The sequence below is a fragment of the Pezoporus occidentalis genome, unplaced genomic scaffold (assembly GCF_034315485.1).
Source record: "Pezoporus occidentalis ecotype Australia unplaced genomic scaffold, CSIRO_AGI_Poc_V1 ctg67, whole genome shotgun sequence".
Lineage (NCBI taxonomy): Eukaryota > Metazoa > Chordata > Aves > Psittaciformes > Psittacidae > Pezoporus > Pezoporus occidentalis.
Window position 1 is genome coordinate 2334545 of NW_026916019.1, and position 61682 is coordinate 2396226.

Consider the following 61682-nt stretch of genomic DNA (forward strand, 5'->3'; position numbering starts at 1 on the left):
CCCCAAAATAATATGTGACAATCTAATTAAACTTTATTGTAACTATACAAGCAAGGAAACAGAATTAAGGCTGAGTAGGCAAGCTCAATTTTGTCGTTTCCTTAGCCTTTGAGTGTTTGCAGTTTGATAGTCTTGTCATGTAGGGTTTTTAATAGAATTTTGTTTATTCTTTTTAGAAAATAAATTAAGCGATGAACTTCTACATGGTTCAGCTTCTGCTAGGCCAGCACACTAGACCAAGGCAAAAACCTGTGCAACCCACTGGGCAAATTCACTGCTTCTTCCATGTCTATTGGAGGAGCTCACCTTTTTTCCTCAATGTCCTACTGGCCAAAGACAGAGAGATTTCCTAAGCTAGAAATGTGAGCGTGGTACCAGTGTAGTTTGGTACCTAGAAAGCAGAGTTTGAGTACATAGAAAACACCCTGTGAGCACCAGCCTATAACAGTTAATTGCACCAGAAGAACCGACAGATACCTCAGAACCAAACACCAATCCATTCCCACAGTTGGAAGCATAATTTTTTAAGAAATCTTTGTTCTTGTACCTATCTCATCTTACACTTTCCAATTAAAAAATTGCTTCTGGGCTTGCTATCAAACGCTTAAAACTGCAGCCAGAAACATAAGCAACTCAAAATAACCCCCTTAGAATGGAAACTCTTGTACATCTTTCATACTGCTATGCCTGGAGTACTCTGCCAATAAGATGCCTAAAAAGAGGGAGAGAAACTCAGGGTGGGAGTGAAAGGAAGGGGAATTAGACCAAAAAGGAATGAAAGGGAATCCCACGGGGAGCTGGCAGAAAAGCTCCAGACATTCTGGCAGTTCTAACAGCTTGTTCCAGGTGGCAAAATAGACACTCACTCGAGGGGGACTTTTGATGAAAAAGGGCTGGGGCCTTCAGGGCACAGACCTTAGGAGACTCTCTGAATCTCTGCTGTATTGTCTGCCACGGCATATGATTAGCTTCCTGTGCTGTAGCGCATTGTAAAGCACTTTATAAAGCAATGAATTACACAGCTGAAGTGGAGTAACCACATGCAAGCAAATACAACCATTATGCTCTCAGCAACATCCCCCACACAGCCACGAACATTTGCATTAGTGCCAATTAATCTGAGGAGGTACAAACTCAGCGAGGCATAGGATTTGTTCTTTGGTGTGAAGGAGGAAGGGAGGGGAGAAAAATACCCTTTTGTCTTCAGAGAGGAAACATCTGTAGGAGTTTTCAAGGGCTTCGGTGACTTTGTTTAGGATGGCGCGGGGGAGCGTGCTATTGAGTACTTTGATCTCACCAGCAGGTGACACTGCAGCAAGTGGGAGCAGCTATAAAAAGTTTGCAGCGTTCTAGGGATAAGTCGCACAACCGGCACGCAAATGTGTTGTACGCGTGTGAGTCACAGTTGCCGAGAAGTGGGAACATGCAGCACAGGCTAGTCTTTTAGTTTCAGCCTCTCCTTATGTACTAATGCCTCCCTCGTCCCCTCGCTGCCCACCACCACTGCTTTCAAACAGCAGAGTCAGGAAGGGCGCCGAGTCTTTTAACCCTGCCTCACGTGGAGATGCATATGACTAAAGCAACGCCAGGGGAAACTGTCTGAACAGCCCTACCTCTCGCTGAAGTCAGCAAGAAAGCCATATCCTTTCACGTCAGTGCTGAACACCAAGAGGAGCCTACCAAGCACTAAATGGGGGGGGGGGGGGGTGTTTTTCCAGCTCCACGTTTCAAACAGACATTCTCCACAAGAAAATTATGACGGCATTTGTGAAGCAAGAGTTCTCCTGTGATGTGTTTATTTAACGCTATGTTAATGCAAAAGAAAGCAGATTAAATACTTGAGGATTAATAACAGATTTAACTCTCTTACCTCTCTGTTGCGTCTGGAACTACCAAGAGGACTGACCCTACATAACCCTGAGCTCTAGGATATGTGTCACTGGGGACTCAGGAAGATCAACCTACTCCTACATGAAGCTCCAGTACCACTAAAGAAAAGTCTTCCTGCAGGTGAAGCACAAAAACTGTGCACACTATGCACAAAAATACGTATGTGCTTACTGACCGAGGCTTGCTCTGCACGTGCTGGTGAGGTCCACGGCTACTGTATACTGCTATGGGCAGAGTGAAGGGGATCTTATTTTTTTCACTCTGTAGTCCCTCAGGTGCAAAGAGGATATAGGCAGAGCTGCCAAGTTTTGTTCAGCTCCCTGTGTGACATATTGATTTTGTAAATGGGTTAACGGACCGATTTACCACTTTCTAGAAAATTTGCATGAAGCCTTCAGTTTTATTTCCCAGTCAAGACATCCTGCTCCAAACAGCAGCAAGGATTTGTTCCAAAATCCTTGCTGCTGCACATAAGAAAAAGGGAAGGCAGGAGTCCTTCTGAGAGAATCTCAGGAGAGTCTAAACACTGCTTGCAAGAGCTGATAGGAGGCTGCAGGGCACTGGCAGGCACAGGCGGGTACCCATGTAGGGTTTAATGCCAGAAGCATTTGTAGCAGCTTGCACTGTCAGCCCTGCCGATGCATGGTGCTGTAATCCAGGTGTGTTTAGTACAGAGAGAGTGAGTACCTAGTGCTGGTACCTGGCACGGTGTGGCCAAAGTCAATACCTGTAATCTTCTTGAAGCTCATGTGAATGTGTTAAAAAACAGTTGGAACATGTCAGCTCATGACAGAGGTGCCAAAAGCAGAGTGCTGGGCAAGAAGCATGGTCACAGGCAGGTCCAAATGGCTCCAAAGGGCTGAAAGAAGCAGAAGAATTCAAGGCTCAAAAAGCATTTATAAAATGCTTCAACTTAAGCCAGCAAACCAAAGGATATGCATAGCCCTCCCATAATATTTTACACACATCTTTGTATATATATTTTTTTTCACTATTAACTGAACTAGAATGCCGTAGAGCATCAAAACGATGCTCTCTTTGGAGAGCCAGAAACAGTTTTAAATCTCATCATATGAACAGAATAACAGAATATAGTTGCAGCACTACACTCCTTCCCATGTCCACTGGAAATGCCCATGGTTTTACTTTCATGCCTTCCCATCTTTTCACTGACAGAGCAAAATGACAAGGATGAAGAAACTCAAAACTGAATTTGCAGTGAAAGCAGACACCTAAGCATAAACTATTTGAGAAGCCACATTTTTTCATCTTTTTTTTTTTTTTTTTTTGACTGGGAGCTCTTGGAGACATTATTTTTGAGGACCACATGTAAAAAGACGCATCTTGCCTAAAGTGTGACACTCCTGCTGAAGGTGTTCCTTCATCCACTATGAGATACAGTGATGGTTGATCTACTATGATCCCAGGTTGGACAGGGCCTTGGGAACATGATCTAGTGGGAGGTGTCCCTGCCCATGGTGGGGGGGTTGGAACCAGCTGATTTTAAGGTCCTTTCCAACACTAACCATTCTATGATTCTATGATACTATGGTGGACTGCAAACTGTTCAGCTTCCACAATGCAGATGTATCTTGCAATTCCTCATATGTACATGAAGTAGACAGGTGAGTTTATATATGCCTTATATGTTACTTAACATACATTAAACTACCAGCATTTCAAAACTGCAGTGGAGATTGTCTGCCTTTAAAGACCTAGAAAGAGAAAGAAAGCAGCAAACAGCAAAAGGGCCAAGCAGCTTTTCTCTTCATCATTCCCACTTCCTACGTGAAAGGCTCACTGGTAAAATTTGTTCCTAAATTGTGGGTTTTTTGGAACAACACTCTCTAGTCACACAAGCAACACTTTCTTTTTCCAAGTGTAGTTATTTAGTTTCTTCACATTTGAATTTTCGTGTCACTTCTCTTCCTCTCTGTATTTTTTTAAACAGTGTGAACACATTCTGTAATTATTGCTGACAGCCCAATGTTTAATGGTGCTGAGTGTCTTTTATGGCACAATCAGACATTCGTTTGGGAGACAGCTGTCTCTGCTTGAAGTCGCTGCCCCTTAACTATTTATCTCCGCCTCCACAACTCAGAAGTGGCAACTGTCCGTACCTGCAAATAGTTGAAGCAAAGCCTGTTTCCCTCCACGCTGCAACAGCCTTGGAAAGCCTGTGGATTTGGTTACTGTACCTCGGCTGAGGGGCACAGGGACAAATAGCTGATCAAGCAGTAACTTGTTAAACAACCACAGCTGTTTCTCAAGCAAACATCCGACCGTGCCCTCAGAGGCAGCACAGCGCATGCGGTGCTGAAGTGAAGAGGTTTCTGAAGCCAGGAGATGCTGTGGGAACCATCCCACATTCCTCCCCTGCCCCAGCTGAAAGCCAACCACTGCACTGTGACCGCAGCTGCTCTGCACACTCCATCTCCTAGCCTCCTTCAGTCTTTTTTCCCTGGAAGCGCCAGAAGTACCATCATGTGCTTAAAGCACGGCTGAACTTTTCTAGCTGCCGTTTCACAGGAACGCAGTCAATATGGCACACTTCCCAGCTGTTTTCACAGAAGACTGGCCCAGGCAAGCACAGCTTTAGATAGCCTGGGTGTGACTGATTACCTGCTACACAAGTCAGGAGGTGATTTGATTGGCGCCAGTCCCAAGTAATGTGAAGTAACACAAAACTCATCTATCACCATGCGGTACTTACCAGGTGAACCTTCATGAAGAAAACTTGCCTGACCTGATAATACAGCATTACCCCCAATAATTACGTGATTTAATACAAGTGCCGATTTCCCACTGGTGAATGGGAGGGAGGAGGGCAATTGCATCCGTGTGTGTTTGCCTGCATGTTCCCACGAAAATGTTCTCAGCTACGTGTCCATAAGCAGCAGCCTTAAAAGGGTATCAGGAAACTATTTTGTGGGGCAGTGCTGTGCCAATCTGTGTGTTGTCAAACTATGGTGCTGACACTGCCAAATTGTTGTATCTTGAGATTCTTGAACTATAGCAAAAAAGATGTGGAGTGTGTGGGCAACACAGTCCCTTCCTTTGGTGAACAGAAAAAACTAATCCCTTGCCGCTCTTTTATATTGCAGCAAAAGGAACTAATACATTTCTGTGTTACCTGTTCCCTTGCTCTGCACTTCAGTGAAGTTAGTTTAGAGCAATTAGTGACTTTCCTGCACAGTCTGAAAGAGGAGGCACTTTCTAGCCCTCATTCAGCTTACTTACCAGAATTATTTTTTTAATTAATTCCCCCATTGTATCAGCACAGCAGAAGACAGGCCTAATACTCTCACCATTTGTAAGTCAGCATATGGTTTTATACAATTTATACAATGCCCTGAGAAATGAAAGCATACCTGCCAAGAGTATCCTATGCAAATGCTTTGCAGGATTTTCCTTTATGACTAAGGCCAAAAAGGACCATTGTGATCATCTTACCAGTCTCACCTACCATACAGATGTGGATTGAGTAAAGCAAGTGTTGAGCTAACAGCTCTAATGATAGAATATTCACCACCTCCACTGCACTCTCTTAACATTTAAAAGGCATTTCTACCCCCAGCCTGCAAAAATGGAGAGAGTTCAGGAGCTATGTTTTATACCCTGGAAATGCTTTGTGCAAGATCATCTTTGTGCGTGATACAACAGAGGAACACATCTTTGCAACGGATTCCCCACTTTCCCCCACCTCCCATCACACTTGCCTCCAACCTTGATCTGGGAAGTGTTAAATTCAAAAGCATTGTAATGGGTTTCCTTGACTCAAAACTGATAAAAGGTTCACAGTGAAGACAATATTCAGCTTTTAAGAAATTGCTCCTAAAATACAGAGAAGTAAAATTATGCTGGTCTCTTTTCATCTGGCTTTGAATCATTCCAAAGGCTTGTGTAGTAGAGATGACATTTTGCTTTTCAATCTTGCGGGATTTTTCCATTATGTTCTATTTAAGTTTTTCATCAGTTTGCTATAGCTAGAACCAAACTGCAGACCTTTTCCCCTTCTGAAGCAGGAAATTAATACTTTCGTTTCATAAAGTTGCCAAAGGAGATGCTAGGAAGTCCTCTCAAATATGATGAAATGCCCTAATAACATATACATTTATAGCTGATGTTCCATTGTGAAAATTAACATTTGGAAACAAGACCATTTTAGAAATAAAATCCAGCAAGTAGAACTCTGCAACAAATCATCTTGAAAACCCTGACACCATGAAGTGCTCAGGGCAGGGACCCCATGCTTCTGCTGTAGCAACTCTGTAGGTAGCATGTGGTGTATATTAGTACCACTCTCAGCTGTGCCTGGCCATTTAGGAGTATTATCACAATAAAAATCACCAGCACCATCACAAACCTTTTTAAAAGCCATAGGCTTCACAAAGGAAAGGCTAAAAAGCTCCATGGGTATTCAGTTTATTCAGCAGAACAGCTGATAACTGATCCCGCAGTCCTTATTCAGGAAAGAATCTAAATCCTAAGGGGAATTCAAGTGAGCTCCATTAGCTCAAATGCTCTTCACCAAATAACCAGTAACCCCAGAAGACTGGAGACAGATAAAAATGTTCCTTCCTAAACCTAGTTGCCAAATGGAGCCAGCAGAAAATTTTCAAATGGAATTTCTATGAGGGCTTACAATCAAATGTGTTTTCATCTGCATGGGACAACAAAATCAGATCTCCAACAAGGCAAAGAGGCATAGCAACTTTAAAAGCATTATTATTATCTTTGTCTAAAAATCTCAGTATTGTTCAAGCCATTCTGCTTCCAGTGTATGGGAATGCATTTTCAGAACTTGTGTTTTGCCAGGCTTGGTGCCTGGTCCAGAAACTAAATACCACACCAGAAGCAAATAAGTTATAGACATTTCTTACTGTGTTATACACAATATATTTCTGCAATATATGGAAAGATGACAGCAACAGCACTGCAGAGCATTTAGATTCATCAGTTATGGTCAGCAAGGAGGCAAAAGAGGCTATGGTTCAAACACAAAGATACTGTGGTTAAAGTAGCATGCCTCCTGCTTTACTGCTGTACCCACTCCTGTAATTCCCAGTCATGCAAGCAAGCTGCTGATTTCACCAGCTCCGACTGAACAAGCGAAGCACAGTCTTTCCCCAAAAGTTGCAGGATTTAGCTAGAAAGATGTTCTTCAGAGACTAAATGAACTTTTTTTTTTTTCCCAGTGCATCATCTTCAAAGTACAAATTAGTAGCAAATAATCATGTAGGCCAGTTAGAGATGGGAGAATTTCTCCAGACCTTACAAGGGTGTCAAGTGCAGTTCACAGAGAGCAAAATTAATGCCACTAGAGACGGCCAGAGTTCACCTATGAGCAATTCTCTGATGGGTGATTGCTTCTTCCGTTTTGCTTTTATAGGCTTTAAGGTGCACAGGTAAAATAAGATCACAGAGTGACTGAGATGTTTTTATAAGTGTGGACAAAGAAGGCAATTTTAAACCTTTTCTGAGGTGTGTATAATTACAAGTGCATTTCAGATGTTGTTAATATGCTTAGGTGCTTAAGGAAAGCAATCTTATATGAAAGATAACCTTTTAATAGATTGCTTTATTACAGCAGCACTCAGCTTCACCACTCTATTCAGGGTTGAGTTAGCTTCCCATGTTTTGTACACGTTTATAACTTAGCTGTAAAAAAGTCATTCAATTGAATATTCATGCCAGCTCATAAAATTTCTATGCTAATTGGCAAGAATACAAAACTGGTTAATCTTTTACAGATATGAACACCTACTGGCTAAGGAATTAAAGATTTTTTATATTTCTTTTTTTTCTTTCTTTTTTTGGCACTCGCCTAACTCCATAACCATTCCTCTGTAAAAAATACATTTTGCAAATGATTAGCATATATTGATTAGTTATTACACAGGAGAACTGTTATTGCAGAGATTTTTTTAAAACTTAATCAAAGCTTGCATTAGACAACAGATTGCAACAGCTCCAAAGGAACCATTAATAAAAGCTTTTTTAAAAGAATAAGTTAATTTAGTGCTTATGAAAACAAGAGATCTGTGGAGTTGGCCAGGGTCAGTGATGCACAGACTTCCTATGACATTTTGCCAATACATTGCCATCCTGTACTAAGACTTTATTACTATTTCAGTCATGAATCCTCTCTGAGCAGGCACTGCTGCTCACCACAAACTGCATGGCACACTAGTGACACAGGACAAACAGTTTCTAGAATTACATTTCTAGTATGGGAACCAACCCTCCTTACCTTAACTGTGCAATTAGTCCTGCATGATGGCAGAAGACCAGCACATGTGACCACAACTTGGCTCTTAACTTTTAGCTATGACTTCAGCTGTAGCTTGGAGCCAGCTTCCCAGGACGGCTTGGCAAGCATGCATGCAGTACATCATGCAGATTTTCAGTGGTGCAGCTACAATACTTGATAATTCAGTTCTGCAGAAACACCCTGCTCACCTCCCTCTCCAAAGCAGTCTGTTTAAAATCAGTCAGGCTGCTGGCACAGGTAAAGTAAGCGGGATTTCTTTCTCAAGTTCTCTGCTTTCTGATGACACTGTCTTCTGCACTGTGTCAGGGAAACAAAGCTCACAGGACTTTTTTGTGAGCTCTTAAAAGCATTTTAGGTTTTTGCTTTCTCTTTTCTATTCACATTGTGCATCAACTATTTAAGAAAACATGTCCCTGCTGATGATCTCAATTTCTGCCCCTGTGTTTTGAAGAGTTCAGTGAAGACCACCAAAATGCTACTACTTAAACACTGGCTCCTGAACATACACATGCTTCCCCTGAGATAATATCTTAAATGTCCATAAAAACAGCAGCATTACCTGCCTACACTTAAGTAAATTACAGATGGTGATCTGCTTAATGGCAATAGTGCAGGATGGGATAGATCTTGATCCCTCTGTTGTATGCGTATGCCCTGAGAGTTCTATATGGTCTGTCTCTTTTTTAATCCCCACTTCTGAGGTAAGGATGAGAGTAATGTTTCTCTGTCTTCCCGAGCCATTGCCATGACTGATGCTGTAAAACACTATGGTCTGATGCTCAGATACAATTACAAATACCAGATAAACATATAAGAACTTTACACAGACCTTTTTTCCCCCCACCTTTTCAGAAAGAAGTAATAAGGCAGGTACAGCCCCTTGGAGCTTATCCTTTAAACTCCTTGCAAATATCTAAAAGGATCACTACTTGGTAACTTCTTGGCAACTTCTTGGCTTCTTTACCTCAAGAAATGGATCACATGTGTCAATATACATACCTACCTTAGAACTTCCCACTAAGGCTTTTAACATATATCATTAGCGGCATCGTAAAGTTTTCATATGAGTAATGCAATAAGTTAAATGGTACTCCAAAGGATCCATTACGTTTCACCAGTACAAATTCACTTTCTACACAAAGGGTTGGCATGATTAATGATCTGTTATGGTCTATTGATTAAATATTACCTATTATAAAATTGCTTAAATACATATTTACAAGATAAACTGGAACAGCTAACAGGCATTACAGTCTTTGTGGTAATTAATAGGAATGTTATGTAAATACACATTTAAGTGATTTATATAATAGGGATCCAAATAAACTGTTATCATCTATCATGCTGTAATGAATTAGCTCCTTTACTGTAGGTAGGTATCTGACCTCTACTGGAGTATGCAAGACATGCTTATAGTCTCATTGTTCTTGCCTAGCTTCAGTAGAAAACTATGCCTAAAACAATGTTTTGGAGAACAAAAAGAGGAAAAAAAAAGTGCATTAGATATGATGGTAGTAGTTAAACAGGCCCCAAAAGCTCTGTAGTCAGCTTGGCTAGGGAATGAATGAACATCACATAGTGCCTCAACTGCACTAGCAATTATCGCATGAAGGCTGCAAGAAAGATGCACAGCAGGTATATGGGACCACAGACAGAAGAATGAACTTGACCTACATCTTCTGAGGAGTGTGAGGACCATGAAGCTGGGCTGGACATGGGAACTGACCTGAGACTGGAAACTCAAGTTGATCATACTTCGTGGGGCATGGCTACACTGCAGTCCTGATGCTTATAATGCCAAACATGGGGTAGTCTGCACTGTTCTCCCTCAGCTCTACCAGATACAGGTAACTCACACAGTACTTCTCAGGAAGGGTAGGGGAGAAACTATCTTTGGACAGGGACTAAATACTGGGATTTTCAGTCCCCCTAAGAAAAAGGAAATTTGAGGAAACCATTAGACAGAATAGATGCAGGAGTTTGTTTTTAACTCTAGGACTTGCCTTCAACTTGTAACTGTTATAGCTAATTGTCGTTCTCCAGATTCTCAATCTGCAAATAAAATACTATGTTACTTCTGCTAGTTTTGGAGTGTCTTCTTCACTTCAGTTTGGGAAAAGTCTAACACGCAATGAAACAACTAAACCAGGCTCTCAGTTACAACCACAGCCCATTAGGACCACCTTTTTCATTGCTTTGTTCACAAAACGTATAAAATCAGTTGCTTATTCTAAAATTTAATATTATGGCTTTTAAAGCTTTCCCCTTCAAAATGTTCTCTCAACACATACTCCAGGCAAAGCAGTCAAGCTTCCTCTGACCTCACAGAGTGTAGACAAAGACTCAATTCAGCTATTTAGCTTGATGAGACTACCTTTCATATGTTACTCAACATACTGAGCTGTGACTGCGCAAAATCATGAACATTATTTCCTAATGGAAATTGGACTTGAAGGGTCATTAGATATTCTTCGCAGCTACAGGTGTCACAGGCACAGGGGATGAAGCATAAGCATGTTTTGGCATAGCAGAGACACTCCTTCAGCCCCAAGAGACTGAACCAAGGGCGTTTACCTGCATGATAATCTGGAAGAAGACACTGAGAAGGCCCACATGTCTTTGGGTGTGTGATGGAGCCCTGTTGCCATTTCTGCCTAATGAGAAGAAAGGAAAGATGAGTGGACATATGACTACGTGCATCCACTATCCGCTGCCCTCACTGAGTTGTGGATGCGGGAGAACAGAAGCCGCCTGCTTATTCTTAAGGCTCCAGATGCAGCTCTTGGAGCAGCTGTGACATAGATGAGGGTGGTCCTCCACACAGCCACATCTGAGCTCATCTGAGCTAACCCTGGTGGGGGCAGGTTTGAGCCCTCAGCCAGTAGGCAGGCACTAATGAAATCCATTAAACTGTCAACATTTAGGGAACACTGTTTTACAAAACCACTTAAACATACCATGCAACAGACAGCTGAATTAGGCCTGTCTGCCTGTGTGGAGTCAGAAAGAGCCATGTTACTCTTCAGGGGATTGAAAACTACTTTGCAAAGCAGAACCCTGTTTTTTTCATTTTATTTTTAGCAATTATCCAAATGTACTTAAAATGGACAAGTGAGTTTTTACTTCCTTCATAGTAGAAAATAAAAAAAAATCCTGCTATGAAAGACAACCACCACCTTCCAAAAAGAAACAAAAAACCCAAGCCACTGGTACCAAATGGACTTTGAAGAGGTGATTTGAAAGCAGGGGGAGAGACACCAGCGAACAAGATGGAATGTCTGCATGCCATTGGAGCTACATGGCAGGGTGTTCTGAGATGCACAGAAAGATGTCAGAGCTGATCGCAGGTGAAAAGACTGCAATGTAGGCAGCCAGCGTGCAGAAAAAGTGAGCTCAGAAAAGAAATGAGGATCCCAGGCCCTCCAGGCCACTGGCAGCTGCTGTGAATGTGTGTGTATGTGCCACAGACTGGCAGAAATGACAAACTGAGTCATCAGAGAGAGGCCAGAGCAGCCTGAATCACTCTTCAAGAAGATCTGCAGGGCGAGCAGTGGTGTGCTACCAGCATGGGCTGCTGAAGGAGCGATCCAGTCACCTCCTGCTTTGCTGGAGGTGAAGGGCTGCGACTTGACCAGTAGGTCACTTTCAGCAGGAGATATTCAAGGTGTGTGAAATGAGTTTGAGCATAAAGGAGAAAAAAGGGTGAAAAGAGTGCTCAATGACTTTACAGTTCCTGCCCAGCAACTGCTTATATGAGATCCACTGTCTGAGTATGTTAAAGGAAGTTGGTTTCCCAAAGGCTGTCTCTCTTGCAGTCCATCTTCTACTGGAGAACATATGGGGTGCTTTCAAGGAGCTTCCAACAGCTCCAGGAACATTTTGGAGCATTTACTGTATTTAGATAGATCTTTTCTTCTTGTGCTGTGCTGTTTCTGTCACTTCTCATTCATACAGAACTATATACCAAAGGAAGTTGTTTGTTTTCTTCCTGTTTGGTTAATCTCATTTTTGCTTATTCCTTGACCTGGAGCCATAGTTTCCCACCCTCTCCAAACTGGACTAGGGAAGTCTCATTTTCCTGAAAGGCTTCGAATTTGAATTGATGGAGACAGAGGTGACTTTAGACAAAGAATAGATATAATACAGAAAACACAAACAACAGTGGACTCCTCATCTCCAAATTAATCTGTGTCCTGAACAAGGACGACAAGGAAACATATTCTCCCATGATCAGGAACACTTGGTTTTCTGCAGTGAAGTTTTCAGAAGAGTGGCCATTTTGTGGCACATACACAAAGGTGCTGACCATTATACATTGGCTTTAGGCTCCACATGAGAATGACAGCCATCAACTAGCAACAGCTGATGGCCCAAGAGAAAGAAAGATTTTATAGTCATTCCCAGTCACAAAAAGCATTCAGTCTTACAAACCCTAACTTCTGTGACATCACTGTCATCTCCCCAGCAGCGAGCAGTGATGTCACAAGTGCAGATATAAAATAAGCAGTCAAAGCAGGTAAACATTAGGAAAAAACACACAACCAATTTTCATGCAAATTTCCTTGGTTATAAGAAATGAAGGAAGGGGGAAAGCAGAAAAATAAATGATACATCTGCACAATTGTTTCTAAACGGAATGCTTTTCAAAGCTCACCGACAGTCATCACCAACTCTTTAACGTTTTCCTTCCCACTAATTTGTATCCTGTCAATTTACAAGCTATTTCAAACACCACTTTCATTTAATAAAAATGCTTGGCACAATGGGGAATTTATGTAAACAAGGTTGGCAAAATATCTTTGTAGGACATGCTAACAGGAGTCAGGTAAAGAATGAATTAATGAATGAACACGTTAGTAGTTTGGTGTAACTGGGATATAGCCTAACTGAAACATTAGACCTGACGCTTTACCATATACATATCCATAGAAGTGGACTTTGACAGACTGAAACAGGCTAACATCAATTCTCTGGTGGGAAGCCACACACCTCCTAGACTTTTAAAAAATAGCTAGTTGTTATTATTATTCAACAGCAGCATCATAAAAGACTTTTCACTCAATAATCATTAACCATTTAAAAAAAAAAAGAATGGATCATTATTCTTAGGATAAGAGTGGAAGATTACAGTCTGGGTTTTGAAAAGCATCTACTAATTCAAAATGTCTTAGCCAAGTTAACATTTAAAGCTAAAATGACCTAACTGGTCACAAGGCTTCTTGGAGTACAATAGAGAAAGAAATAAAATTGGATTTTCTCCATGATGGATGAGACTAGGAATATCCCATGGGAGACATTGCCTAGAGTTTTTCAAAAGATTTGCTTTTTGATTTCATGATGGTGGACAAAGGAAGGCTATTCAAAGAACCTGTTTCTGTTCTCTGCCTGGTTAAGCTGTCCACAAAACTACAGTGCCCCATTATTTGTGTCCCCAAACTGAGATTCTTGTGCTGGATTGAAGTCAGCCCCAGCTGACTTCAGTTAGCAGCCATTTCAACCAAACAATCCCTTCTATAAATGTATCACAGGCACTCATGATGTTCTGGAGATAAAAACTAACAAGGAAACCATACTTTTATATTACAGAGGTCAAAGGGCATTAAAAGTGCATGAAAGGGTGTACTCCAGGCTATTTAAATGGTATTTAAAAAAATAAAACTTGCGGGGCATTGTAGCAACTGATCAGTCATTTATAGAAATAGTTACTAGTAATTTACTAGCCCTTTAGTAACATTGTATGCATAGAGTCCTAATATAAGCTGTAGTGTACGCAGCTCCAAATTTAAAAAAATGAACATCATAAATTATGCTCCCAGCTCCATCTTTAATAAGCAAAAGGTCTTGTTTTCCAGACTGCTGAGTAGTCTGTAATTCTCTTCACTTCACTGGGAGCCATTGTAGACTCAGCATTTTCCAAAGCAGGCTAAGTATTTAGTTGCCCAAACATGATATAAGAAAACCAACTCACAGCTCCCTACTCCAAAAGTGGCCAAATCCTGGTTCTTCACAGGAGAAGGGAAACAAAAAAACAAGGTCTCTGAGGGCAATAGGTATGTACTAGGGTATTATCAAGACACAGGAGCTGGCTCAGCAAATAAATTAGCTATTTTTATTGAGCTCTGTATTGCCACAGCCAGACTACTCCTTGTACCCGAACTGCTTACAAGTCATTTCAGGTGACTACATTCCATTGCTGCCTGCCAGCATAGCACACTCAGGGAGTACTAGCACGCTGAAGGGTTGCTCTTCTCAAAGAGAACTGAAACAGGAGATGACTTTTCTCCCTCCCACATCAGCTAGTGCTGTGCAAGGAGTACATGGCAGAGCTTTTTAAAGACCAGAGGGGATATTAGTGGTTTGTTCATCCCATCACACCTGTAAGCTGCCTTTCTCCTTCAAAGACAAAATACCTTCATATATAACCTGTATTACACATTTGTCTGTAAATGTATTTGTCTCTAAATTGGAGAGACATTAATTTGATAAGTGGACCACTCGGTGGATAAAGAACTGCCTGGATGGCTGCATGCAAAGAGTTGTGGTCAATGGCTCAATGTCAAGTTGGAGACCAGTAACGAGTGGTGTCCCTCAGGGATCGGTGTTGGGACCAGTCATGTTCAGCATCTCTGTCAGTGACATGGACAGTGGGAACGCAAGCGACCAGGAGCATGGCTAACAGAGCGGGTCGAGGCAGTTTGCATGGCAGTTTGAGCAGGATGGTGAGCACTCATTGTATGACCAGGGCCCCATCTGGGAGCTCTGCTCTGGCTGCCCCAGCGGTGGCCGGCGTAGGCACCCAGACAGAGCCAATGAGAGGGGAGGCTGCAGTGCAGAGCTCGGGGTGCAGAGAGTGCCTGCACTGGTCTGGTGAGGGGAGGGTGCACAATGGGCAGGGCTGCACTCGGTGCTCCCTGGTGGAGGTGCTCCTGCAGCAGGGGCTGAGCTGCGGGATGCTGTTAATAGACTGCGAGATGTCAGGGAAGCTGAGAGGAAGCAGGAATGCTTGCTCCTGGCCCAAACTGTGCAGGGGCCTCGAGCTTCACCTCTAGCTCATGGATGAAAGAAGGAGGCCGTTAGCCCAGGAAGCTGGGAATTAGTGACAAATAAAACCAACAAAAAAAGGAGGAAAAGGACAATAAAAAGCAAGGGGCTTCCTCATAAATCTGTTGTCCCCACGCAGAACCACTTTGCTGTCCTGCAGGATGCCAATGAGGAAACTCACTCGCACCATAAACAGCCAGCTGATGCCCTGGTAAAGAAGATCTCTACTGGTGCCGCTAGGAAAAAGTGGCGTGTCGTAGTAGTAGGGGACTCTACACTGAAAGGGACAGAAGCACTTGTCTGCCGGCCAGACCCTGTCTCAAGGGAGGTGTGTTGCCTACCAGGGGCACAGATCAGGGATGTTGCAGAGAGGCTGCCTGCTCTGGTAAGTCCCACGGACTATTACCCACTTCTGGTGATACATGTGGGTGCTAGGGATATAGATAGTAGTAGCCTGGGGAGCATAAAGAAGGACTACAGAGCCCTGGAGGAGGTGGTTAGGGGCTGTGGAGCTCAGGTGGTCTTTTCATCAATTCTCCAGGGTACAGGGGAGGACCTGAATAAGGCTAGGAGGATTAGCCAGGTTAATAAATGGTTAAAAGGGTGGTGTCATAGTCAGGGGTTTGGGTGTCTTGAACATGGGACCCAAGCTTGTAGGCCAGGTCTACTGGGGGCTGGTGGAGCTGCTGAAGGGAAAGCAGTTTTGGTAGGAGGCTTGCCAGGCTGGTCAAGGAAGCTTTAAACTGGATTTGTTGGGGGAGGGGGGCAACATTCCATCCCAACACAACCAGTCAGTTGCCAGAACCTATAAGAAATGCTTAGAGCAATGTAGACATATCCCAGCCACTCCAGCCAATGAGCTGGCTTCATTTGGAGCTGGGCTCAGATGCCTCTATACAAATGCCCATAGCATGGGGAACAAACAAGAGGAATTATAGATGTGTGCACGTCTACGGGGGTATGATATAATAGGCATCACAGAAACATGGTGGGGTGGCTCCTATGACTGGAGTGTTGGAATGGAAGGTTACAGGCTCAGGCCTGGCAGGCGGGGAGGTGGGGGTTGCCCTTTATGTTAGGGATAGGCTGGAAAGTATGGAACTGTGTCTGGGGACAGGTGAGCAGTCCACAGAGAGTTTGTGGGTCAGGGTTAAAGGGAATATAGCTATGGGAGACATTGCAGTGGGGATCTGTTACAGACTGCCTGATCAAGGAGAACCTGCAGATGAAGCACTCTATAGACAGATAGGAAAAGCCTCACGCTCACAGGCCCTTGTTCTCATGGGTGACTTCAAGCACCCTGACATCTGTTGGAAGGACGGTATGGCCCGGCACAAGCAATCCAGGTGGAGAAGACAACTTCCTTCTGGGGAAGGGAAATATAACCCCCATTTTCAAGAAGGGGAGAATGGATGACCCGGGGAATTACAGATCAGTCAGTCTCACCTCTGTGCCTGTCAAAATCTTGGAGCAGATTCTCCTGGAAGGCATGCTAAGGCACATGAAAATCAACAAGGTGCTTGGTGACAGCCAGCATGGCTTCACTAAGGGGAAATCCTGCCTGGCCAATTTGGTGGCCTTCTACGATGGGGCTACAGAACTGATGGACATGGGTAGAGCAGTTGTTATCATCTACCTGGGCTTGTGTAAAGCGTTTGACACTGTCCCACACAACATCCTTGTCTCTAAATCGGAGAGACATCAATTTGATGGATGGACCACGCGGTGGATAAAGAACTGGCTGGATGGCCGCACGCAAAGAGTTGTGGTCAATGGCTCAATGTCCAGCTGGAGACCAGTAACCAGTGGTGGCCCTCAGGGATTGGTGTTGGGACCGGTCTTGTTCAACATCTTCGTCGCTGACATGGACAGTGGGATTGAGTGCGCCCTCAGCAAGTTTGCCGATGACACCAAGCTATGTGATTCGGTTGATACCCTGGAGGGAAGGAATGCCATCCAGAAGGACCTTGACACACTTGTGGGGTGGGCTGATGTCAACCTCAGGTTTAACCGTGACAAGTGCAAGGTCCTACACCTGGGTTGGAGCAATCCCAGGCACAGCTACAGGTTGGGCAGAGAAGAGATTCAGAGCAGCCCTGCGGAGAAGGACCTGGGGGTGTTGGTCGATGAGAAACTTAACATGAGCCGGCTTCAGTGTGCACTCACAGCCCAGAAAGGCAACTGTATTCTGGGCTGCATCAAGAAGAGTGTGACCAGCAGGTCGAAAGAGGTGATCCTGCCCCTCTACTCTGCTCTCATGAGACCTCACCTGGAGTATTGTGTACAGTTCTGGTGTCCTCAACATAAAAGGACATGGAACTGTTGGAACAAGTCCAGAGGAGGGCCACGAGGATGATCAGGGGACTGGAGCACCTCCCGTATGAAGACAGGCTGAGGAAGTTGGGGCTGTTCAGCCTGGAGAAGAGAAGGCTGTGTGGAGACCTCATAGCAGCCTTCCAGTATCTGAAGGGGTCCTATAGGGAGGCTGGGGAGAGACTCTTCATTAGGGACTGTAGTGATAGGACAAGGGGTAACGGGTTAAAACTTAAACAGGGGAAGTTTAGATTGGATATAAGGAAGAAGTTCTTTCCTGTTAGGGTGGTGAGGCACTGGAACAGGTTGTCCAAGGAAGTTGTGAATGCTCCATCCCTGGCAGTGTTCAAGGCCAGGTTGGACAGAGACTTGGGTGCCATGGTTTAGTGTGAGATGTCCCTGCCCATGGCAGGGGGGTTGGAACTAGATGATCTTAAGGTCCTTTCCAACCCTAACTATTCTATGATTCTATGATTTGTATATGTCTGATATTAGGAGGCAGAATTTGGCTCCTAAGCAGAAAAGAAGGCGTCTCCAAGGGAAAGTTTTCATAGCAAAATTCTTTAAAGCGTCATGAAAGGACTGAAGAAGCCAAGTCTTAGTGGTCTTCAGATTAGTCTGAAACAGTCTCCAAAGAGCTCAAATCTCAGACAACAAAATAAGGGACAGGTTTCCAATAATGCTCAGTATGCTGAGCTAATTTTAAAAGTTCCTCATTTAATTTAGTGCCTGGATCAGAGTCCAGCTCCTACTGAGAGACAATACCTATCAACCAAATAATTCAGCTTGCTAACTGCTTTGCAAGATCTTCCACAAATCTAGTTCCCTTCCGTTGTGCTACCATTACTTGTGGCTATAATGACAGGCAGTTAATTTCCGGAGGAGGGAAATTCCTCAAAAGAATGGAAAGAGGTTTTTTTTCCATTAAAATTTAGTCCCATTCATAAAGGTAGAAGATATCCCAGCCTGTGTCACAAATTTACCATCTGCTCACACAGCACTGAAAAATATCCAGGACATGTTTAGTGGATGTGGGACATCCACTCTGCATTTGGGGGAAGGGAAGCAAGGAGAGCTGAGACTGAATTAAATAAATGATCACATTATATTGCTTGATATTACACCTAAAGTGTCTGCTGCCTAAGAAAATTCTGATAATTCTTACTGAAGCATACACAGGGTCAGCTTTAAAGCACCCTTTAAATTGGAAGCCATCCTTAATGGTCATAAGGAAAGCTCAGCACAGCAAAGCTCCAGATCTTTTTCAGAGACACAGATATTTTGTTTCCTCATTTAGTGTCTATTTTAACACTGAGAGGGCTGATTAAAGTGAGAAACAGTATACTTCCAGCAACAACTTCCATGATATCCAGTTTACTTTCAATATCTGAAACAGTGTGGAGTACTTAGTCTCCACTGTTACTCTCTCCCATGCTATCTCAGAAGACACAAAAGCAATGCATAGAATACAGCAGCTCAGATTACTGAGATTTTAGATACCTGTCAAAGTGGAGTATGTCTGACAGACTGCTCAGGAGCATGGACAGCTGGCAAACAGCATGCCAGGCTTTTAATATAGATGCCCAGAAGAAGAGGGAGCCAGCACCACACAAGCCAAGTTCCACATTCATTTACCTGTTTGCCTGTAAATGCGTGAGCCCTGGCACTACCACTGAATCAGGCCTCAGTGCCATCCTCGATTATAGTCAAGATCAACCCATAATCAACATCATCTACAACACAGGCATGCATTCTTCTATAGGCATTGGTATCCAAGCAAATATTAATTTATTCTGCATTCTGTCTGGCTTTGTCTGACTTTTATTTTTATTAAAGCTAACTGCAGTAGCTCCACCACAGTTTAAGGTAATGGTTAACCAGACAGATGAAATCTCACTGAATGTTGTTGTTGAACTGGCTCACTGAGACATGAGCAACTTCAGTGAAAGTACTGAGCCTTGATAAAGACAGGGAAATGCCCTTCTACCTAACTCTGATGATGGGGAGCCTTCCTTCCATGCTTTCCTGCCAGTAGACCTATGCTTGTTTTGTGAAGTTGACAAGTGATGACCAACTATTAATAGAAAATCTCAGGAATCACTTTATGTGTTTCCAAAGCCATGATGTAAACTTAGCTCTTCATACAGGAAAAAACTAGCAAGCTCTGTATTCAGACCCAGACAAATGGTTAGCTAGGTGCATTAAGCAAACAAGTACTAACCTAGTCTTAGTATAATTATACCTTCACCTGTTTTCTCCTTGTTTAACTATTTGAAGTTATTTTTTTTCTTTCTCTTTGTGAGAGGGAACTACTCCAAGGAGGTCTTAAGCCTGATTGGTCACTGCTTTCCTGGCTTCAGTGGGGCCACTCCAGTATAAAACTGGAATAAATAAACAGGAAGTCAGATTTTGGGATACTTGCGTGTTTCTGAAAACGTCTATTTGGAGAAGACTGCCCACAGATGACCTGGAGGAGGATTGCCATAATAAAGCCTTTTTCTTGACTATAACTTCACATATAGTATGAGCCCCTTCCATATTACATTTCATACCTGGCACAACCCATAAAATCAAACTTTGTAAAGAACCTTTCTGGAATCTGATCCACAATTAAAAGTGTGGCTACCATGTAGACACAACATCCCTGATTCTAAACTGGAGAGACATGGATTTGACAGATGAACCACTCAGTGGATAAGTAATTGGCTGGATGGTCACACTGTAGGAGTTGCAGTCAATGGCTCAAAGTCTAGGTGGAGACCAGTGATGAGTGGTGTCCCTCAGGGGTCAGTACTGGGACCAGTGCTGTTTAACATCTTTGCTGGCAACATGGACAGTGGGATTGAGTGCACCCTCAACAAGTTTGTTGATGACACCAAGCTATGTGGTTCAGTTGATAAGCTGGAGGGAAGGAATGCCATCCAGAGGGACCTGGACACACTTGAGAGGTGGGCCAATGCCAACCTCAAGAATTTCAACCAAGCCAAGTGCAAGGTCCTACACCTGGGTCAGGGCAATCCTAAGCACAAATACTTGTCTGGGCAGAGACTAAAAGGAGAGAAGCCCTGAGAAGAAGGTATTGGGGTGCTGGCTAACAAGCTCAACATGAGCCAGCAGTGTGTGCTTGCAGCCCACAAAGCCAATTCTATCCTGGGCTGCATATAAAGAAGTGTGACCAGGAGGGTGAGGGAGGTGATTCTACCCCTCTACTTCACTCTTGTGAGACGCCACCAGCAGTACTGTGTTCAGCTCTGTGGCCCCCAGCATAAGTACGTGGAGATTTTGGAGTGAGTCTAGAAGAGGGCCACAAAGATGATCAAAGGCTGGAGCACCTCTTCTGTGAAAACAGGCTGAGAGTTGGGCTTGTTCAGCGTGGACAAGAGAAGGCTCTGGAGAGACTTTAGAGCAACTTCCAGTACCTAAAGAGGGCTTTCCAGAAAGCTAGAGAGGGACTTTTTACAAGGGCATACAGTGACAGGACAAGGAGGAATGGCTTTAAACTCAAAGAGTAAAGAATTTAGGTTACATACAAGGAAAAAATGCTTCCCCGTGAGGGTGGTGAAACACTGGCACAGGTTGTCCAGAGAAGTTGTGGCTGCTCCATCCCTGGCAGTGTTCAAGGCCAGGATGGGTGGGGCTTTGAGCAACCTGATCTAATGGCAGGGGATTTGGAACAAGATGATCTTTAAGGTCTCTTCTAACCCAAAGCATTTTATGATTCTATAATTCTATGTGAAGATAAAATAAGCCTTAATCCCAATTAAAAATAAATTTCAGAAATATATCTGAGCACTTCAGAAAGTTCTTGGGTTAGTCAGGTATGTGGAAGAGAAGGGAAAAACAAGGAAGCCTGAATGGCAGACTAGTTCTGTAACAATGAATAAAAGAGGATGGAGGTCAGCTCATCCTCAGTCACTAACGCAGGGCTTGAATAAATGAGGAAGATGCCACACGGGAAAATAGGATGTCAACTGACTTCTGTTCTAGCTCCGCTGGCCTAACTGTATGTTCTGCTGTGGTTACTTTCTACCCACACACTTCACTTGGAGCTACATCATACAACATCATGCAACAGAGTAGGTTGGGCTTTGAAAGTTCACACCTTTTAGCACATGCCAGTCATTCTCCAGGAGAAGTGCACACTATGACGTTAGGTCACTTGGTCCGTAAGACTTAGCTTTCCACCATAGAATTGGGATGAGGGTACCATTTTCTTCATCTGAAGAGTACGTTTTTATCTGCAAGCACTTTGGGGCAGAACCTGTTGCTTTCGCAATAGTTTAACATCTTACCAAAATGGGGGCTCTACCAGCTACTGCCATACAAATGTCCACAAGACATGAGTTTGAAGGAACTCATTTATGTTGGCAATGACAGAACTGTCAGAATAGATACCTTGAGATGAATGTCCTTTGTGTCCATAACCATCAATTTGCAAAAACAATTCTAAATGATCCTACCTGTTGACAAACTCATTACTGTTGTTAACCTGAGTTTTTTGTATCTTCACTGTCTTACAAGGTTCCAAAAAAATTTTACATTTTACTTAATTTTGCTGTCTTTTTTTTTCCCCCCTTAACAAACTTCACCGCTTTTCCATTGCTGCTGCTGCCACGCAACCATTTGCAACAAACTTGGGTGTCAAGAGAGCTGTGGGGCTGTTGGGTTCCAGTGTCCCTTGGGCTTTCACGGGGCAAAACATGCATACAGCCCTCAGACTGGTATCAAATGCGGACCTTGGCACGAAGGTTTTGGCAAGTTATCTGCCCTTACTCAAGCTCCATTACCTCTGTAAGTACGGAGTGCTGGAACTATGGAGGCTGTCACTTTCTTCCCATGGGCAATCACCTGTACAATCAGAAGGCACATTTGCCATTACTGCTACTGTACCTTCCAGAGTGCTGACACCCACCATGTAACTCTGGAGGAAAAGAGAAAGAAAGAAAGAAAAAAGAAAAGAAAAAATCCCACTCTACAGACAACACAAAGGCTCGAAAAGCTTGAAGCTGGAACCTCAGAACCCAGGAACTGCTGAGCTATTAATTTCTCTGAAATGTGTCTGCCTTACAAAAAAACCCATACTTCACACATATAGAAGCAAAATATTCTTTGCAAGCTTCCCAAAGGAAGGATTCTTTTTTACTCTACCTCAACATGGCTGCTTTTGTAAATCCCACATTACAGCCTGAATTAAAGAAAATTAAAAAGACAGAACAGCTTCTTTAGTTCAAAAAATACACAAGTTGTTGTTAGCAGGAGAAAAAAAAAAAAAACGTTTGCAATCTTGACCTTTACAGAGGTAAGACAAAAAAACAACTACTTCTTTATACTAATAGCATTCTGTGCCTGTCCCTTGTATATTTTCTCTTAAACTTGCCATTTTGCTGTTGCAGCTGGGCTTGTCAGTTTTCAGCACTAATGGGTTTTGATATGGTGTCAGGGGAAGTCAACAATCAATGCTGGAAAAAAGGGCTATCACTGCTGACACAGCTAAGGATGGAAGCACAATGGCCTTCGTTTGGAGAGAAACAGAAGAAAAATCCTGAGTTATATCTTGCTTTGAAGATTAGGAGAGATTTAGCCCTCTCTGACCAAGCTATCACTTTCACCCCTTCCTGCCTCACCCTATCCTCCCACTGGCCTCTAACATTATTTTACATCTCACCCAAAAGATAGGTTTTCATTTTAATGAAAAAAGCAAAACATTTTATAACAAAGATTTTAAAGGACCATGGTTCACATTTTTGTTTTTAGCTGTTACAGTTATTAGCTTTCAAAAAGAGGAGTTAAAAAAAGGCTGGGCTGTGCAGTGAATACTTGTGGAGCAGCATGGCAGAAAAACCCTTTTGGATGCCTTTACTACTGCCTAGGTGTGAATCAGACCAGTGCTGAGCCTGTCAGCTTCAGATGAACTCAACGCATGCAATGGACACTCGGTAGGTGTTAAATCAGGTGCCACAGACAGTTATGAAAGATAAACAGTGTTCAAAGGCACTAAAAAAAAAAACAATGGCAATATTATTTATTTCCATAGCTTTGTGTCAGAAAATCTGACTAGCTCTAAGTCCCTCAGAGTCCTAGAGAGACAGGGAGAGGTTATGACTATTAAAGTTTCCAGATGGGGAAACTGTGACAAGTACATTCTTTAAGATCATACCAGGATCTTTCTTACACTCACAGGCAAGAATGGAAATCAGCAGACATCAGCACAAACATGTTACCTTGCTCAAAACTTTAACTGTCCAGTATTACTACAGATCTTTTCATATCAGTGGATAAAAGGTCTATCATGGATTTTCCTCTCCCTCTAATGAAAGAGACTGAGATTGATGTCAGAAAATTCAACACCTCCAAAGTAAACAGGAATCTTTCTTCTTCCCAGCCAAGAAATCAGCTTCTCAGAGATATTTAGATATGCCTGATTCTACAGAAAGTCCCAGAATATCCTTTCCAAATATAATTTGTTCTTCTAGCAAGTCATGGCCCTAAATATGGACACACATTTACTCTCCTATTAATTAAAAAGATAATTCTGGTATCACAGTCTATCTTCACCAAAAGCCAGTTGCACGTAAGGGGTTCTTCAGGCAGGAGGACACTGCAGGGCCATGGCAATAAAAGCAAAGTGAGGGGAAAGAGTGGCTAAGAACAGAAAAGGAGGAAAGCCAGCAGCAATGAGACAGTGGAAGGAACGAGGTGAAACCTCATGAGATGCTGAGGTTTTTAAGGTGACTTGTCCCTGTGGGAGGCATTTTTTCTGCAGCTACTTTCTTTGTCACTCATCAGATAAAAAGTAGAGCCAGGGGAAAAAAACATGAATGAAAACATTTTTCACAGTGTTTCTCCTCATCCTTACGGGTCCCTTCCAACCCGAGATACTCTGTGATTCTGATTCCTACCTCTTGCACTTCTCTCTGCAAGCCTTGCTGCCAAAACCTGTCCAACCATTAAATGTTGTTTGCAGGCAATCACTAGGTGCTAAATTCACGATGGCATTAGTAAGCCATAAAGCTCTTAGAACATTCCTACTATAGCACAGTTTTGACACCAGTCTTTAAATAACAGCAAGAAGCTGCTTCTCCAAGCCACTTGTTGGCAACACACATTTGTTTTGGCCAGCTGCTACAGTGAAATACGGAGCAGCACCTAGGAACATGGCTGCCATCGAAGATCCTACAGGATACAGCAGGCATTAAAGCACCTCAGAAGTAATTGTGAAAACCTTCTCTCTTCTTGGGTGTTACACTGCACCAGGAGAGTTGGGGCTTAAGGACCTGACCCCAAGCCCACTGAAGTGAATGAGTCTCTGCCCACTCCAATGGGCTTTCAGAACATGCTGCTTGAAGGAGAGGTGAAAAGAAAGAGATGTTAGAGGCTGTTTCAAGAACATTCTGTACTGTGTGATTTAACATCATTAAAAATAAGTAAATAAATAAATAAACACAAACTGATTCACAGAGTTTATTTTACCTATATAATGGGGACATGGTCAGTCTCTGATGTTCAAAGCTAGATGAAGTCTGCAAAGAAAAAAGAACATCATTGTAAACCAAAGTGCCTAACTGATAACCAAATAAGGGAAATTTGTGGTGTTTGCAAACATGAGCTTGAGAGAAACAACAAAGCTTCACCCATTACTATACAAAGGAAGGAAAATTATGAGAATTTTAAAGTGCATAAATAAAAAAAAATATGAAGACTAGAAGACAATTTTGCATTCCAGGTTAATAAGCCAAAAGCAGTCATTTATCTCCCCATATCACTACCCAATTCATTATTGCTATCTATCAAAACACAGGGAAGGAGCATCAGTCCCGCCTGTTCTATGAAGGAAAAGGAAAAAAGGTCATGGAGTTAAATCCTATAATACACTTTAAAGAACTGAAATTAGTCTCTTACAAAAATCCAATTGAAATTGACTTAAAGCTGAGTCCTATGACCTGGATGGAAAAAGTGGTTGAAGGACTGTAAGCAGCTGGTAATCATGGGAAGTGATATACTGAGCCGGTTTGCTGCAGAGGTATGTTTTTGGTCTCTTCTTATTTAATATCTCAATTAATGATCTGGAAAAGGAAGTAAATAGCACATTAATGAAATTCACAAATGACAATAAACCAGGAGGCTTGCAAATGTCAGAGAGGACAGCAATAATATAAATGGATACTAACAAGGTTAAATATGTAGGCAGGCAATAAAATGAAATGCAACTTCGAAAAATGTAGACTAATACACTGAGGAAAAATAATCAGAAACATAGTCCATGAGAAAGCAAAACCTGGAAAGCATCTGTGCAGAAAGATATCTTCGGGTGACAGTGAACAACAAATTGAATACAAATTCTCAAGGAGATACATAATTTTTAAAAACGGATGCAATTTTGGGCTGTGCATGCAGGGGAATAATGTCAGAAGATGAAAATTATTGTCTATGCATCTGGGAAGACTTCTGGTGAATACTGCACCCACTTCTAGACACCTCTGTAACAGAAGAATGCCAGCATACTGGAAAGGACTTCCAAGAAGAGAAATAAACCTTGATTAGACAAGGAAGGTGACAGGGTATACATATATGTATGGTTTCAGCTGGGATAGAGGTAGATTTTCTTCTCAGTAGCTGGTACAGTGCTGTGTTTTGAATTTAGGATAAGAATAACGTTGATAACACACCAATGTTTTAGTTGTTGCTGAGCAGTGGTCAAGGACTTTACAGCATCTCATACTGCCCTGCCAGCAAGTAGGCTGGGGAGCAAAAGAAGCTGGGAGGGGACACAGCCAGAACAGCTGATCCCAACTGACCAAAGGATATTCCATACTGTATGACATCATGCTCAGTATATAAACTGGGGGGAAAGCTGGGCGGGGGCTGCTGCTCGGGAACTGGCTGGGCATCAGTCGGCAAGTGGTGAGCATTGTGCATCTGTTATTTTTATTATTTCCCCTTCCTTTTCTGTCCTATTAAACTGCCTTTATCTCAACCCATGAATTTTACTTCTTTTTCCAATTCTCTTCCTCATGTCACTGGGGGAGGGGGAGTGAGCAAATGGCTGTGTGCTGTCTACCTGCTACCAGGTTAAACCACAACACAAGGGAAAGCAACAACTGCCTAGAAACATGTAAAAGATGAACAGAGAGAATGGACAGGAATTTCTCCGTTGCTAACATGCAGTGGTACAGCTAAATGTAATGAGATGGAACTCAACAACATTTGGACAAAGTATCACACAACTTCTCAGAAACCACATGATTCGGTCGAGCAGGTGATTTTCAAACGGAGAATGAAAAGTCCCGTCAAACAAAGCATATGAAACTTGAGAGGGTAAAACAATCAAAGGCAAACTGTAGTGACCAATTGTGCCTTTGCAGGAAGTTGAACTACTTGGCCTAAGAGGTAATTTCCATGTTTAAATTCCCTGATTCTGTCTGCCCCAATATTCAGCCCCATTAGTGGGTTTGATCTGTTACTGGGTTCCTACACACAGTGATATTTTTTCAAGGGAATGCACACCACATATACTTCAGTCCTGGTACAAAGTCTCCTGTAGAGTAAAAGCTGACTGCATACATTGACTATTTAAAGTACTCAAAACCAAGCAGATGTGTGACCTGCTTTCATTAAAAAAAAAAAAAAGAAGTACTTTTCCAGCAGACATGGGTTTTTAGCGACATGATCCTTCAGTGTAAAGTATTTTGGTTATTTGAAGGAAAATGTGATTATTTGTTTATTCATGTCTACTATCTTTCCATTTCCATATTTTCTGTACTTTAGCATCTTTATTTGTTCTCATGTAATACACTGGAACTTGCCTAGTTACAGTAGAGGTCTACTCAAAGTGAAAAAGGAAGCTTTTAATGCTGAAGTGTACTGTAATGCTCCAAGACCCTGGTGTTAAAAGTAAAACGGGAAAGAAAGACTGAAAGTAGTATGTAAGTTAAGAAATACATAGATATAATTTTCCTTTTATAGAAAAAAATGTGATTTCATCAATACAGTGATATCTGTGTGTGCACCTGTATTTACATGTACATACCTTACCAAGTTTCCCATTTTTATGCCACCCAGATAAGTCCCTTTTTATGAATATCTACCTTGGTCTTTACAAAAACTGTTTCCACATTCTTCCAAAGAGAACAAAGAGGTGAAAGGTTTTTCAAAGTTTTTCTGTCCTTCTCGCTTCCCCTAGGGGTTGTTGGAGAGCTGAGGAAGGAGGAAAGCTTACTGAGAAGAAAGCTCCTGGTTTTACCGTAATAAAAGGTGGCAATCTTATCATGTATAGATGCTCAAAGGATGTATAGACAAAGGACGACGGCAGTGAAGATTGCCATAGGCAAAACAGCAGATCTAATCAAAAGCTCTATACGCATGGATGTAGGGAGCCAGTGGGAAAGGAAAGCACTCACAGCACAGAATCTGGACTTGCTCTTCTGTCTCTCCACGGCTACCTCACTGGAGCGCAGGAGAAGCCAGAACCCTTGGTATTTTGGACAGAGAGGAGCCTAGCCATTGCCCTAACTCTGACTGTGTCACAGAAAGCTGTTAATATAATAGCAGTTTTACTTCTTTTTTTTTTTTCCTGTTTTTGTTTTTGTCCTGAATGGGAGCACATGCGGGTAGCTACCTCTCATCAACAAAGTCAGTGGAATGAGGTGGTGTTTGTATGGCAAGCACTGTAAAAATAGTTCTATTGTACAAAACAAATTACAGACCAAACGCATATGTAAAAAAAAAAAAACCACAACCTTTAGAACACTGTCATTTTCAAAACTGTCAGACGTATGAATTGATATATGTCCTCAGGCTCTCAAAGATTACTGAAAGTCAGGACACCAACCAAGAGAAGTAAAGCATTCTCAAGCCAAAGCTACTGCAGAACTCCTCCTTCAACCCACTGTGAGTAATGTGCTAACCCAGGTGTCCCAGAATAGTCAGAGGTATTACACAATCTGTGTGCTCCATGCTCTGAGAACAATGACTGAGAACAATGAAGCACAGCTAAATGTGCTAAGGTACTGTGGCAGCCACACCTCGGCGTTTTTTCTGTTAGTTTTTGTTAATTTGCCTGGGGGAGGAGGGTGTTTTTATCTAGCAACACAGGCACTGTAAGCCATACTCTTTTCTGGAACTGTCAGAAAACAGACAGTCTGTAAGTCAAAGCACAGGGTTTTTTGTTTGGTGGTTGGTGTTTTTTTCTGTATGCTTCTGCCTCATGCCCTTGCCTGCCTTGCCTGTTTAGACTAAATTCTTTGGGTGGCAGGACACAGTACCACAGTTTTCACAGTGCCAAGCACAGCGGGACCCAGTTTTTACTGGCCCATGTGAATTGCCATGAAGCAACAAGCAAATAATAATAATAATAACTTACCACACATCACTGTTGCAGAACCCTGCAGAAACCAAGGGCCAGACACTCCAAGCAGATAAGCTGGCAGGAGGAAACCTGCACTGCCGGGCTCTGCCTGAGTAGGTGATAGTATTTGATTGCAGACACCTCTCCTCCTCCCAGTGTCCTCATTCTTAATATGCAACATAAAATGCATCCCTGGGCACAGACAGCAAAACTAACCCACCAGATCCACCTCAGTTCAGCACAGCAGTAACTCCCTGCTCCTCCAGCCCTTCCAGCCCCTCCAGGTGTCAGCATGAAGAGTTGTGCTGTCTGCCTGGTGCAAGACAGGCAACGGGATGTTTAATGGTCTATGCTCCTGTCTGAGCCAGACTTAAGCTGAAACTGTCTCTCCACATGCAACTTGGGTATCTGGCAAGCCTCAGCGAGACACGTTTTCCTCTTGGCCTCCTTTCCTTATTTCTAGGCCCAGTGTTCACATTCCAGAGAGCAGAAGAGAGGAGGGGGGAAGGAGGAGGAACAATGGAAGGGCACACCAAACAAAGAGCTGTAGCCTGCAGAGGCCCAAGGAAACCATAGGAAAATGAAGATACATTCTCAGAAAATATAAAACCTGAAGAAATGTTCTTGTATGCAGCATAAAAACAGATTTGGAAGGGGTGACAGAGACTGACTAGCACTCAGTATCACATCATCAGAGGCAGTGAAGAGATATCAGGCAGGGGGCTGGGAAGCAGCAACCAGCTGCCCCATATGGTCAGCTCTTGGTAGGCAATTTGATTTTCATTTTCTCCACACATTGTGTTCATCCCTGTGGCATCTGGATGAAAAAACAGTGGTGGAAATAATAGGACAGGCTTGCCCAGGGCATTTTTAAGGGCCTGAGAGCCATTCATTCATAGACCAAATCTAGACCAGGATGGAAGCAGGTAATCTGCTGACTGTTTGTTGTCTTATATGAAATGTTCCAGTGGTACTTCACAAGTATCCACATAAAAATTGAATAATTCACAACTTTCTTAGCATTCTCAGCAGATAGCTCAGCCTCCGCAGCCACCCAGGACTCCACAGCTTCTTAGTACTAATGACTTAGCTCTACAAATATATTTAAGCACACAAGTCTATGCAGGTTCCGGGTGTAATTGTGGTCTATCCCAAAAATGGTTTGAGGCAGTGAAGAGTAAGGTAAGGTGTGGGAAAGATCCCGTGATTGTACCTGTTCTGAGAATAAAAGGAGCTCTTCGTTCTCCTAGGCTATTAATCTGGTACCTTCCATGAGCACAAACCTGGAAGAGCTAATTTAGATACGTGACCTTCTGTTGTCTTCCATGTGTTTGCAGGATAGTGACAATGGCAGCTCAGTACATCCCGTGTTCTATTGCAGTTTGTCTTGCAGAAACAAGAGAATTTATTATTGTTGTCATCATCATTTCAAAATAAATTACATCTAATAGAAGAAATCCTCATACAGTTACAAAACAGTCATCCTCAAGTCCTGCTGTCTAACACTGCCTTTCCACCAGTTTTCTCCAAAGACTGCCAAAATAAAGATCAATTAATATATATGGACAAACAATTAAAAATCCAATGAAAAAAAAATTCAACCCCTAAAGCAGGGTTGTTAGGACCTTTTTGGTGTGTCCTGTCAGACACAAAAGAAAGGACATCATGCAAACTCATTGATACCATACACATATCTCTCAATGCCAAGCCTGGCTCTGGTACCCATGTTTCATTCCTCTAGAGAAAAAAACTATTTTACAATGACCAGATCTCACAGTGGTGTAAATAAATCATTAAAATGGAGGGAAATTATGATATTTGTCGGAACACACAAAGATGTGCCCCGAAACATTTTTGTTTAAATAAACATTGGACAAAAACTATAAAGCTAGAAAAAAAGTTATTCCTTTTTCTTATTCAGGATGGGAATCATCACTGCTATTGTAATTCAGCTGCTGATAAGGATGTTCAGACACCACATGGTGAAACAATATAGCCTACATTTACCTGGGAGTCAGGAGACCTCCACAGCCTTAAACAAACCATCCGTGCACCTTCCCACTGTGTCTCACCATTTGAAAAGCTGCCTGTCAATGAGTATCTGCATGAAGCTGGTACTGTGGTTCGTACGCTGCATGGGACTGTGTAGATGCTACTGTAACACAATTAACAGCAACGGTTCTGAATTAAGCTGGAGAAGTCTTTAGCAGCAGCTAGGGTGAGCCCTGCCAGAAGGCAACAACAGAAGAAATGATAACTCAATGAGAAACTTGAACTGATAGGAAGGTTTCCCATTTGGATAAAAACATGAGAACCCTGGACCAGCAATGCCCCCCTTCTATGATGCCAGCCAACAGATACTCCTCCCAGGAACGTTCAGCCTTACGGGTGGTGGCTCTCCTCCTTACTCTTCAACTGCAGTCCCCACTTGTGCGTGTGCACGTGTACACGAGCACAAGCATAGAGGAGAGGCCAGATTTTATTGTGATGTGCAGGGCGGGTGATTCAAGACTTTGTGTAGGCAGTTGAGTCACCTCCTTAGCAAAAAAATGTTCAACACTATTGTAATTCCCTCTTTCTCACCTGAAGTCCAGCAATGTATGCAGAACCTTCCAGCTCCGTATTTCTTAAACAGTGAAAACGTGCATGGAAAGTTTAGCTTTAAAAACGTGTGACTGCAACAAAACAGGTTTGCCCCTTCGTGTCGGATATCATGAATCCCTGTGGCTCGGCGGCAAGGAAGGAAAAGCTGGGGGGCGGGGGGATAAATTTGCTTTTGCGGAGGGGGGCCAGTGTTTTGGGCTTATTTAGTAACGCGCGAGTAAACAGCGCAGGCCGGGAAATGCAGCGCAGTAAGAATCTGTGTCACCCTTTGGAGCCTACTGCTTTAAATTTGCGCGCTGTAGCTTGAAGCATTGCACAAACTCTTGGTCTGCTGACTGCCTCCCTGGAACACAAACACACCGGTGATTGGGAAAGCTGTTTTCCAGCTTGCCCGCCCTCCTTTCTGCCGGGCTGCTTTTGGTGTTCATTTATTTTTAAAGAAGTCTTGTACATAAAAAAAAAAAAAAACAAAAAAAAAACAAAAAAAAAACAAAACAAACCGAACCCCAACCACACAGCATTTTTAATCAACACCTATCTCCTTCCAGGACCCTATGATCCTCTATTGATTCCCTTTAAAACGCTTTTCTTTTTCTTTGCCCCCTCTGCTGATCGAATTTCAGATCAGCCAGGATATGCAACTAACCTTCCGGCACAACTGAACCCAACTGACTCACGGAGATCAAAAGGCTCGATGCATTCATTAAAACGTAGCACAGCCCAAGCAGGATCTTTAACGCAAGCTCTCCCTTTGCATTGCAATTAACGTGGGGGAGATGAATTCTTTTTATTTTTATTTTTTGCAAATGTTCTTGCTTTTTATTTTCAGGCTGCGGGGGGGGGGGGGGCGGGGGAAGGAGCGGTGGGAGGGAATGAGAACAAAAGAGAGATCTTTTTACCCGAGGATGACGTCAGTTTGATTCTACTGACAACTACTGATGCACGTGGAGCAGTCGCGGGCAGATCCCCATACCCACCCCCTCTCTCCCTCCCTCCCTCCCTCCCGCATGGCACGTCTCTGGGATACAGTATACGCCGACAGCCCACGGGCCGAAACACACGGCCCTTCCAACTCCGGCCGCCCTCGCCCGGGCCGGTCAGCTGCCCGCTGCCCCGCAGACGGCGAGCAGGGGAGGGAGGGGGCGGAACAGCCCGCGGGCAGGGAGAGGGGATAAGGCTCTAGCTCAAGAATGTTGCTCGTTACCGCGGCCTCCGCGGGGATGCGGCCACAGAAAATAGTCCCCGTGCCCCGGCTCCCGTGGGGCTCTCGCTGCCCCACTCAGGGCCCCGCCAGCCCCAAGGACTGGGGGTCGGCGCTGCCGCGGCCTGCCGTGAGGGGCAGGCTGTGACCGCTGGGCCCCCGCCTCCCGCGGCCGCGCTGCGGCCTAAAGCGGGGAGAGCGGCCCTGCCGGCGAGGGGCCTGGCTGCGCGCAAAGCCCGGCCTGGATCCTCACGGAGCGCGGCACCGCGCCGGGGCGCGGAGGAGGGCGCTCACCGCCAGCTGCCGCGGTGCCGTGAGGAGGAAGGAGGAGGTGTCCGGGGGAAAGCACGCTCCGCCGATTAAAGGGAGGCACGCACCCTTCTGCGGCCCGCCTGCCACCTCGGAAAGTCACGGCTGAGTCAGGGCTGCATCTTCTCCCGCTCAGCCCCTCGTGGGGCTCCTGGCTCCCTCACCGGCAGGAATCCTTCGCTCCCCTCACCTGTGTTCATCACCCCCCAGTTAGGAACGCTTTCTAGGTTCAGAAGTAATTGCCAGGAAGTTTTAAAAGTGAACAGAGGAATCTCTATTTTGTGCTGTGTAAAGAATCTGAACAGACTGCCCGTGGGCAGGCTGGGCATTGCTGGCTTGAAGACTGCTGAGTACCAAAGGACAGCAGTCCCCCATTGCACAGCCCCCTTCAGATACTATCCCACAGACCTTCTCTTGGGACAGGGGGGGTAAGGCAGTACCTGCCGGTTTAAGCCATGAGGTCCTTTCCGAAAATACATGCAAGTGTTCTCCTAAATGCTGTGAAACCGGCCTGAGCCTGTGAAGATTTGGGATTGTGCACAAACCAGCCTGTCTTGATGGAGCCAAGGAGATCTGTATACATTCTGCTTGCAGGGTTTCAGGTGAGCCAGCCAAAAGCTGTTCATCAGTAGTCACCACTACCACTCAAGTCCTTGCCTCTCCAGGTTAGAGACAAAGATGCCATGCGGGACAGTGTCAAAGAGTTTGCATAAATCCACATAGATTACATCAGTCACTGTTCCTTTATCCACCAATGCCATAACCCTGTTGTAGAAGGCCATCAAATTTGTCAGGCACAATTTACCTTTAGTGAAGCCATGTTGGCTGTCAGCAATCATGTCCTTAATGTCCATGTGCCTTAGCATAGTCTCCACTTGGACCTAGTCCATGATCCTGCCAAGCACTGTGGTGAGACTGAGCAGCCTGTGGGTCCCCAGGTCTTCCTTTTTTCCCTTTTTAAAAATGGGTTTTCCTTTTCCAGTGAGTGGGAACTTCACCAGACTTCTAGGACTTCTCAAATATGATGGATAATGGCTTGACAACTTCATCTGCCAGTTCCCTCAGGACCTGCGCATGCATCTCAGCAGGTCCCATGGACTTGTGCACCTTCAGGTTCTTCAGAAGGTCTCAAACCTGATCTACTGCAGCAGGTGGCTCTTCATTCTCCCAGTCCTGCCTATACTTTCTGTGGTTCAGGCTTTGTGGTCAGAGCACTTGCTGGCAAAGATGAGGCAAGAAAGTCACTGAGTAGCTCAGCCTTTTCCACATCCCAGGTAACCAGGTCACCCGTTTCCTTACGAAGGGCCCACATTTCCCCTAGGCTTCCTTTTATCCCCAGTGTACCTATAGAATCTTATCCATATGTCCTTGGTATCCCTGTCCAGATTTAATTGTCAGGGCTTTAGCATTCCTAGCCTGATCCCTGGCTGCTCGGATAGTTTCTCTGTATTTCTCCCAGGACACCTGCCCTTGGTTCCACCTTCTAGAGGCTTCCTTTTTGTGTTTGGCTTTGTCCAGGAGCTCCTCGTTCATCCACACAGGCCTCCTGGCCTTCTTGCCTGACTTCCTCTTTGTTGGGATGCATCACTCCTGATCTTGAAGGAAGTGATCCCTGAATATTAACCAGCTTTCTTGAGCCCCTCTTCCTTCCAGGGCTATATCCCATGGTACTCTATCAAGCAGATCCCTCAAGAGGCCAAAGTATGCTCTCCTGAAGTCCAAGGTAGTGAGTTTGCTGTGCTCTCTCCTCACTGTCCTAAGGATCTCAAACTCCACCATTTTGTGGTCACTGCGGCCAAGGCTGCCCTTGAGCTTCATATTCCCCACTAGCCCCTCCTTGTTGGTAAGGATAGGGTCCTGCATGGCCCCTATCCTCATTGGTTCCTCTATCACTTGGAGAATGAAGTTATTATCAATGCATTCCAGGAACCTCTTGGATTGCTTCTGCACTGCTGTGTTGTCCCTCCAACACATACAGGAGTGGTTGAAGTTCCCCATGAGGACCAGGGTCTGTGAACCTATCTGTCTATAGGCCACACCTATCTGTCTATAGAGGGCCTCATCCCTCAGTCTTCCATGTTCAATAGCCTGTCAGAGACCTCCACTGTAATATCCCTTGTCCTGACCCATAAGCTCTGGGTTGGCTCCTCATCCATCCCTAGGCAGAGTTGTGCACGCCCCAGCTGGCCACTGACATAAAGGGTGACACCCCTTCATTGTCTCCCTTGCCTGTCCTTCCTGAAGAGCCTATATCCTTCCATGTTACCCTTCCCTGAGCCATCTTCGCTTCTGTGCAATATGTCTTCCTTTACATACTAAATTTCATCCACTAATTGACAAGTACACATCTTACTTGGAGTTCTGCCCATTTTTGACATTGAGCGTGTGGCTCTTTTTTAGCAAGGTGTAGTTGCAATTTGCACTGGTGTGCAATTTTTACTCATTTCATAAATGTACTTCTTGTAATACCATGTTGTCAGCTCTCATGGTTTTTTTGTGATGCTGATGTTCTGTGGTAGAAATTCTTTAAAGCTCCAGTTCCCCAAGTCAAGGAAGAATTTTGGCTTTCATCTGAAAGGAAAAAAAGTCTGTTTCTGGTCCTTTTATTTGCAGCAGAAACTTACATTATGTGCTGTAGCAGCTCTGGAACCAAAAAGAGAAGAAACATAAATGTATTATTATGACCATCATTGGTATTGTTTTATTTTAACTCTCTCAATACTTGCATCCCTGATTCTTTATAGCCTGGCCTTACTTAATATGAGACAGGGATAAATGGATTTGTGCAGCTTACACAAGCCCTTACTTCTCTGCTTGGAGGTCTCAAATATATTTTAAGTTGAGATAAATAAGTGTTATTACTTACTGCTTACACTATTTACACTTACAACTGTGACACACTCGCACAGGCATTCAGAGTTTTTCTCTGCAAAATCAAGGTGTGTATCTATTCTTTGTTGCTTTGAGGGAGTGTAGTTCTGGTAGCTGAGTATATGATTCTGTCTGGATTATTACTTCTCTGTAAAAATAAGTCATTTATGATTTTTACAGGTTAGTAATTCAGTAAAAATCTGTGTTGTACTAGGACAGGGGCCATTTTCTCTAGCTGTGTGTAGCTTTTCACAGTTTGGCATGGGAGAGAGCTTCCGGAGTTTTTTGCTCAATTTTTTTTCTCAGATATTTCCATGCGGAATCTACAAGTGGAACAGATGATTGTTTGCAGAGATTTACTTTGTCTTATCTTAATTCTCCATCATTGACAAGTAGCCTGTTACATCTTTCCATACCTAATAAGCAAAATTTCCCTCACGTTTTTTTTACCATGGCAACATTCATCCATGTCTTAACAGTTTTGACTCCTTACCTTGTCACAGGCAGGGTAACAATCCCCACCTGCACACACACACTCATGCACATGCTCTTCACCTTTCAGGAGATACTTGCCATGTGGTTTCAGAGGAATGGCTGTTCTTTCTCAAGAGGCTGCGTTGTCAGTGTCACAGTTTGGGGTACCCTTCCATTGACTGCCTGAATCTCTCTGCAGTTATATTCCCGTTTCTACTCCCTTGTGCCCCTAGTGTGGCTGGTTGAAACATACACCTCATCACCACTCCAAGTCTTATGGCAGAACCAGAGGTAGGGATAGGTTCACTCCATTGCAACCATGGCAACACTTTCCAAAGATGCAGCCTACAGTCCCTGTGAGTCTTCCAGTTTTCCATGGCAGCCTTGTTTCTCAGAAGCTTACATCGACCCCAGGAATAAGCATGTTGCAAAATGCCTAAGTTGCTATTTGGTAAAATATATCCTTACCATGTACAAAAACAGGTGAGCTTTCAACTTCCTTTAAGAGCTGAGCAAAAGGGAAAGGTGAAGAGGGTTCATGTAGCTTCTGTTTCAGAAAGGCTCTGTCCTATTAAATCAGCAGATTTTTTAAAAGCCAAATCTCAGTTGTGTTCTCACTCATTGTTAAAGCAGCACAGAAAAAGATCCTCCTTTGTCTTTATGCTGCCTGTTTCCTGAAGATAGATGATTCCTCTGAGGCTTTACACTTGGACACCTATTGACCTAGGGAGTTCAGAGGCAAAATTTTAGTTTGCTGTCCTATTGTTCTAAGCCATTTCAAATTCAGGCAGCTCCCTAATTTTAGGAATGTTAAAGTTGTCTTTCCATGCTTTAATAAGGATTATTAAGTCATGCATTAATACAAGAAATGCCAAGAGTTTGAAATAATGCATACAGAAGGGTGGACTAAAGCATCATAAGCCAGAAATTATTTTGTGGAAGGCAATGATGGAGAATGAAACCAAACTTTTCATGGAACCTTATAACCTGTAGTATTAAAGTCAAGAGAAGAGCTCCCACTGCCTGCTATAGCAGTGGATGTGGACACTGATATCTGCGATCAGCCTGTAGCCTGAAATAACACTGGATTCAGCAGTAGTATGTTTTTTACAATGCCTGTATAGATACTCATTTCCCAAATTTGAGGTCTTGACCCATATTTCTATTCTGAGTTCGAGCTGAGCAATGGAAAGACACTGAACAGCCTTTCTTCTAATACACATCATGCCTGTCTCATGCTGCACCAGCACTGTGCCACAGGTTTGTTCCACAGATACTACTGAGGTTTATCTGTCTTTTAACTGAGTTGTATCCACTGGAGTATTTCTTAATGGAAACACTTCTATCACAGTTAAGTCGGTAACAAGGTATTTGACACAGAGCCTAAATTTTGAGCTAAACATAGCAGGAACTCTTTAAGCTTACTTTATCTCGCCTGTTACAAACTTCTGGAGAGATTTCATCTCACTCAGAATTTGTAGATCACCAGTTAGTTCAAGCAGGAGATGTCTTTCCAGCTGAAGAAGCCAATGCTGTTGCTGTCAAATTAACTGGGAGGACAGTTGTTCCGTGTGCTCACACTGATTGTATGTGGGATATCTCATTACATTGGGGGCAGTTTTGTTGTTTTAAATTATAAAGTAGCTTAGTTTTCTTACAGTGTCCAGATTCAACTCATTTGTCAACATGTTGCATTTCATTATGCTCATCAGCTCATTTGTTTTTCCTGAGGGGGAAAAAAGCTGAACCTCATTTTATTTTATAAAAGTCAGGATTCTTTCCAATTAGTAGAACTTCTGTTTAGCCAGTGCTGTGAAAGGTGCCCTTTCCACAGTACATGTATGTGCTGAGGAGCACATCTGCTACTCCCGTACTTTTTTCAGTAGCATCTTTTTGTCTAAGATGAAAAGGATCCACTCATAAGTCCTGGACAGACAGACATGCTCCTAAAGGAGGAATTATGCTTTCAAGATATCCCCAAGAGCTGTATCCAGCCACAGCATACTGTAGATGTTACATTTTTTTGTACACTGCAGCTTTGCTAGTATTTGAATACATGCCATAATTCAGTGGGAGCATAAATAACTTCCACTCAGAAGATGGATGCTGTGGTAGCAGGCCAAATGGTAAGCCTTGTCAGAGCCTGCTTTTTCACTGTATCAACCACACAGCATAATATTATGCTCCTTATTTAAATCCTCCTTGCAGATGTCATACTGGGTTAATTGACAAGCAACTGGATTTGATAATGTGTATAATACGAGCATCTATTGATTCCTGTGATAGTGAGGATGTGCATGTAGTGATCGTGGGGTTACAACTCTCAGCAGTGGGAGATGAGTAAGTCTGTGGGTCACAATCTATATTTAAGCTGCCAAGGGGGTCAGCATTAACTTACATGCAAGTTTAGATTGATAATTCTTTATAGGTATGGAGCATTATTGGCTGTAAAAGAGCTGTCCTTGTACCTGAATTGTTTTAGAGCAGCAGAGCTTTATGCTGTATTAACAGCATGCTGTTAAGAATCAGTACCAATGTAAACACAGAGAATGATGGGTTTATGTTGGCTGTTATATCATACAGTATTTCACAGTTCCTGAAATCATTTCATTTTCAACTAAGTTGCTTTGGCTTTGCCAGTCTATCAGCAAAGACTGAGCAAAGTGCAGCACTGTAAATGAAATGAAACTCTCAGCTCTCCAGATAGTAAATGATGGCTCTTCTGTTGAGCTGGAATTCTGTAACAGCACTTACTAATTCCAGCTTATATAATACAAAGTCATTTGCCGTTTCACTTTTTTCTCTGAAGTTCATCATTATATTGCTAAGCTTTTATATGAACTTATGCCACTCTAAGCCAGAGGGAGCAAAAAAAAGGAGGGAAAGAAACTGAGGGAAAGAGGAAAACAGGACAAAGACTATAATGAGATGAGAATTAGGAAGGAGAAATAGGGGGCATCAGAAGAGCAAAAGATTATGGAAGGAAAGGAACAGTATATCATAGGAGAGGCGGAAACAAAACCAAGGGAGGCATTACAAGTGTAGAATAAAACAGGGGAAATTAATACAGAAGATGAAAAAAAAAAGTAACTTCTTTCATTTCTTTCACGAATATTTTAGACTCATCACTAGCAATCCTACTTGCTGCAATTCACTGTGTTTGCCTCTTACCTCAGAAATACACCTCTGTATAATGAGTTTCCCCTTTCATTTTGGCATCTGGCTTGCTCTTGTATAGGACTAGGCCTCCAGAGGTCACTGAGGAGAATTGGTTTCTAATAAAGCTCCTCCATACCAGAGTTTAAGAGCTCTCCCACAATGTAGTGCACAATGAAAATTGACACCACCAAATAGCTTTAGTTTCCTTTTCTTTTTCTTTTTCTTTTTTTTTTGATGTTCTGCACTTTTTTTGGCATCTGCATATCTGAGTTAAATTTTTCTGCTGAATATTGAGCATATAGCATGAAGAAGTAAGCTATAACCAAATATATATGTGTGTATATATACATAAAAACTACAGTGACATCATAGCTTTTTGTAAGGTGTTTTTTTTCTAATCGTGAGAATAAGCAGATGTGAGATGCTTCCTCTATTATGAGCATTTATATGAGCTGTGTGGTCAGAGGTACTTAGCAGTGAATTTGGCTCAGGGCAAGGGAACAACAGCAGTAATTTGAGGGGTGATTTACTCCTGTTAACACTTTTCAGAATTGGCAATAAAATCAGTTCAGTGCTCTTAAAATATGAAGGGCTGGATTTTAAGCAAAATATGGAAGATATATTATCAACCTGAAAAGCGGTCAAGTGAAAAACTGTTTAATACCTAAAAAAAAGCCTATATATGTATTTCCAACAAATGAACGATAATGAGAGGGCTGCTCTCTTTTCCTAGAAGTGATTAAGTTGTCTTTGCCTTTCTGGTTTGGCTGCTTTTAGGCTATTGCTTATGTAAAACAGAACACCTCCTAAGCCCTCGTTTACTAAACAGAATATCTGGCTTCTGATCTCATGCTACACAAGGAGGTAAATTGTATTCTGTGTGAGGAGCTTTACATATGAGCGTAATGGAAGGAGGACAAAGACACTCCTCCAGAAACAACAAAGACACTAGGTTTGAGATACTTAAAGTTGAATTTTCGTAGTTGAAAAGTACAATTCAAACATGGAAACAAGAAATCAGTTTTTGTTAGCCCCACAGGTATTTATTTTAGAAATTTTCATTTTGCTTTTCTCCTCTCTTAGCAAACCTGTATGGCAGAGTTTGTTGAACAGTGTAGGACAGTTCTGCTCTGAAGTGATGGAATGCTTTTGTGAGGGATCAGCTTCCAAAGGTGACAGTCAGAGGGCACAGCAAGGATGCTGACTGCTTGCTCAGTCCTGAGTGTTCTCAGACAAGAGGGGATTCTCATAGCTGTGAGCAGTCAGTGATGAAGTGATGACCACATCCAGCTGTGCTATCACTAAGATAGGTTGCTCAGCTGCGTTGCTGTACCTCTGGTATGTGAGTGCATAGGGTGTATGGCGCAGGACTTGAGGGGTATCCAGTCTTTCATGCACACTAATAAATTTGTACTTTGTTCCAAGGTGCGAGAATCTCATCTTCAGTCTGCAGACCAACTCCATGCAAAAAGAATATGGCTTATTAGATGGTGGTGGTATCCATTCAGTGATATGTCATGAAGCAGCAAATGCCAAAGCATCTGTATACTTGTATATGGACAGAAGCAGTTCTTTTGCAATAGCCATCAGCTGAAAGGAGGAACCAGCCCAGTCCCAGGAAATACAGACAAAAATGTAAGTGCAATTTTTTCTTCTATAGACATAGATAGTTTATCTTGTCTGTCATATTAGTGCTGCTGAGAATAGCTCCAGGCAAAGTGTTGCAATACAGGAATGACTCCAAGGAGTTAGTGCAGTGGCATTTGACCCATGCTGATGCATTAGAGTGCATTAAAAGTGCAAGACCAAATGAGAGAAAATCCATGGACAGTAGCATATGAGACTGGACATACTGTTGAATTGTTGGACACAGTTATTTGAATTATGGTAAATTATTCTCTATATATGCATGCAGACATGGGATTAGGACAGGAATGTCCAAGAATGAATGGAGGTAGAGATAAAATGAGAGCATGAATAATGGGGTATTCTGTTTTAGATCCTGTGCTTTGGGGGTTTGCAAAGACCCCAACTCATTCCAGCCTAATACATACAGGTTCATCACCAAAACTATGTGCTAAGCACACTGAATTACTGTGTGTTTGGCCGGCTGCGAGATGTGCAGAGCTCTGCCTACTGACTGAGGGCACAGGGACAGCAATCGCTCTGGAGAAGCTGTAAGAGCCTCCCTTTGTTTACAGGTGGTAGAGGCTGTGTCATACACCTGGCATTTGCCTGGCAGCCATATAGAAAGTTTTAGGACTGTATGTCACAGCAGAGAACTACCTCCTTCAAGAAGGAGTGCCTTTTATGATATTAGCCATTGGGATGTGCCAGAAACATGCTTAGCTTAGTCAGGGGGACTGGGTGGAGCAAAAGGAAAATCAGTAACTTTTATCAGAAATTATGAGGTAATTGCCTTTTCTCTCTGGAACCAGGCACACAAGTCTCTGGCAGCAATACCTGAGAAAGCTTTATAGTGAAAAAGCATTTGTGTTTCTTGCTGAAAACAAAACAGCTGGGGAAAAAAAAAAAATCAGCCAAAGATGCTTCTTCTGAGGAACTCTGTGCAATTTGCTTCACAATTAGACACTTGAAAGGCACCTAACAGGGTTGTCTGGAGCCCATTTAAGAGAAGGACAGGGGGCTGCCTATTCTGTCCATGGCTGAGGAGGGAACTGGGGCTCTATCATGGGTGATTTGCAAACATCCAAAAGAGAGCCTTCATTGTACTCGGGGGGGGCTGGAGGCCCAGTTAGTATTTGGTGTGGTGCTGTGTCACCCAGAATATATTCTTTCTAGAGAGCCGTGCCTGGTACCTGCATTGTTTTCCTCATTCATTATATACTGGGCATGCATTAGTGACAGCACCATAGGAAATTGTATTCATCATGCTAAATTGCATATATCTACCTGTCAGAAGCCTGCATGTTACCCCAGTAAGGGCCAAGGCTTAACTGCTTCTTAGTAGTCTGGTGCAGAAGTGCACATTACACAACTACCCTGTGTTCAAATGAACCAATACCTCAGACAGTAGCTGGTGCAAACCAGGATGGCAGCTGTCTGTGGATATAATCACAACTGAATACATACTGCCAGGGCTTCTGTGTCCTGGTTGCACAGCTAGGGGCAGAGCACTCAACTATTTCTAAAGCTAGATATGCAAATGCCTCTGGAATGGAGCCTTTTACAGTTCTGCTCTCATTAACCTGATTTGCATATGTAAATGACCTCTTGCCACATGATAATGAGGTCTGCTCATACAGAGATGTTCAGCATATAAGGAGAGGGTTTTCAGTGACAATCAGAGCATTTTGGCCAAAGCAGCTGGTACAAGGACAGGACCAAGAAAGAAGTAAAGGCAGGATCCAGGGACAACAGGGCAGGGAAGCAGAAGGAAGCAAAAGAAAATCAAACGCTGCAGATGTCTCCTCCAAATGCCAAGGGCATCTGCAGTTCTAGTGCCTTACTGGAGCAATTTCATAGTGGAGTCTGTGAAATGAGAGCAGCTGGAGGACACTGACAATTGGGAAGTGACCTGTGGCGTGGAGCTCCATGGATGATAGCGGATGTCTGGCTATCGTAGAACAGCAAGCACGTGGCCTAGCATTCACTGGCTGGTTTAAAGCAGTCTCTTCCAGCTATTCCTGTGAGCACCATCACAGAGAGCTGGACACATGGCAACGGGTCAGTCCTTCTTCAAGAGCAGTCTCCAGTTTAATCATTTCTCTGTGATTACCTCTTTGCCACTGGCACACTCATCCAGAGGTGACACTTCTCATTTCTTATTCCTCATATGCTGCTTAGCTTCTCATCAGGGATATTTCATACCTATGCCTCACTTAGTGCATGTGGAGGCAAGACAAAATCCTTCCTAGGTTTTCCTCCTTGGATACCATGCCCCTTTTAGAGAAGAAATGACTGCTCATATCCTGAGATATTTGTCTTCCTGCTTGCCATGTTTAACTCTTGATTCCTGGTCCTGCTACAGAACATTCAGCTGCTGAGGATTTGCTGACTCAGAGCTCTTCAAAACCTACCTGATTGGGCACCATCTTTATCCAGTTCAGAAAGAGGGAATGATCAGTTCCACTCAGACTTGCCCAGCTGTCTCAGGTAGGAATACAACCCTTCTTTCTTTGAAAGGAGGAAAAGGCTGTAGAAGATGGTAGTTAATACCTGTTACTGGGGAAAAAAAAATAAAATAATTGTGGGCTAAACTCAGGATTTGCCTGCATAAAACCTTGTACTGGTACATGGGAAGTGGTCGGTCTCTTTTTGTCACTGGAAAAATAATAGTAGCCAGTATCAAATATCAAGAGCCCTATTTATAGCTGGTAAGCCACCAAACTGAGGTTAAAAAAAAATGGTAGGGATGCACATCACAGTCAATAAATAAGAATCTGTGTTGGTATCTTTGTGAGCTAGCCAGAGTTAAGCTAAATTAAGTTTAAAAAGTAGTGAAGACAAAGCAACTTGTGTATTAGATTAATTTAGGAAGTTGAATTCAAGCCTGTAAAGGAAATTAGTTCATCTCATGACTACTTTTGGTTCACTCCCACTCATACCAAAGGGAAGATAATGCATATGGGAGACAGAGAAACTTGACACACTTGTATTTCTTTACCTGTCCACTGCTGACAGAGCCATGCAGTGTGACTACAAGTAATGGTTAACTTCAAAGCACTAAAAACTGATTGTTGAACATGCCCCATCCTTTCTGCACATCAGTAGGCAGTTCCTGGAGCAGCCACTGGCCCAAGCCCAACTCATCTGTGTTCCACCCTTCACAATGTGGTCATTACATGAAGGAATGATGGTGTAATCCCTCCTCATCATGTCCACCAGCATAAACATGAGATTCAATTTTACTGTAGTCACGCTGTCAGTATAGTATTTCCCAGTCAATAATATCATCCAGGCCCATGATTGTCCCTTCCTAAAAAGCCTTCAGGTCTGGACCCTAATTTTCTAAGCTTACATCCCAAAGCCCTCTCAACACTGAGTGCTTTTAACAAAAGCAACAGTCTTGCATATCTATGCTAATATTAATTTGTTTGGTGGTCGTAAGGGAAGTGTTGTAATGTGCAGAATGACCTAGAAATGAGTAGTGTCTGAAGAGCATAGTCTGGGTCTGGTGGTTTATTCATATAAATAAATCAGAAGGATCAAGCAGAGCATGCAGGGTCTTTTGAGTGTTTCTGTGTAGCCTGTCTGAGCAGCAAGCCCTTAACCACACACTCAAGCAACCTCTGGGAGTATTCAGTCAATTTGGGCAACTAACAACCTGTCCTAAAACTGAGCCTGCAAGCATTTGCCATTCTGAAAAGGCTGTCAGTTAACTAAGCCAAAAGGTTATGGAAATTCTCTCACTTGTAAGGTGCCATCTTTAGAACACCTTTTGTTTAACTTTATTTTTAGTTGTTTAGTAGGCAGGCATTTTTGTAGGGGCTTTAATCAGACAAGGGGTTTATGAGGCTATTCTGAGAGAAGGCATTTAATTAATTCCAGACTTTTCTCTTCCTCCCTCTTTTGTTCAGCTTAGGTATACCATCTACATACCTATCTATAACAACTGAGGTAAAAATCCTATGAGATTTCTAAGAAGTTTGGTTCATCTTTCATTAGATTGCAGCAGAACTGAACCATATCCTCTCACTGCTAGACATTTTTTGAACTAGGTTTTTCCCAGTCTCACTGGGGTATGTATGTGAGCTGGAAAGCTTCACAATGCATTAAGATTTCATGAGGGCCTAATTCTGTTTTCTCTTACACTGCCCTGAATCTTCAGCACACAGTGCTTCCACTTCAATGTAACATAACTGAGAATACAGCAAGTCTCTGAGTAGCCAAGCTCCACTGCATGTACCATCTAAAAAAATGGTGTTCTAACCATGCAACTTGTGATTTTTATCTTGAAGAGCTAAAAGCTTAGTGTCATTACTTCGTTCCTATTAGATAAGTGTTTTGGAGACAGGAAAGACATTTTGGCTTATAGTAAAAACTTTTATTCCAAATGTGCTCTTTTCTTTAACAAAAAAAAAAAAAAACAAAACAAAACCCAACCATGAAGAAGGCATTTTGAGAGATCTTATTTTGTATTAAATGGTCAATGTCCCTTCATTATTTTGGCAGGGCTAGGTTGCATCTGCTGTTTCTGTATGAAGTCATGTAAGCAGGCACAGAATTCTCATCTTGTTCTGCTGTATGTCAGGATCTAATTGTAGATTTTTGCTTTCACGGGAGGTACAAGCTCAGAACAGGACCTAGACATCTTGTAGACCTGGGACCAGCAAGCACTTTTGCTCAACATACCATTAGTAGAAGAGTACACAAGACAAAACATAACAACATAGAATCAGTTCCCTGCCCCCGCAAATAGCTGTGAGCACCTCAGTTTCTCCTATTCCTGTCTGTAGCATACCATTTAGTCACCAGGAAAATAAGTGCTGTGGTTTTAAGTAAAGTAGCTGATGAGAAACTGAGTAAATGGATGAGTTCTTAATTAAGTAATTAGACAAATAAGAAGGGAGAGGATTATATGATACAAAATTGTGAATAGAATAGAAAAAGTAGGTCAGGAATTCCTGTTCTCCCTATATCGTGATGCAAGAACAAAATGACATGCAATGAAGTTCAGAAGTGAGAAATTCAAAGCTAATGAGGGAATGGTTTCATGTAAGCCATAATTATCTAGTGGAAGCCTTTCACTCCTGGAAGTCCTTGATGCCAAGGATTTATCAAGTTTAGCACTGAGACTAAACTATCCAGAATTATCAGAGATAACAACAGCTTTACAAAACAAATTCAACCTTGCTTCTGGTTTTAATCCAGTCTTAACTCTGAAAGTGAACTCCTTCAGCTTTGACACCTTCCTTTGAGCTATCTGGTTACGGCCACCACCTGAGATAGGTCATTGGAGCACAGAAATCTGCGTCAGCCTGGTGATTCTTGCACTTTTATACCCATAGTAAAGTCTCCTTTATATTTGATCTGGGGTGTGGGACAAAGTCCCATCCCAAGGACATTTACATGCTAGGCTTGCTCAAAGAGCTACAGCTCCCTGCAAATGAGCATAGCAATGAACACAGTTTCTCTGCAGCCATAGGAGATACCCAGCTGAAAGAGGATTCATCCCCTGCAACAACTATCAGCATTCTCGATGAGATTTTCAGAGGCATCCATGTTACCTGTCTTGGAAAATGGGCCATGTGTCTGCGGATCTTTAAGCCCCTGGGATCCTTCTCATGTCACCAGGAGCTCAAAGATCTGAGGCCTCATTATTACTGCTGTTCCATCAGAGCAGATCTGCTGCGAACGCACATTTTTTCTGCACCTTACATATTATTCCAGATATTCAAAGCCAACTCTCTCAACCTGACCCAAGTGTATTATGGTGCATTTAAATCTGATGTAAATCATAAATTTGCTGAGGACAAGCTGCTTTATATTTTCAATCAACTTTTGGCTCATGTGTTTTAAGTGTGCTTAAGAGTTTTACACACTTTCATCAAAACCAGATGATTCGATTATTTTCTGTATTCATAGTACACCATTGCTTTGCCTGCATATTTACAGCAGCTATTAAAACATATGAAAGTCATCATGTGCTTCAGAAGGATCAGGGTAATCACATCCACCAGTGAAACACATTCATTTTCAGCCTATTCCAGCAAGATATGCAAGAAGAAAATCATCAAGAACCAAAACTATTGGATATCGTTGGTTTACTTGGAGCATGGGGTTGGAGGTCCCCTAGAGCCTGGTGGCATTTCTGTTGACCAAGGTGATGACAGAGACTCCTGTCATATTTGAATGAGAGCTACCTGATGAAACTGACAGTGCCGATGACAGTTCAACTGGCACATAAACCCAGAGATTTTTTCTGTGTTCCTAAATAAACATATTGTCTTCGCTCCAGGAGAGAGCCTTCAAGGCTGTGCAGCTCTGGAATTTACTTACATGCACCTTCCTGACATGGAATGCTGAAATGTTACACAGTAAAAGAATCTGTATTCTGTATTAATATGAAACCATATTGTAGTAGCTTAATAGAGGATAAAGCAGAAAAAAAAAGCTTGAATGAAAACAACTCAAGAGAAATCATGTCTTCGTAAAATACTTACGTGTGTTAAAAGACAATGCCAGGCCAGGAAACAAACAGCAGCATAAAATTAGAATGGCTACAGCAGTTTAAGTAGAGACTCTCACAAGAATAGCAACTGTTGGAGCTCTTCAAACTGATACAGGCATCTACAGACACATCTGTAAAGATGTAAGTTTAGCCTGCAGGGTGTCAGGCCCTGGTCTTACAGTGAAACAAATGTATGCACTGACTTCTTGATACTTCAGCAACCAGTTATCTTAATTAAGTTTGTTCCTCCTGTGAAGCAAAAATAACAGCTTTGGTTACCGTCTTCTGCAATATCACAGACTTTCACTGGAAAAAGCTATAGTTACAGATTCAGTTGGGAAGGTGTGTGGCTAAGCACAGCTAGTATACATGGTGTGTCCCTGAATCCCACTTGGAAGATGCTAAATTCACGAGGCCAGATTTTTATGTGCCTTATAGCAATAAGATTTCAGTCACTGCATATGCATATGTAAGTTTTGCATTCCACAGTGACTTTGTTTCCAAACTTTGACCACACATGCAGTTCATGTAAGATGCTTTCATGTAAGATGGTTCATCTAAGAATTGGTTCCAGCAATTCATTTCATTAGCAAAGTTAAATATAACTTTGTCAGTGTAAAGTGATATCTTCAGTAAAATTCAGCCTGCTCTAGAAAAAAATACATAAAGGAAACCTGCTGTAGAACAATAATCTGTGCTTTCTGGCAACAAAGAGACAACAGAGTGGTAAATAAAGAGACAACAGAGTGGTAAATAGAGCGCCATGACCATCTTCTATAACCCTAAGGTGAATTTCTGCCTTTCTGTATCCTCCTGAGTACATATTTGGTGATAACAGCTCTGTAAAATATTTGTAGTGTCTTTGCTTTGGGCATCACTGATGTTATGTGCATAGACAACCATCTGTACCTTTTATTTCGCAGAAGGCTCAAAAAAGGTAGTGCCTCTGTTGTGAGCTGTATTACTGGTGAACAGAAGACTCTCCCAGCATTTCATTTATGATTTCTAGTCCACATAGGATTCATTCATGTTTCCAGGATACCTTGGGACTATGTCTAGCCCCAGAAAATACTTTGGCTTATCAAAATACAGTTTCACAAAATAGCTGCTTATGTCTGTTTCTGCCAAGGAATAGGAAGCAATTAGCACACATGGAAAAGCTACTCTAACCTTCAAATTGTGGCTCTTGAAAGATGCCTTGGAAAGAGGATGCTTGGCAGTGAGGAAAGTGTGTGTGCATCTAGAAAAAAACTGTTAACAATAAATTGAAAGACTTCACTAAAACATCCTTTTACAGAGGCTTTCTGTTGCTGTCTGTCTATGCAAAAATGCAAACACCCATGTGCATACAGGGAAAGGCAGAAATCCCACAGCAGTTTGGGGAGTTCAATTACTCATTCCAGTGCATTGCATTCACAGTTTTAACATGAAGTAATACGGTTTTGTAGAATTGCATTCCTCACCGGAGTTTCAATGTCTTCAAATGAGAGTCATCTACAAGAATATATTTCTAGTTTCTAGACATGTTTAAGGAAGATTTTTGGAGTGAAGTAAAAAGGCAAGAACTTTTTTTCTCTTGTTCACATGTAAGTGAAATCAGCTTTTCTCTCAAGTGCTACAGATAATCATGAACAGCTCAAAATCTCGATGGGCATGGGTTGTCCATTTCAAGAAAAGATGAAACAACGGAGAGAGAGATGAGTTGGGCACAAACATTTTATGTTGGTTTTGTTTTTTATTTTATTGCTGGAAACTGCTGTCTCTTTACATTTTCTTCTCCTGAAAAAGAGGTTGAGTTCAGTGGCTAAATCTGTCCTCTCAAGGGAGCACGCATTACTACTGCAGCAGCAGAGGTGGAGGCAGCCCAAGCCCACAGTCAGTCTCAGGTAGTAATCAGCCCTTTTCTTAAGAACTCAGTTCCAACTTCTTGTTTTATGGCTATCTCCTAACAAGAAAATATAAATGAAGTTACAAGAACTTAATGACAAATTATGATTACTCATATAAAGCCAAGACAGAAACAATTAATTACTTATTTAAAGATTTGCCTAGCTCTGTGCAGCACTGTTTATGCTAACTTCTTACACTGTTTTAATCTTCTTTGCTGTGATTCCAGGTCTGTAGCTTTGGAGTTCCCATAGGGTTTTTTTTCATCAGGATGTGGTGACAACACCCATTTTTCCCTAGCACAGAAACTTCCATCAGTCTTTGTCCTTTAGCTTTGCCCTATTGTCTTTTTATTCTGCTCATCTTTTGTACCACTGTACAAGCTTGGCAGGGTACTGCTTATATGATTTAGAGACAGCTCTGGATTCTTCCATGCTTCCTTTATAAAATGAAGCAGGATATTGAATTAGTTCATCGTAACTGGCCTGGATGCAGCCTTCATTGTTAGGTCTGTCAGCTGTTCACATCTGGAGGAGTAGTCCAGTGGCATTGCTTCCAGGGTCTACCAGCCCACAGGCCATGTCCTTTATTATTCAGAGGCCTCATGTGTCTATGCCAGTTCCCCACTTTCTGTTCCCTGGAAGCTGTTATGTAAATGCAGAGTCTGAGCAGGTGCCCCAAAATGGAAAAGAAAATTTTAGGTAAGTTTTAGAGATGGTCTCTCCTAGAAAGAGGCATGAAATCAAACAATATAAGGAACTGGTAAGCAAATGCAGCCCACCTCCCAGTGCATAAGCATTTCATTTAGCTACAAATGCTATGGCACCCCAGTAAAATGATATGATACAAATAAAAGCCTGACTTTTGTCCAGTATTGAATAAATGTTAGCATTAGCTTAGTGTCCTGTGTGCTTAGTGACATGCAGTACACATGCATGAACATAGTCCCAGCTCTGGACACCTAGAAATCTAGCAAAGTTTCAGACTTTTGGTTTAGACATTTATGTGGCTGAGTTTGATTTAAAAGTCTTTCAGGTCTTTTTGGGGGGAGAGGGAAGGGGTGTTCTTTTGTGGTGCTGGAGGGATCAGAAATATCTTGCAGTTTACTATTCTCACTGTGTTTTAGTAGTTGAACTTGCATTATTAGGCAGAACATGTAATTGGGAGAGTGGCTGAGGTAACAATACAAAATCTCAATTAAAAAAAAAGCCCACTAAGGACAGTGGGTGGAACAAGCGGGCAGGTCTAACAACACTGACAGTCAGAACTCTGTATGCTGTCTCTCCTACCATCTATATTCATCACTCTCATAAAATGAGTCTAGCTAGCTGTGATGATAGTTGGGCAGCCCATCCTACAAGTACAGAAGTTGCAGGTCTTTAACAAGTACATTTTCCAAGAGTCAGCACAGGGCTTGCATGGGTAAGGTGCAATCTGTGTTACCCATTCCTGCTAATGACCTTAAGGACTGTGCTTTCCCAGCAGAAGAAGGGAAAATTAATCTTCACCACAATTGTTCCATTTCTCAAACTTCTTTTCAGCAAAGATATAAATTGTGCCAAATATCTATCAGTTTTATGATGACAAGACCATCAAACTTGTTTCATTAAACACCCTCCCCCCTCTTACAACTGTCTAAACAAGATTTTTCCATTTAGTACCCTATCAATCCAGAGTTATGATTATTCAGTAACTGAGGGGATCTCTTGTATTTAAATATTAATGTTTGTGTAGTTATTAAAGTATTTGATGATTTGTCCAGGGGCACTGTAAAATTAAATATAGCATGTCATTTATGGTAATTCAGAGGAGAATAATAAAAAATCTTTTTCAGTCTAGTTTTGTGTCTGGCTCTGCATGTTACTTTTACTGCTTATTTGATGGTTTGGGGAATTGTGTGGTTTTAAACCATTTTAAATGTAGGATTTCAGAGCATATTGTTAGGATCATATAAAATATTATCTTCCAAGTTATGACTTTGTATTGCTGTGTATGAACTGTTGTCTGACAGTTACACTGCTAAAGGGGAAGGCAGTTTTCCAGCAAATATTTATCATCTATTGGGTGTAGCAGTACAGTAAGCCCATAAATATTTTGGGAAGCTCACTTTTGTCCATGCTGCATTTGCTTTCAGAAATCACCTCAGCCTACCAGAGCAGAAATGTGTATGTGTAATTAGGCTTTTCAAGTTATGTATATTTAAAGAACATTATTTAGGCACTCCACTGTGAATCCCTCGTGCTATAAAGAACAAGAGAGAGAACAGAGAGGAGAGAGGCAGAGCAGCTTATTTGAGGCAAGCACTTGACTGGCATTTGTATGTGTACAGGTGTGCAGCTTCCTCATGGACAGGTTTCTGAGGTGTGATAATGGAAACATGTGCCTACGTTTGGCCCATTCTGCAAGGAAAAATCTTTCTGCCCATTTGAAAACAACAGGTGATTAAAACGGCTTTCATAAGGTTACTCAGAGACAGAGCCAGGAACAAAAAGCAGGCCACATAAATCCAAGTCAGAGCACTTTCTATGAGAACAGACTGGTATTTCGTGCTGAAAATAAAAGCAAAAATAAGATGAGTTAAAATCTTGAATGACTGCTTTTGCTGTACAACAGAAGGGATTTGATTGAGGTCTCCTTCGGCTTTTTCATACAGGTCAGTGTAAAATGATTCTGTGGCTAGTGATGGGCAGCTGTCACAGGATGCATTTCTTCTTGGTAAAAAGGTGTAGCAATCTATTGTATTATTAAAAAATATTCCTAGCAAACTGAGTTAATATAATTACAGTAGAAGCACTTGCTATACTATTCACATATATATATTCATTCTAAGCCTGTTTTTAAAGCTGATCATAACTTTCTGAGTATATAAGTGTGTCATGTGGCAAAATTACAGTAAAGCAGCTTTGTTTGCAAACTGCAAGCATACAAAAGTCAGGACATTATGTAGTCTTTTCAGTGTACCAATAATTCACCTGTCTTCTGAATACTCAGTACAGAAAATTGCTGTAATCCATGCTACCTGTGATGGTAAGATATTAAGTACATTTTTTTTCCACTGGCTTAACTGGAAACCCTTCACAGGAGGTTTGGGATCCTCCTCATGTCACAGCAATTTAGAAAATTTTAATTAAGGATGTATATGCATGCGAGACACCTAGATTACGGTTCCAATCCAGAGCCCACTGCACACATTGGGGAGACTCCCTTCAAGTACATGAATTGCTTGATCAAAACCCAAATGCTTGCGCTGGAAATAACACACAAACTAGGGTGACCACCTCTTTCAAAGGACAGATTAATCTGCACAGACCTCAGTGCTACCGCAATGAGACTGCTTTCCATTTAAAATGGGCTTGTATATGTTTACATTATACCTTGGTACTCAGTGTGGATATGCGCAACTCTCATGCACATGCTGTCTGAAAGGGCTGAAATGGCAATACGGCAAAGTACCTGTAGCCTCAGGAGTGGTGTGTGGAGAGGGCTTTACCGTGAGCAGTGAAGAACGGAGACCACATCAATCAGAGACAAATGTGGTATGTAAGTCTTTGCTTTTTTTTTGTGTTTCAACTGGGTCTTAAGGCACATAGACAAACACAGTGAGTGTTTTACCTGAACATGAAGCCAGAGTGAAGCTACTCATGCACAGGACTAAAACAGCTGCAAAGCACAGAATTGGGGTCCATGTATGGAGACCACAGAAAGTTAGTGTCAGGAGACCATCCTCACAATCTCCTGTAAAATAGCCAAGAGACACAGGGCTTTCATCAGAGAGTTTGAAAAACAGATGCTCTTACAGACTTAGCACTGCAACATCTTCTACCAAACAGCTCTATCAAAACACACCTGTCATCTTCTGTCTTGGCACTTCACTCCTGTCACCTCACTTCACTGTCACCACATGCATTTCTCTTCAGAACCAAACTGACTTCAGTTTCTCTCTGCAGGGCTTATCCCTGTCTCATCCATCATGATTTCATATGGCAAATTAGAATCCTTAGCTCTAACCTCATTTTTACCAAAGGTGAAATGCTTTTCATCCTATTTTCTTATGAAGGTATTTTCCCTGTGCTTCTACAGCCACATATGAAGAAGACCTTAAAAAAGTCTGCCTAGTTATTTTCTCATCCTCCTTCAAATCACTCTTGTTGTGATGACTAAAAAGTATATGAGAATAGTTAAACAGCTGATGTGCTATGACCACCACTTCTTATAGTAATTGTAATCCTCTCACTGTAACCTCATGATGCCTCTGTCTCTTTGTTACATCCATCTGTTGTCTTTTGTCATATACTTGGACTGCAAAACACCTGGGACAGGAACCAGCCTTTTTCACTCACACACACACAAATGAGCTCAGTGCCTTGCACCCCAGTATCCCAACCACCATCACTGATGGGATCTTTGACAGTTACTTCAAGCACAGCTAAATGATCATAATTGTTTTAGAAAATGGATTGGAAGAGAATTATACAGACTTAAGTGATATATCTACTCTGTTCTCACATAAGAAATTACTGATTTTAGATGCATTTATGTCACTGTATAATATTCCAGATATATAGAGATACAGGCCATGTATCAGACCTCAGTGTATTGTTAAAAACTTACTGGAAAGTGGTGCACCATTCTATACTTTTAATATTTGGATAATAATTCTCAAGGATGTTGCAAGAATTAGTTAACAAACTGGTATTTATAAAGTGCTTTGAAGATTAAAAGAAAAAGAGCTACCTAATTGTGCATTTTTATTATTAATAATAATAAACCGTATTTATTAAAACTTGTCAGAATCACTAAATATGCAAAATCCATGCCTTTTTTTTTTTATGTAGCAGTAGAATTCTATGCATGCCAAGAAGGACTCTGTGATGTTTATTTTGGCAGAAGTGTTTCCCCTTCAGCGTGCACCCCTCCTCCTGCTACTTACATATATACAAAATGATCAGGTGTTACTCAAACTTTACATCATTCTCTTTGTAGCCTCTAGAAATGTCACCACAACCAAAGGTTATCAAAGAAGTACCGTCTTCTCTGTTGTAATTAGAGCTATATTAACCCCAAGCTGTGATTCAACAGGTACAGAAGAGATCTGCTGTTTCAAGAACTCCTAGGAACAGGCAAGCAAAAAATCATCATTCCAATGACATAATTTCAAGTTTAACAATGGGGGGGAATGATGGCATTGCAGCATGTGTCATTCTCAGTGGAGGGTAGGTGATATAAAGTTAAATGGTACAAAAAAACCCAAAGCAAAACAATTTATAGCAAAGTATGCACTCCAGAGGGAATTGCCCCCTTTGAGCCCTTCCCAGCTTCTGCCTCCTGCAACCTCTGCAGCCGTGGCCTTGCAGCTCAAACTCCCAGGACAGCTGTTACTCTCAGATGGACGTGTCCCCAAAGGGCAGTGACCCAAATGAGTTGTCCCTCTGTCTCTTCCATTCTGAAGTCTGGTGTACAGGCACATTCTTTGTGGAGGATGTGCTTTTCCTTATCAGCTGCATTTAAGCTCTAAACCTGGTTAAGCATCCTTGGTACTTCCAAAAAAAGTGCATATGACTGTGGTATGCTGCTATATAACTGGGTAGCGGTTGGCATTAGCAAACGTTAAGTTGTCTAGACTAAAGCTCAGTGATGAAAGAAGCTAATGGAAATAAAATATATTGATTAAAATGACATGGGTTTGCCCTACCACCATATTATCATGACAAGAGCACTGTAGTAATTTCCATTCACAGACAGGACAAACACATCTAAATAGCTATAGAGGAAGTTACAACACACATATTGGGTATGAAGAAATGAGTTGATCAAACCAGATATTGGAGTGAGGACAGATAAAATGATGCCACATGGAAAATTACAGTTTGGAATGAAAAAGTGGTCCATTTAACAGTACATAAAGTCTCTGTAATATGCATAAAATCAGCAGCTAGCAGATGTTTTCTGATACAGTGCATCTGCATGAAGCTGGGGTGTATTCAGTTCCATTGTAATGGCGATACACAGAGCAGATATAAGAGCAGACCCTCCAGACAGATGAAGGCAGCCCTGCCCTTATTTAATAATAACAGTAAGTAATAACTTGTATTAATTAGCAATCAGGAATTAATGATGGACTCAGACACAGTTGTTGGAGGTATCATTCAAAGAAAGGAAAACCTCTCATCCATTGGTAACAGCTAAGATGAGGAAAACAATTTTATGACAGCTCCCTGTTTGATAAGATCTTGCTGAAAATACCACCTTGGGGTTGTTAAAACTCTCTATTCACACTCTGTGGCCAAAAGCAATTTCTTTTAAATCTTGGGAAAAATTTCTTTAGCCATTTTAAGTCTGCAGAAATGCAAATGAAAATTTTTTTTCTTCATTTAAAAATAATACTGTGCATTTTATTTCATAGAAGTGAGTTTTGAGAAAGCACCTGTCCTGAGTGTGGTGGTTGATTTAAAGAATCAATACATCACAGACATTTTTCTTTCCTGAGCTTACTTGTAAGGTTGGGTCTAGTGGAGGAAAATACCAGCCTTCTGGGGTATCCTAAATAGCCGTTCATGCCTATCCATGACACAATATAGGCCACACATAGTAGGCAGTGCAGGTTTTCACAATTTGATCTTTGTTCTTCAGTGGGTTTACCAGAAGTAGTATTTAATAACTGAGAGACTTAAAATGTCAGAATTAATGCTTAACTGGTCATGATTACTGTAACTGATGAAAATATGGAAATTCTCAATATTCTGAATTATTTTAGGTCATCTGCACACTCAGGCAGAGGCCAACATACCAGCATGATGGAGGTTATCTTAAAGTCCACCAGGACTTGTGACAAATAATTTATTTCAATTCAACATGTGAAGACTGAAGCCAATTGAACAAAGTACTGCAGTAAGAGCCTGACTTGACCAAATCCAGTCAAGAAGCAGCTGGTCTTGGACACAGTCAGGCCATGTGTCTGTGGCTTCCAAGGATTGTCTGCATTAGGGAAGGAGACTTTAAAACCTTCTGTCATGCAAAATACAGTTCTTTCACTGCAGACTAGAGATTGTGTGTCTTCTTAAGTCACTGTATGTAATGATTTTTAAGATTCTCAGCTATTTTCAAAGCCCTTTGTGGGACAGTTCATAGTTAGGAATCTCTTCAGTCTACACTAACATGACTTCTCAAAGCACCTTTCTGAAACAATTGTCTGCGACAAGAATGAGAGGTGTCTGTACAGGAAGGAAGCAGAAAGTTGAATATGCAACTATGTCTCTTGAAAACACTGGAACATTCACAGATCGTCCTGCCATGGGTCCACTTTTTGTCCAAGAGGCACAATGGCAATACAGTACGATAAACAAATACAATGCTGAAAGATATAAATGAAAACAAAAATAAAATTATGTACCTCTGTGCATAATTGTTAAAGTATATATATGGAGGTAAGTTGGATGTAGCTGCCTTAACAGAGACCATGGATTAAGTTTTACCTGACAGTTTCAGAGCAAGAAAAAGCAGCTTTAAAATGGGGGATACGCCCCAGAAAAGGTTGTCAGAGCTCGCAGTGAAAAATGAGTATATGTAGAAAACTCTGTTAAACTCAGCTTCTTACTAACTTTCTCTGTTTTGGACAACAATCCCTCACTTCTCCAGCCGTGTCTGCAGTGTTGCCATTGTTGCACTGGCTGCCAATTGTCAAGGACTTCTTTGTTAATAGAAAATGGAATTATTTTTTCTCAGGACTCTTTATTCTTATTGAGTGTGATTTACTGTAGTGTTATTGAGGAGGTCTCACTGTCACCTGATCCTACCTTTTCACAACCAGTGATATTATTGTCAGGGAGAAAGCTGTTCATTCCAAGCAACATTTGGTAATAAATTGATTACTGGCTGAATGCTGATACTTTACAAAAAGAGCAATCAATGAAATATCTGCCATTGCTCAGAGTCTTACATTAGAAAGGCACACAAAATAACCAATAAATGATTGCACATGGTGACTGGGCTGGACTGTGAAATAAGCTTGGACACACATAGGACGCACAACTTAGACACACACAGTGTTTTTCACACACTTTGAAAGTCACAATCTAAACCACAGTGATTGTGTGATGACCATGTATAAGTGGGTTGTTAAGAAGCATCTTGCTCAATCTCATTTTAAGCGCAGCACACTCAGTACTGTTTGCACTCACCGTGTAATAGTTATTTTTAACAATTGTTAATGAGCTGAAACATCCCACCCCCCTATTTCACATTTAGTATTCCTTTTCAGACCTACATTTCACTGCCTTCACAAATTCAGGAAGCCCCTGGGAAATCTCTTCCTTGCCCTGCAACAGTGTGAGCAGGACATGCTGCTGCTCTTCTCCTGGCACTAATTTCACTAACATCAAGGGACATGCACATGGAAATGCACCAGGATACGAACTCCGTATCAAGAGAAATAAAGATGGTGTGAAAGATCTTGTCTTACTCCTGCCTCTCTAAGTCATTGAATGCTTTGTTCAAACAGCACCTTCACTCCTGAATGACAAAACAGGCTGTGAGACCATCTGCCACCCCCCAGACCAAGAAGAGTTTCCTGGTGAACATCCCAGGCATGGATCCAACTGCTGTACCAGGGCACAAGAGGAAAGACACAATCTCTACCTGCTGCTGTGAGGCTTCACTTGTTTACACTTCCCTTCCTGGAAGAAAGACTGCAGAAAAATTCCTGCTTCTTTTTCCTCTCCTTTTTACTCCAGAAGTTGTAAGTCGATGGCTCAGTGTCCAGAGACCAGTAACAAGTGTTATCCCTCAGGGATCGGTGTTGCGACCGATCCTGCTCAACATCTTTGTCAGCAACACAGACAAGTGGGATTAAGTGCACCCTCAGGAAGTCTCCTGACAAAACTAATTATGTGGTTCAGGTGACACTCTGGAGGGAAGGGATGCCATCAAGAGGGACCTGAACACGCGTATGAGGTGGGCTGATGCCAACCTCATGAAGTTTAACCATGCCAAGTGCAAGGCCCTGCACCTGGGTCAGAGCAATCCCAGGCACAGCTACAGGTTGGGAAGGGAAGAGATTCAGAGCAGCCCTGCGGAGAAGGACTTGGGGGTGTCGGTCGATGAAGAAAATGAACATGAGCCAGCTTCGGTGTGCGCTCGCAGCCCAGAAAGCCAACCGTATCCTGGGCTGCATCAAAAGGAGCGTGACCAGCAGGTCAAAGAAAGTGATCCTGCCCCTTTACTCTGTTCTTGTTGAGACCTCACTTGGAGTACTGTGTGCAGTTCTGGTGTCCTCAACATAGGACATGGAACTGTTGGAGCAAGTCCAGAGGAGGGCCACAAGGATGATAGGGGCCTGGAGCACCTCCCATATGAAGGCAGGCTGAGAAAGTTGGGGCTGTTCACCCTGGAGAAGAGAAGGCTGCGTGGAGACCTCACAGCAGCCTTCCAGTATCTGAAGGGGGCCTACAGGGATGCTGGGGAGGGACTCTTCATCAAGGACTGTAGTGATGTGTAATGGGTTTAAACAGGGAAAGTTTAAGGAAGAAGTTCTTTACTGCGGAGTGGTGAGGCACTGGAACAGGCTGCCCAGACAAGTGGTAAATGCTCCATCCCTGGCAGCATTCAAGGCCAGATTGGACAGAGCCTTGGGCAACATGGTCTAGAATAAAGCATCCCTGCACATGGCAGGCAGTTTGGTGCTATGATGATCTTAATGTGCTTTCCAACCCAAACCATTCTATGGGTCTAATGAAGTAAGTTAAGAATCTAGGTCTGGCTGGTGCAACGTGAGGCCTCCTAGTCCTCTCTTGCTCCACAAACACCAGTTATCCAGGAACAAGAAAAATCCCAGTCATCATGTGCTGCCAGAAGAGGTGATTGCTGAATGAGCCATTTTTACCACTGCTACTGCGGCCACAAAACAAGTTCCATTCTGCATTATTATCTTCAATTTATTTCAGTTAATTTCCTTCCTTTTGTTCCCCACAACAAAAAATGAAGGATGTTTACTTTTTTTAAAAGTGACATTGCCTAGTACTTGTGAGAAATGAAGCCCACAAATTGCCCTCCTCCATAGAAATGGCAAAATCCATGCTGACTTGAGCTCTGGTTCATCATTGTTCAATGTTTAATTCCCCAATTTCAATACAACAGTGTAATTACCTCAGTTTTGGTTTTGTTTTATTTTCTAACTCAGGAAAAATCAGCTGGCTGACAGCAATTCAACTGAGCAGGGGAAGTTTCAGAAGGTCGGAGGGCTCAGCAGTGAAAGCAGTAATACAGAGGGTCTGGGGAGTGACCTGCAGGGAGTACCTGCAACTTGTAATGGTAATGGCTGCAGGAGAGGCAGGAAACTGAAGAAGGAAAGCTGAGAAGTTAGTTTTAGGGTTAGCAGGAGAGGATGGATTTGAACAGTCCTAGAACAGCAAGGAGCACTCAGATACTAGTATGGGTCCTAGTAAAGGGTTTGAAGATACAGAGTACATTCAATTTGTATACACAGCTGTTCCTAACATGCCTCTGAAATAGGCAAGAGCAGGGTCAAAAGGTTGATGCAGTTTTTCATAGAGTATAACCGTTTATTTTAGGCCCAGTTACCAGAAGTGATTTAACACTCAACTTAAGTGCAAGCTTTTAAACTTTAAACGGAGACACACCATTCTCCAGGAAAAGAAAAATATCAACAAGCAAGGGACTCTAGCACAAGCTCTGATTAGCAAGAACAAACACAAAGACAAGGACTATGAGTCCAGTCAAAAGTTACCTGTAAAAACACTAATGACAGATCTGTATACATTCACAGTGAAGATGGAAGTAGAGAGGAAGAATGAGGGCTAGTCCAAGGGATATTCTTGAAGAAATCTGGAATAATCTTTAAATGAGTGATATATTGATTTTGAGTTCTGAAAGCGCAACTGCAACAGTAATAGTATAGTTTCTTTCTTCCAAGTTTTTCTTCCAAATGTCCATATTGTATATTGTCCTGATACACTAGTAGAAATGGGGCACTAAGCCAAGTGATTAACCTGGTATCATGTACATCACTGATGGACACAGACTTTGATCCCTGTACATAGGACTCCTGGTGTCTTCTTCTGTCTATCTATGGTGCTGCAACATGATGAGAGGCACTGCCTCTAAAGCTGTTGAATATATTGCCACTCGAAGCTGTGTATTTAAAATTCTGTGCATTTTGAGTTTCTTCTATTTTGAAGAAAAGCTACCCAGCAAGGCTTTACTTCCATTAGTTAAGGATTTCTTTAAAGTATCTGCCCTGGATCCAGGAAGTGCTGAAGCAGTAGGAGGTATTTTTCTGAGAAGGACCTGAAGGTGCTGCACAAGTCTCCGTGGCTCCAGCTGAAGCGCAGTGATACAAAAACCATGTGGCACTTCCAGCTACTTGATGACGGATATTCTCTTGTGTTTGACCATACACTTACAATATATTTATTCTTAGGATTATGTCATTGAGCATGAGCTGCTTTCAGGCATTAGATCATACATCTGGTCCTTCCTTGAATGCTGTTTTAACCATTTGCTGAAAGCACCAGTTGAAAGGATGATTTGACCAAGTGACTAATTTGATTGAATGCCTGTAACACTTCCAAACTATTTTTAAGCCACTTAAAGAACTTCATCTGATAGATCCGGGCAAAAGCTGCATAAATTGTGGGTCAGCACAAAGCAGCAATTCACAGATGGGCCTCTGTAAAAAAAAAAAAAAACAAAACATTCTTTTTGGAGGCATTTTTTCCTGTATCAGCTCAAACTAGTACTATGTCCTTTCTTTGCTCTCATGGATAAAATAGGCAAGAACTTCAAAAGCAAATACATGAAAAAATACAGGTAAGAATGGGAGGTTTTCAAAGGCACAAACTGGAGTTAGGTGCCAATGTGGCCTTTATCAGGAATTTAATACTTGCATTCTCTGCATTTAACCACTATGCAAATAACATAAAGAAGCACCTGGATGAAAACCTTTGAGCAGTTCTAAGAAACAGCAGTTCTATGTACTCCCTCACTACTGCTTTCCTTCACCTGAAATAAATTTCAGCCCATTTTTAGCTTGGGGTAGTCACATCCTGCTCTGTGAGGCGATATAAGCTGCCATCAGTTCAGCATCTGCACTGATTTACATAGATGTTAATATCCAACAGCTATTTTCCATTGGCTCTCTTTGGTTTACATAACTGGAGGCCATACA

At 42.3% G+C, this 61682-nt stretch overlaps 2 long non-coding RNA genes across 3 annotated transcripts; one reads left to right on the forward strand and one right to left on the reverse strand.

Moving 5' to 3' along the window:
- Positions 1 to 28091: 28091 nt before the first annotated feature.
- LOC134175189 (uncharacterized) lies at positions 28092 to 32825 on the reverse strand. Its single transcript, XR_009968917.1, has 2 exons — positions 32366 to 32825; positions 28092 to 31087 (listed from the first exon to the last, which is right to left on the reverse strand). It is a non-coding gene; the product is annotated as an uncharacterized LOC134175189 (long non-coding RNA).
- A 540-nt stretch (positions 32826 to 33365) lies between these two features.
- On the forward strand, positions 33366 to 54959 carry LOC134175178 (uncharacterized). 2 transcript variants are annotated; one of them, XR_009968913.1, is made up of 4 exons: positions 33366 to 33578; positions 40906 to 41115; positions 41919 to 43596; positions 54581 to 54959. It is a non-coding gene; the product is annotated as an uncharacterized LOC134175178 (long non-coding RNA). The 2 variants fall into 2 exon arrangements; XR_009968912.1 differs by lacking the exon at positions 54581 to 54959 and having other exon boundaries at positions 41919 to 45698.
- The last annotated feature ends 6723 nt before the right edge of the window (positions 54960 to 61682 follow it).